The sequence below is a fragment of the Dufourea novaeangliae genome, unplaced genomic scaffold, assembly GCF_001272555.1.
Source record: "Dufourea novaeangliae isolate 0120121106 unplaced genomic scaffold, ASM127255v1 scaffold89, whole genome shotgun sequence".
Taxonomy (NCBI): Eukaryota; Metazoa; Arthropoda; class Insecta; order Hymenoptera; family Halictidae; genus Dufourea; species Dufourea novaeangliae.
In genome coordinates this window covers 3179114-3251042 of record NW_015373988.1, presented here as the reverse complement: position 1 = coordinate 3251042, position 71929 = coordinate 3179114, and the positions used below count along the sequence as shown (strand labels likewise).

Below are 71929 nucleotides of genomic sequence, written 5' to 3'. Positions count from 1 at the left end.
CGTCGTGTTCAATTTCTAACCGTGATTTCCCAAACCCTCGAAAATCGGTCCTCGAGCACCCTCGCCGAAGACGGATGACTTCTCCGCGAGTTGTGCAAAGAGGGCCCGCCCCCTCCCCCTTCCCCATCTCCCACTTGCTCGGTTCTACCGTCGTGAAAAGTGCGCCAACGGAACGCGAACAAAGATTCGAAAGAGGCGGCGGCGGCGTTCACCGGCTCGGCGCACTAATTTGTTCAGCTGGATCGCTTCGTCAACCGCGCGCGAAATATTTTCTTTTTTTTTTTTCACGGGAGAATGCCTTCCATTGTGGATCGCTTCTGCGACGATAAATGGGGAACGTCTTTGTCCGCCGCGAAAATAAATCTGTGGAATATCTCACTTTCGGGTGTTTCCTGTGCGCGGATTATGCGAACTTTTGGTTTGATTATTTTTTATTGTGGAGAATGGGAATTGTGACCGTTACAATCACGAGAACTGTTCTGTTCTTATTTTACTTTGTTCGAGGGTTTTGGTTTTGACTTTGTTCATTTTAATATTTCGTAGCTTTAACGTTGCAATCGTGAAACTGATCGTTTTTGAGACTTCCTTTGAATGACTTCCGGTACCCTGATCACAATTGACATGTGAACTGTCAGATATTTCTAAGAAACCAAGTCTCCTGTCATCGGGAGCAACGCTTGGGCTTAGCTCAAGCACGAAGGATACTCCTGAAAGTACACTATAACTTTTACGAACAATTTCCGCCGATTGCAACAACGATGTGGAAAAAGCACTTTTCTCGTAAAGAAAAGAAAATTAAAACCGAAATATTTTTCACTTTAGATTATCTTATCTCGTTCGATATTTCATAGCGCGTAGTTCTCCGTTGATTCAGTTTATCCTTAAAATTTCGAATTTCCGATGATTTCTTCCGGAACATCCACGTTGCGGAAAAATACATACATGTTTGGCGATCGATTAAAAAGTAAAACAAGAGTTGCCTGAACTTCACTATATACGGGATCCAGGGCGCTGGGCCGATTCCTTACCGGTCACGAAAACTGCGAGCACGATGAAAAGCAACGCGGACAGTGTTGGACGCGCTTCTCGATATCTTGCGACACTTCTCATGATGCCTCCTCTTTTGTTATTTTCCTCGCGATTACACACTCATACGCGTTCCACCGGTCACGGATCACAGATCCGTGTTCATTTCACGACATCCGGTTCCCTCGGTTGTCACACCTATTTGTCGATCCATTCACCAAAAGAATAAAAAAAAAAAAAACAGAAGAAAAATGCAACAGCACACTTTCACTAAATCGCAGCAAATCCGAACACCGTGCCCCACGAAAAATCCGTCGGGTCTTGGAAACTGTTTTTTCTTTTTTTTTTTTTCGATCACCTGGTTGACGCGGTTGCACCGGAAGAATTAACGGTAGCGCAGGAAGAGAAAAAAAAGAAAACGAAGAGACGCGTGCGTTACTTGGTACGGCGTACACTCGATCCTACGATCTTTCGTCGCCGATGGCGCGCGCTGCGCGTCTCAGGACGACGTGACGACAAAGAGCTCTTCCGGTCGACGTACAAGCGGCTACTGAGGCTCCCGCCGCAAGCACGGAGAGCTTCCAGTGTCCCGCCGCCATCCCCCCCTGTCGCCTCGTTCTCCTCATCCAGCCCCTTCACCCGCGCCCTCCAACCCCTTCGTTTCGCCCCCCACGGCCATTTTAGCGTCGTCGTCGCGATCAGCCGCCCCAGTGCGGGCACTGCGCGCGCGAGAGAGCTTTTGCGTCCTAAAGCTGGGATAGCTCCGGGGGGAAGGGGTGATTGATTGGCGCTGAAACTTCGCGACTGATTGAATCTTTTTTACGTTTCAATATCGGTATCCTCGAGTGGGATGTATGCCACGCTGAAACAGAGTGGCCGGGATTCCACGTGTGTACGGGGATATTAAGTTCCTTCTGGAGACGGGAACGGGCCCCTTCTAGGACGCGATTTCCCCCCTTCGGTGATCCTTCCCGCCCCAATCCCCGCGACGAAAGTTACAGCAAGGATTACACGAGATCGTTTCGATGCGTTCTTCTCTGGGTATTCGTCGAGTAGCCTGTTGACAGCCATAATCAGATAATACGTGTTTAGTGTGGGTAAGAGTAATCGACTCTTTTTTGTCAGATTCGATATATGTTCCCAAGGAAATCGAAAGCCTGTGATGTTTCAGTAATTTTAGTCCCAGTTCTTCACAATTCCTTTCGCTGCTTTTAAATGGAAAAGAGGGATGAAGATGGTCTGATGCTACTGACTGATAATTGACTGTTGCCCATATACACTCTTGCTCATAAGTATTGGGACATTTATGGAGTGTGCAGTAAATGTTAGAAGGCATTATGAAGTTGATAAAAGTCTAAAATAAATACTAGTTCAGGGATATATTAAAGCTCAATGGACAACGCTGATACTACTATGAATTAATAAAAGTGGCCTAAAATATGTAATTATTGTACTAAACTAGATACTACATCACTTTTTCTTCACACAGGCCAGGTGTTCTAATATTTATGTACTTGTACCATGTATTGGTCAAGATCTGACGAAAGTTGTGCTTTCAAAGTTAGATATCTACAGGCACATCTTGGTCAAAATGTTTGCATAATGACGATTAACGGGTATACTTGAGCGTCTGGGGACTACTTTACGCAAAGCGTAGGTTGCTCTTCAGAAGATATATAGGATCGAGAGCATACCGTCGGCTTTAACAGAATACGAATCTGAAAATGTATGGAATGTGTATCAAAATTACAGAATAATTAGAAAAAGTAGAATTCTACGTGTAAAGATAAATTAGAATTCGGATCACATATCGTCTGTCTGTCCATTATTGGTTATTTCTACTTGCTTAGACAATACTAAACCTTATCAGTGGTGTGGTTTTGTTTCTATTTGCTATAATTTAATGTAAACTAACATGTCGAAGATAATAAGGTGAATGAACAATACTGTATTATAATCGGTGATTATTATAAGTAGAAACAGACAGTAACAGGCAGACTCTCAAGTAGTCGTATACGAAAGCACGTGTGAGTAGTACCATCTCTTTTAGGGTTCTACCACGAACTTTCATCCAATCCGAATACATGAATTTTTCACAATCTTCATGATTATCAGTACCATTTACTGTATTAGATATTATAGGATAGGTCTAATTGCTTATGTATTAGCCGTTATTGGTGATTGAAATTGCTGGAAGCACTTCACCCTTTAAGGTTGGACAAGCAATATTACGTTTCGTAGGGTATATTGAAGCTAATAGTATAAAGCAATTGCAATATATGACCAAAATATATACTCACTAAGAAAAAAAAAATTCTGCATTAATCATACGAGAGCACGTAATAACCGTTTGAAACTTTGACTGCCATGTCACCCACATATGGGTGACAAGTGCATTGCAAAGAGGCTGGATTATTTAAACACCGTTAAAACAATTAAAAGGTTATGTTGATAATAAGATCATATTAAATTTTTAAATATTATAGGAAATAGCCATTTAGTAGACGATATTATAGTGTTTGATTAATTCATTACTTTCTTGCTTCTATAATATTAAACTTCGTAAACTTTGAACTCAGTTTTCTCAGTTTAGAAACTAGTGGAGGTAGAACAATTAAGAATTCGAGCGACGAATTGCTAATGAAAAATGTATTAAGATAGTTTTAAACCGGTAAGAACATTGAAACAGTGAACAAGGTTAAGTAAAATGATCAAGATAACTTAAATAAGTTACTGCATTGGAAATAAGAACCTACCATGCTTAATAACATGAAATGCAAAAGCTTAGATTAATTATTACTTCTTGGTTGTCGTATGCTTTGGTGTAAGTCATAGTTTTAGAAAGTTCATAATAAAGTGCTATTTATAGCTTTTTATATTGTAAGTAGTGTGACTGGATTCTGCTCCAACCAGTGCGAGGCGACATTTCGCTGTAGGTCAATGTTGACAACACAGGCTCCGCAACTCATGGAATCTCTCCCGCTTCAACTCCGTTTATTCATCCACTTTGTCCACGTGAGTTCCTCTACTCTGTCATTAGATGCTACGTTATCTGCACGCGCTTCATACAGCCACAATATGCCATATAACTAGAGACAAGACCTCGTAAGAAGCTCTATACGTGGACGGGACGGCTATAAGCCATTGTATGTCTGACGTCATCTCGGCTATAATATCATGAATCATAATGCCCGTTGGTATTATTACCTTACATATTACATTTAGATAAAATCATGGAATTTTATACGAAATGCACAACAAATTCGAAAGTACAGGATCGCGACAGGATAATTGTCAAGATGATTTAAGGTCAGACGGGATACCTTAAACGCCTTCTTCAATTTGTCATTCAGGTTCTGTTCGAATTGCTCGCGAGCAAGCAATTTCAAATAATCGCCAGTAAACTAGTCCGTGGGGGCCTGTGCAAAAAATTTGCAGTTATCAACGACAGTTATGTTAATTACGAACGAACGAGCGAGAAGGGATGTTCCGAAGTGACCTCGATTTGTAATGTCTCAAGGTGGCACGAGTATAATAAATAATACCCTTTTATTTATCGCGTTTGATAGATCGCTGATAATTATGTACAACGTGGTATGCAATTAAGATGCGCGTTAATCCTGGATAAATATCATGGGTGCGGAGAGGATCGGTATACAGAACACATTATGGTAGCGTAATGACTCTGAAAGTTGCAGTTCAGGGTATAATTTTCCTGTTCTGCTTGATGTTGTATTAATACGCTTAATCTTTAGCAATCAAACGTTTCATGACATTTAATTTTCACGTGAATTATCATACTCTTGTGAAAACTTTGATTATTTTTCACACACATAAAGATAACATTAAGCGACTGGTATTTCATATAATGACGAAATGGTACAGGTTACGAATTCGCAACATTGATAGAACGATTAAATTAAACTGAACATTTTTAGTCTAAATATATATTTCTTAAAGTTCTGCACATATTCTTTGCCATCAAATACAAAATATTTAAAATCTTTTATCTATCATTGAAATATCCATTATTAAAAAATCTTGCTATGTAGATTCAATATGTTGATATATTTCGACATTAATAGGAAATGTTGCATAGGTTTTAATAACCGGGTAGATCGAGGTCTCAAGATCCAAATTGGTCGCTAGCAGGCCACGCAATTGGTCCTACACGTCCTATCCATTTGCTCAGGCGAGGTGGAGTACAATAATCACACGCGACATCTAATATCTAGGGGGATTTCAGCCAGGAATTATAGCGAGAAAATTTGCACGACAATATAATTGGTCTCTACTGTTAATTTTGCAGAGAGGGCTAATTTTCTTCAATTAGTGAAACATATTTCTTTCGGTAATATAACCAATTTGAAATAAATATGTCATTGAGTACGGAAAGAACCGCAAGATACACATGACAATCATAATTATACTGAATATATTGTTACGTGTTACCCGATATGTTGCACGTATTGTGTATTGTCAAAGCGAATCGCTTGAACATGGACAATGTAGAGTCGTGGTACGACGTCGGAGGGAGAAGGATGTGCAAAGATAAGTACTCTTCTTGAAATAAACAATTCTCCCTTTTATAAACTTTGTCCTTTCATTATTGGAGATTACACCGCGTCCACGCAACAATCCGCTTCTAGAAGTATTCTTCAATCCTTTGGATGTTAATTAAAGGTTTTATAAATATTCAGTATGTCGTGTAATCGTGAAGAGAATTTTTAGTTCATAAACTAAAGCATTAAGTATCTTAGAAATGGCTCATTATATGTTATTATAGTGTATGTTTATTTAAATTTTTTATTCTTTCTTAAGCGTAGTGAGTCAATATGTACCCATATTTATTATCACAAAATTTCGTTTCGTTCAATCAGATTGATTAACCAATTAAATTTTTACCGACAATTTAATAAAAACATATTTATTTCTAAATTACATTTCTAAATATAGGTCATAGAGATTTCAATGTACGTTTATTTTTCCGTGAGAATCGATCAAAACAGACCTGTGTAGCTCGCGTTTTTCTTTTCTCTGCTTCAATTCAACTCGGTTGATATAAATGGCGTCGAATGATATCGCTGGGAATCCGCCGTTCGCGATCGACTACACGGAAACAACTGTATATCACGGACAGTTACATTAATTACGACCAGATGGATGAGTCAAGTTCGAGTGAGTGACCTGTATTCGAGATGTAATATCACCTGTATCGAAGTACCATTGACACATAAGTAGCAATATATGATTTTATATAAATATCCTCGAGTTTTTTTCCAACTGGTTATAATTCTGCCACTCACCAAAGTATGTAGTAAACATTCATATTTCTCTTTTATATTATATGACACTGTCCAAGCAATCGTATAGATACATATTCGCTGAATTTTCAAATTCGATTTTCGAGGAAAATGAATCCGTACGGGGAAAAAATTTCAGTTTCTATTCCAGTTCGGCTGAAGCAGGAATTTCGGTGCATTTTTACTTTTACCTATTATATTATCTATGACAATCAGAAAAAATATTTTTTACATGTCATGTTAATTTTGTTACACTCACGAACCTAGATCCATCAATTACTTACAAACTTATTCACCTTCGTCTGTTTGAAAATCACCAATAGAAAGACTGAAATATTAAAGTTAGAGAACATCATGAAATACTCAGAGATCGAAACACACTGAATCGATCAAAAAGTTAATTCATCGACCAGTAAGTTCTATCAACAACGTTCTTTTGTTACATAATAAACGCAAGTACAAATATCTCAGCATTGTCTGCATCTAATTAAAGTTACATTTTCTTAGGGTACTCGTAATTTCTTATTAATTATTATTTTATATCACCCCTACATGCTCACACATTACCTATTAAATATGAATTTCATTATGATTAATGCGTGTACTTATTAAAAAATCTTGCGACCATGAAAATATCATTTTTACATTAAACGAGGAATATTTCGTATACTCCTTGTTCCATATTAAATAACGGTAGATTGCATCTGTTACTGGACATGAGTGATTTGATAAAATGTTATCATTATTGTTTATTGATAACAGTCAGGTATTTGATTATTTCAAATTGCTTGCATGTTCCATATTTTCCTGAATTCATTACTGCATTCATTTCAACTGAAATTTTATAGTAAAAGTAAATATACCTCACACATAACTGAATTGTACTCCGTGAAAAGGTTTCCATAAAAGACTGCATATATTCAAACACATAGAATGGAACCAAATATCAATATTTATTCCACAATAAAACCTTTCTTTCCATTTTTAACAAAAATTATGTGTATCAAAGTTGCAAGAGGACGTGATATAGTTTACATTGTACACATATTTTTCAATGATAAATCCGAATAGCGGTAAACATATTTAAAAACAATTTTATGACGACGATTCCGTTCCAAACATTTTTACCAACATACTTATAAAACATTTGAATTTATCATGTGTCGGCCTTAAAAAATTCACAAACTACATTTATTTCTATTAAATATTGTCAACAATAATTTCATAATATCTCGACAACCGTGAATTTTTCGTACCTTACAAGAAAACGAATGCTTCGTAAAAGCAGTATACACACATAGCTGCGACGTTGACACCTTAGTTCGAGAACTTTTTTCAGCAAATCTAGAAAACCCACCCCCAGTGCATCCAAGACGGTATGTTCAGTCAAAATATCGGCCGGAGCTGTTTGTATTTCCATCCGACAGAACACGAAAGCATCCGCGATCTTACAGAAGCCGATTCTGCATCAGCAGACAAATATCACGTTTAAACTGAGGCGCACTCCTACTTCTCTGATGACTGACGCGTCTGCCAACCTTTCCGGTAACATTCGCGCGCTGCCTTTTGCTGCAGGTGGCTGAGACTACCTGAAACTCACGGAAGCGCGCCGAGGCGCGAGGTGTAATTTATTGTTCTCCCCTAATTCTTGTATACAGAATCGCGCACCCCTTTTGAATCTTCGGTACTTCATCGAGTCTAACAACGACGAAACAATTGCGAGTTGTAAACGCATCCAGAGTTTGGTTAACGATGATCACGGAAGAACTTTTAATTAACGTTCCTATCTTGATTCTTTCGATTCATAAAGTAAAAGAAATTGTTCTTGAATTCGACTCTGTACAGAGAACAGAATTAATTAAAAATCATAATCAAGTTTAATCAATCGATTAATTTTATTTTCACGTCATTAAAGGAAAATACGTTTCAGTTTAATTAATGCATTTGTAAATTAGTACATGAAAATGTGAATTTACACGATTCTGTGTTATATGCATTGAACTTTGAAAATTACGGAATAAAGTTCAGGATGAAAGGATATTTATTATAAACTACGGAAAAAGGAAAGATTGTATTTCCAATTGAATTATATCAGCTGGAAAGTCAGAGTCATTGGAAGATTATCCCACCATATTGTTTTATTATAATACTACATTTTCAATTCTTTACACAAGTTACATAAATCAAAAACAGAATTCAGCTTCGAGTAGTTCATGCAGAAGGTGATCTCTATAGTTGGGTGAATTTTTAGCTGATGACTGAACGGGTGGGCGTGTGAGCTCTTCACGAGAAAGGAAAATGGACAGTGAGTTTTCTTCTTCATCTTCAAAGTTATCCCCCTTTTCCATCCTGCACGTGTATGAGGGATTTAACCTTAGCCTGCGGAGGTGGTAGCCTTGATAGAAAACGGAGCATGTCTACATAATTTAAGAAGAACTGGGGTTTGGAACGTTGGACCAAGTCCCCTCTAAGACGGCAGGTTTTGTCTGCGTTTCCTGGAGTTCTTCATCGAAAACTTCATCGACTCCGGTGCCCACTAAATTTCATAACAATCTAAGTTCAGGGTACAACCGGTCGGGAACCATTCGCAGATGACCGCGCACGGCCAGTCAATGACCGTTATCAACGTGTCCCAGCTGTTACCCTCATAAACCTAACCCGCCCAGTAACAGCAGGACCAGAAAAGTTCCGATAGGCTAGTTTGAATCTCCTGAAATTGCCCTGAGTTCATATCAATTAACCCTGAGGTTCAAAGGTCTACTGTAATTGACTGCAACTATCTTTGAATTTCCTTAATGATATCTGTTTAGAGAAAACGTCTTTTAAAAATGTAATCAATTTTTCAGTCAAACAACGCTGATTTTCAAAAGGATCGAAATGCGAGTCACCTTCACGACACTCTTCCATTTAAGAATTTACCACATTTGTATTATCGTTATGCAAATACAGTAAATCATTGATGAATGTTCGAAGGCTCCTTGGCAGTGAGTGTTCAGATGTCATTCCCACTACTGGAGGGATGACGTCTAAAAAGTCACAATCAGTGTTGATTAGCTTTCGAACAGTCATCCATGATTTACTGTAGTAAGAAATAGAGAAATTGCCGTCGATTTTCTTCCAAAGTAGCGATATGAAAAAGTAGAAATGGTGGACTGTATACTGCGTACGTTTATTTCGTGATCAATCTAAAGGACTTAAAACATAATACCGTAAATGGAAGTATTTTTGACTCAATTCGAGATAACTTCGTCCCAAAGTCAGAAAATGCTCATTCTTATATCGTAGCTTTTTTTTCCAAATATTTCTTCGGTGAAATACCTTTTTACGTAAAAAGCAACATAATCGAAAAATGTACAAAGCTGTAAAATCGAAAATGATAATTTTTTGACCGAGTCAAAGTTACCCCACCATACAGTACCTGCCTACAACTTTCCCTAATCGTTCAATCTTTTTCTCCTAACAGCATCCCCCATATTCGGTTCATCGAACCAAACGAATGCACGTCGACGAAAGAAACACAATCTCGCAATACAGAGAGTTTCGTTTCCTATCGCGGTGTCAAGTTTACAAAAATCTTACGACTGCAACGGATCGTATTTTTCCAGGGCGGTTGCAATTGATTACAACGTTTAGCCGGTAAACCGCCAGGGATCGAGCCGGTCCGGTGGCGTCGGCGCCGGTGGCCGGTGTACGTGAGACATTGGGGGCTGGCGCACACGTGTACTGCGGCCACGGTGGATCCGCGCGAGACGTGAGGCGGGAGAAAAATTTCGGTGGCCCCAGATGCGGGGGCTGTCCGATCGAACTTTAACGTCGTTTGCAACCAAGGGAGAAGGGTGAGGGGGGTGGGGGTGGGGAGCTTCCCGGGGGCCGCCTCGCCGCATTCTCACGTTCCATTGCGAAACTGTCGAAACTGTCGAATCGCGGACAAAGGGCGTATAATGCGAAAGTTAGAAACAGAGAGACGCGAACGGCGACGGTGAGGGGCAGGGGTCGAGGGGGAGGGTTGCATGCGCGGTCGAGGGGGATGGTGCATCGCTCGCGCGATACGACATAGCGGAAGTTCTTCGACCGTATAATATTCCACGTGCGAGTTGTCACTTCGCGACCGCATTTCAGTGACTAATGAGCGCTTTTGAAAGCACATTAGGTACTGTCAGATACACGCTCCTCGCTATATGTAGTCATCGCGAGGGCGTGGGGGAGATCCTGATACATGCGCGGATACGCCGGCAAATAGGCAACTATTATCTGTGTATGCGCGGACTTATCCACGCGCGTTGGCTTATGTGTTTGGGTTTGTGATGTTAAAAATTCTGGGGATGATTGTTTAGCGATAATTTTGTCATCCTTAGGGGTATATTTTGTAAATCGAAGAGAATTAAATATTTAGGGTTAGGTGGGTTGAAAACTGTCCCACCTTTTGCTTAGCTTTTTATGCATGGTGGGATATATTTTAACCCTCCTCGAAAAGTTGAAGTTACTCATAGTGATGCAGTTTAATATTTTATTTTTATATAATTTTTTTAATATTAAAAAAAATTCTGCGCAACTGGGGTATTTATTTTCTTTAAAATCGTGTGCCTCAAAGAGTTAAATGGTATATACAGTTACCTAGTATGCAGAAATCCTGCGAAAAACGATCTTTGGGAGAATTTTTTTAATTCTTCGTAGTTAGAACACAGGAGACATACTGTGCAGACTTGATGAGAGTTGGATAAGAAGTTCCTCGTGAGAGTTTCTACTTCATCCCCACCACTGGGGAGGGGAGGCATTTATTAGAACTTTCATGGAGTTTTTACTGTATTACGATACGTTTAATACAGGAGGGTTTTTTATCTTTTCGGTACGGAGGACGAGTATACAAGTGGTCCATAGAATGCTGGCTGTGGCCGAAGAACCAGTATACAAATCGTCTTGGAAGTGTTCTTGATGTTTTTGTGTACACTATGATGTACACTACGGACTTGTATGTCCAATAATTACATAACATTGTTTCTAGGGGTTTTGCTGCCTGTTCAAAACGAATGTGAAAATCTAAATTTACAATTTTCTAAATTATCTGACTGACATAAAAGTCCGTACCTACATCGAAGCGCATGGGCTGATGCATTAATGAATTTTGACGCAGAAACCAATTATCGGTTCAATTTGAAAATTTGTTGTGATTGATGTATCATCATAAGGTATCATTCGGTACATAATTGAGTTCCAAAATCGTGGGGCCAAAAACGGGAAATTCTTTGGTATGGGAGTTGGTAACTTTGGAAAATGAAAGAATGTGGTAATAGAGTAGTGTTATAAACAACTTTTATGTGAGGATTGTCGACATTGATAATACGAATTTTAAGTTGTTTACAGGATTAACGTCGACGAGTATTTCCTATCAATACTGACAGTAGATTGATTGAACTAACAATGTTGGAATATTTTCGGGGAAAAGTAATGTGTAAAGATAATTTCTGAATGCCATTCAGATGCTAATGCTTCGTTTACTCTTCGCAGTTGCTTGAGTTTATGTACCTAATACAGTAAGTACAATAGAAAAAGTTGCGAATATGTTGTTTAAAAAATGATTTTTATAATAAAACTGTCGGTTAAAATAGTATTGAAAGTGATGCATTCTTTTTTGAAATAATGTAGAATGTATATGCTCTTTTTATTCCTTTCATGGAAAGTCTATATCGATCTGTTGTCTTGAATTCAATGACTGTGAAATTGAATTAGAGTTCAGCTGTATTGTATTATTGGCCGACTAGATAGCATCGACTGAATAGGTTTGTCGGTCTATTACAGGTTATTTCTACTCGTATAACATCATCAGACAAAATCCAGTGGTACATTTCGATCAAGGTTTTGGAAAATAAACTAATATTTATTCATCTGTTCATATGATTCTATTCATATTAATAACTGTCCCAAGTATACTGTGTCTCGTTTGAAATTTAAAATGAAAGATATTCTAAGTGCAATGTACAAACATCCTACAGTATCGTCGTTAAAAACCAAATATAAGCAGTTGATGCGACGTCAAAACTCTTAAAAATATAAATAATAATATTTAAGAGTCCAAGAATATACGGACAATATGTCATTTCTAGTATAATTCGAAATAAATTTTACTATCATTATTTATAATATTCGACACGCTTTCGAGGGGTCACATAATGTATTGTGTAGAAATGATTATTATATAACCCACGTTTCATATTTCTAATGCTTAACAAATTTACTACGACAGGCAAAGCACTGAGAATTTTCATCAGACAGAACCGATTTTACTGTCGTAAGTAAGTGCTCCTTGGCGAAAGCATCAGTTAAGTTTCATCTATGAGCATCGAGATTGTAAGTCGTACGGTTTTATCGCAACATTAATTTGATATACGACGTGAAACTAGATTACTGCAGCAACGCATCGGTTAACAAGTAGGAGTTTGAATTCGGTAAAAGGTAGAGTTTCAACATGAACGAGCTGAATGGATATTTCTGATAAATAAAACTATTTCGTCATGACATGCAATCAGGCGGTGCATATCGTGAGGGTATGTTGTTGTTGTTGCATACAAATGGTGTTGTTCCTGAATGAAATAATAGAAGTTTGCATGGCACACGATGGAATATGTTATCAAATAATACATACCCACAATTGTCATATTGTAATGGCGATTTGGTAGCTGTAAGCAATATGTATATCGACATGAACTATGCGAGGTACTAATGTGAACTGTTTGATGGATTGATATGTAGTGTGCGCATTGCACATTGTAGGCAGTTATATTGGAAATTTTGGAAATGCCGGAGATGAATACACGAATACCTATACAATTGATACATACTATTTCTGGTAAAATTAATTTCATCTTTGCCAAAACATAATTTTTGTATGTTTCTTTCATAACTGAATGCAATTAAATTGTAAAGAGACGTACATTTCGGCTCCTGTATAGTATTCTAAAATTCTTTGAAATCGACTGACGACGTAATAAAGCGAAGAAATGTTATACAGTTACCTTTTGTGCAGAAATCTTCTAAAAAGCAACCTGTCAGGTAATTTAAAAAATTCTTCATATTTTGTTATGAAAACGGATCAGTAACAAAATTTTGTTGAATATGCATAGTATATTTCTCAAGCATATATTTATTGTATACCTTTCCATAGAAATTGAGTCATAAAGAAATGTCGTACTCGTGTAAGATATACCCGCCAAACTCGCATAATTGAAAAGTATATTCGACAAACAGGAAACACGAGGGAAGAGAACGTCAATTTTAGACGACGACTTATTTAGAATGTCGGCTGTTTACTTTATACAAAAAAGCCGCGGAAAGGGGAACAAAGGATAAAGCAGACTGCGCTTTGTCTCTTTAGTATGAAACAGCCTTTCGCTTCATGGTAAATCCAGACTTTCTCGGAACGGGGATGGTGTATTCCGGATTTTTAAGAGGAACGGTTGCGGTGTTCTCAGATCTTTGCAAGTTGTCCAGAAAAATCTTAGAATAACAGCTCGTTCCGCGGGAGCGTGTCCTTCGGCCGCAACAAAGAAACTTTTTTTCCGTGGCACGACAATACCGAGTTACAAGAGGATCGTATAAAAATAGGGAAGTAACATATATAGAATTGTGACTGGTCCATGTACGATAGCATTTAAATAAAAGCTTGTGAAATAATTGAATTATGGAAATCTCATGCAGTTGTTTGAACGTACTTTGTTTTTAATTGCTTTGAAAAAATATGTTAGCTTTTTATTCTTAGTGTAGATTAAATAGTGCATAATACTTACCGGTTAATAACAAAAGTGACGATATTTATATAACAATAAAAAAATCTTATCTTAGAAATTTCTAAATAATCTACCTTCAGTCGTTACAGTGGTGGTGAAATTTATTATTGAAAATTGATAACCTCGATAGAAGTCATCGGAGCTGTCAAGTGAAAGAGTGAATTTAATAAGTGGATATTTGGAATGAAGTGAAAACATATGATATATTAAAAAATACAAGAAGGAAACGTTTAATATATATTTACATGTGCGAACAGTGTATACAACGTTTCTGTTGAAATTAACATTGATTGTGGCTAGAATTAAAAATGTAACTTCATAATCGTGTGTACAATGATTAAACTAATTATACAAATTGGACGCAATCAATTATCTTTTAAAAGTTGCCACGCAGTTGTACGATATTTGTACCAAGATGCTTAACGTATTTATCGGTATGCATAAAAAACTGTGAACCTCGATGGAATCGAATAAGCCCAACAGATGTTAATATAAACTGTACCGCGGTTAGATTATTAGTTCGAGTTCATGTGGACACTTAATTAAAGCGATGGAAAAAAAAAATGTTAAATCGTATAAAATGTTAGCATTTGATAGGCGAATTCATGAACTTACGAAAATTCGTGTTCGATATTCTAATCTTCATTTCGAGCACAGCGATGACGTTAGCCTACGAAACTTTCGGCGTTAAAAATAATATCAACGATTATGATGTGTTCGTTTTCGTATGAGAAATCAAATATTAAGTATAACGATCCCGTACACATACACCATTACCATATGCAGCTTACAACATAATTTCCTCAACATATTATGGACCATTCTTTTCGGTATTAATATAGCTTACGTTAAACGATGATCAAAGAACTGTAGAGAATAAAGCATCGACATTCGTTCCTGACGAAATAAACTAAACGCAGAATGATACCTACAGACCGACGATCACAATGTATGTATACCAGTGTCGCGTGTGCGTGCTGAGTACCCGAATTAACAAAAGTACGTATCAAAAATATGAAAAGCTATATAATATTGGCATTTCGCATTTTTCTTGGCAATCGTAGCCACGATTCTCCCCGTACTTACATTTAGAACCATTTCGATCTTTGCCTTTTACCTTAGCGAAAAAAATCGCTTGTAATTATTGTGCTGTACGTAGACGAACGTCCGCTTTTTTCAAGTCGAGTGCATAAAGTTAACCAAGCGCGAATATAGTGTGAAAGGTACGAGTCGAAAAGAAAGTATTCGATATCAATGTTCAACCAGAACCACGAAAGGCAACGCGCGCCACCTTTGAAATTCGCTGGATTTATTGGTAAACACCGGGAAAACAATTCGTACAAATTTTCAGCTGGATCAGAGCACTCAGAATTTCGAATGTTTAGTGGAATTTTCCGTTCCAATGATTTAAATTTTAATTCTCAAAAAACTAGTCAGCGATTTCCACTGATATAGGACATTTTCAAACAGAAGGCGAATTATTAAACTTATTGTTTGTTGCATAGGTCAGTCTAGGATTATATTGAAGTAATTAACCTGAGTACCTGATGTCTTTCGAGTAATAGAAGAAAATGTTTGGAACAACGATTGCAAAATTTTTTCCGTGTCTTAGTTTGTAAGAAATTTTATACATTTTTTATTATGCCAGTTTCTAGCTTATTATATAGACATTAATTAACACTGGTCCCTACTAATGGTAATCAGAAATTTACAAGAATTGAGAATCATCCATCACTTATAGAATCTATTATAATAAAATTTTCGCATATGTGATGTTCCAGCTTATACTATTACAACTATTATTAAAAACAAATATAAATTACTTTACAATTCTTTATAAAATTGTATTGAAGAAGAAATAATTCGTGCATAAGTCAACTGTGAATTCATCTAAACGTGTTCTTATTAGTGTCACTAATAACCCAAATAAGAGAGAACCCAAACAATGTGACTACAAAAAATGAAGAAACAATTTTTTTTATATAATAGTATCGTTTAATCCATCCACAATATAGAATAATTTCATCTCGGGTATGACTACAGAATATTTAAAAATGTTAAAATAAAACTTCCTACGAAACAATGTCTCAGATCAAGGTTGTTGTGATTACGTAAAATATTAGAGAAAGTTGAAAGAGTTGTTCACGGTTGTCGGAGCTCTGTGAATTTTTATAGCATTCACCCAGTTCCGCTCACCGACTATTAAGTTTATGACTTTTGCAAGAACATACACCCCGACACAGAGAGAACAGAAAGAGAAACAACGAAAGTGGAGAGGAAAGTAGAATTGACTCGGAAGAATAATCAATTTTCACGATAGTCAGAAACATCGAGTTGTAGTTTGAAAATTCTTGCTTCCTCTATTGGTCTACCGATCTGAGAAATATCTGAACTTTAACTCTATGTATTAATTCTATTTGCTCTAAATTCTAAATTAACTCTATGTTTTAAATATCTATTCGATTTACATGCATATTATCCAACTCACTCGAGCAAGAATATTACAAATGAATCAATATTCTAAATGTCCATCACTGGGAATTAAAAATCTTACCGGTTTAATGGTTCAACGAAATATTGTCTATTTAAACAAAATATAATATCACTCGATACCTGTATCATATATATAAATAAGATAACATGGAATCAACCTTGTTCGTGGAATTTTTCTAATTCAATAAAAGTGCAACGAAGCTGAAATTTTGTACGAATTCACTTTACGATGATATTAATAAACACTGGCAGTATAAAGAACACTGAAGATTGTTTGATATCAAACAGTCTGTATAGAACAGACGATTGTAGAATTTCACCGCGATAAAGCCGATGTCCGGTACAATCTAACACGTTACTCAGTATTTTATACTTAATCAAACGAACCTTGTACAATGCTGTTTGTTCGATGCCATAATTATAATTTTATTGTGGTTGTTCGTTTAACGAGCATATCCACCACCGTCCTATATCAGACATACGACGAACGTGTAGACTTGACATCGCGGTTGCTTTTAATCGCCAACGAAATTAATCTATGGCTCCACTCACGCTAAAACCGTTAAAGTTATTTCACCGAACTGTACGAAAAACATTGTGCGTGATCTGTGATTAATTATCAGCGTAGAATTAGCCATAGAGGAATAAAAACACTGTTCAACTTTTGTAAAAACAAATTTTACCTTTAACCCTCGTACACTGTTCGGGACCATTCGATCCAGAACGAAAGCTTGATTTTCATCATCACGTTTTACGTTATAGAAATATATATATATATATATATAAACTAATCTGCCACTAATCATTTACATATATTACAATTCAGTTTAAAGGTAGACACATCATTTCAATTTCATAGTTATAAGGGTTCAGACCAGTGTAACGGTGAAAGAAACAACGAAATTTTTTCTCGTATTTTTCAGTACTTTATTGTCTTAAAAACATGCTCCTAGAATGCTTTTCTTTTAAATAAAATTAAAATAAATCGGTGCAAGGAATATAATTAATACTTTTCAAACTTTAAACGCATTTTTCTCGAACCCGTGTTTTTTTATCTGACATGCAAGATAATTAAAAAAATAATCAGTATTTAGATAATAAAAAATAATAGCCGATCGACTTGATACTTTGTCTCTTTATAGCAGCCCCATGTTATTGGAGGATAAACCGGCAAAGTTCAGAAAAAACATTACAAAATTATGTTTTTCAACAAATTGTATTCAATCTTCAAAGTGATACTATTCTCGCAATTTTCATTAAAAATTTTTGAGTTATGTTCATCTTTCAACTACAAGCAAAGAATTTGTCGAAATATTTGCTCTCTTTTATTTGAGATGATCCAAACTGTCATCGTGCACGTGAGTTACATTCTCAGGAAGATTATACGTTTAAATAAAAAAAAAATACGCAAAGTTAAAAAAAATTCGGTTCATTTGATTTGGCAAAAATAATTCGCGAAAATACGCTGAGCGTTACACTGGTCCGTTTCCTCCATTAAGAGAGTAGTAATGTAACAGGTGTTTGAACAGTACACGATGGTTAAAAAAGATTACCCAAACAACAATGTCTCGAACAAGACGATAAAACAAGAAATTAAAAGCGTATCGTATTTTCCAGCAACATGGACGACCGAGCCTGCCGGTACAGACGATTGAAACGTGAAAACAGTCTTTCAGAAATAGAAGGAGCGTCTCTGGTGAATCTCAAAAGAGTAACTGCGATAATTTGTTGAATTTCGCGAAGGAGGGGGTAGGAGAGGGCGGACTTGGGAACGCGAGTATCGACCTATGAAAAAAGAAATCTTTGCAGCCTGGGGGCAACTATCAGTGTAGTTTTATGTACAATAGTCTCGACCGTGTTTGAATCTGTACGTCGCGGCAGTCACGCTTCCAGCGGCCACCAAAAAAAAGGAGGGTACTTTTCGAACCTGCGCGTCCCGACTGACCGTCCGTTGATTTTCATTTTCCTGCGCCCGGAGTGTCCTTTGTGACACAACAGCAGACGCGTGAACTCTCAGGCCGTCTTTCTCTGCATTTTTTTTTATCCATTTTCGTTCCAGTTTCTATAAACGTCCAACACGGCACAAAAGAACGCGTTGACCTTGGTGCTCGAAACAATCGTCTGTTTCGGGATCGTTCGTCCTATCAAACATGGTCACCCCAGACCGTCACCGTTTTTGCCCTGTCCACCGATGCGAGATAGGTGCCGTGAGGATGCCAAGACACCGCTGTCACCACGGCCCTGCAAGAAACGGTCCAACAAATCAATTAGATCTCATCTCGTTTGCGTTTATTCGGATCGATTTATAGTTGCCGGTAATGGAGCATGCAAGGTGTAGAATGAAGATGCTATAGTTACAGAAGGCAAGGAATTTATAAATGATTTGTAATTGTTACTAAAGTAATGTTTAAGTTTGGTTTATCATGACGGTGGTGTTTGAATATTTATAATTAATTAATTCATGGAATTATATAAGGTATTAATAAAAATGTGTGGACACTTTCAGAGCGTGGATTCTGGGTGATAAAGTAAAACTAAGACAAAAATTAAGATTGATGAAATTGCGTAGAAGCATTTTACGCGTAGTTCGTCCGTATTTTTAACAATTAATAACTCGAAAACGAAGTCTCGAACGCAAGTTTCAACATTTTTGATTTTTGCCTAAATTTGGCTTGTAGAATCTATCCTATGAAAGTGTCCCATATTTACCAATACCCTGTATATTACCGACAAGAAGTAAGTCTTTCTTGTCTTGTAAGTTGGAATAAATTAATTAGTTTCTTCTTCAATGATTGAGTATTCGTTAATGAATAAATTTGCACATCCACGTCCCTGTAAAATATTAAGAAGATACATATCATACGAGCTGATTTCAATATCGATTTAATTTTCAATGTGTTATTTCTCGTTACAGAATTTTAATAACCCGTCATCGATTGTTCAGTTATTCCAATATGAGTAGTCCACATAATAAACGAATAATTTCAATAATATTTTAATAACTGTCTGTCATAAAACATTCAATTTCGGCGTGTAAACAGACCGTTTAAAACGATTTATAACAGACCGTTTAAAAGGTTATCCCTTCCAATCTCATCGATGGATGCAAATAATTATCAACAATTACAATAAATAAAACATTCACTTTATATATGAATATATTTATAGAACGCTGACATTGTGAGGACAGACATAAACGAGCAACTAGAAAGTTATAATTTTCCTATATTCGCTAATATATTCTCTAATATAGCATGAAAAATATAAATTCCAACAAACATGCTTCAATTATATACGACTATGTTCTGAAATCATAACGACTTAAATCGAATATTTTGGAAAACAATAAAAATATCTATGTTAAGGAAATGAGTAAAATAACATTTTTAGCATGTGCTTAATGAAGTATTAATTATTTACAACCAGCACATATTTTCAAATAATTTTAAAAATTACCAATTTCACACCCTGCATGTCACGGACTGTTCTGAGCCCTTCACTCTAACCATTAATTACTAAAAGAACATATTCGGTTGTTACATAATAAATGTCATTTTTAAATTGCAGAGTTTGAACGATTATAAGTTATAATTGATAAACTCTTGCCAACAAGTGAGAAGCTTAACGATTTTAAGATAGCTGAATTGGTGCATTGAAAAATGAGATTTATTATGCGACAACCCAATAAATATTTCCGTAAGAAGTATTAATCAGACATGATTCATGAAAATCAGTGATTATCATTTTTCGTTCATCTCCCACTAAATTCCCAAGTTCGTGGGAACGAGAAACAATAGAAGGACGAGACCGAAGCAGTAAGACATTAGCCTGGAGGCGGCTGTAAGTCGCTATGATTTATGGGCTGAGAATCTATTTTCAGCTCGTAATGGGTCGGTCAAATCGTCGTAACCAATGGTTAATTGTTACAAAAGACCACGGGCTCCCGGTGACAATGTACCGTGTATCGTTATGCAAACTGAGCGTGGGCGTAGGCGGCGGCGGCGAAGATGTAGCCAGCTCCTCGAGACACGCTCGACTGGCACTGAAATTTGAAACTCTTGTCTCGGCAACTGAACACTGCGGTTGATGCCACTTAGGGCGAGAAAAAGAAACAAGAAAGTAAAGCTACGTCTGTTTGTTTGACCGTTCTTCCCTTTTTTTTGCCTGTTCTCCGTCCACTTACGAGCGTCCTCCCTCGCGTCTCGCTGAACGTACGGGCCTCAATGTACCACTTGCACCGATTATACACGTTCGCTTGCTACCAATTTACTTCTGACGATGACACACGAGTGCATTTTATGTGTACGATCTGATAATGAGCTCGTGGCGGCATACTTTGCAGTCAGATATACAGGGTGTCCCAAAATAGCTTGGACTCCCGGAAATGAGGGGTTCCTGGGATGATTTGGAACAACTTTTTCCTTAGCGAAAATGTTGTCCCAGGCTTCCTTCACTAGATATTACGCAAAGTTTAGAAATAATTGTAACGTTGTCGGTATGCACTGTAAATTTGAATGAAACATTCTGCCGCATAGTATATAATGAATGAAGAGGCATTAAAGTATTGGTTAACAGACCACCCGTTATACGGACATCTGCAGGCGTTCAAATCGTTTTCGCTAAAGATTCCATTTGAATGTGGAAATACACAGTGGCACGTAATTTTCTGGTCCAAGCGGCTTCGCCTGTGCAGCGAAAGGTCTATAAAACCTGAATTCCCAGGGGTGATTCACAGGGTTACGTGGAATCGTAAAAGGGTGTTTCTATGCGAGGACAAACGTGCTGAAATGACGTACCTTTTGAGTCTCGAGTAAAACTTGGCAGAGATCGCGCGCGCACCTCGGGAAAACGGACATAAAGCAGCTGTATATTTTGGAATACTATAAAGGTCAAGTACAACCGTCGAGAACGATGTGCTAAAGAAAAATTAGATTCATAAAAATATGATTAAAAAGTTTACGGGGCACTTGTCCTCTATTCGTCGTAAAGGATCAGGCGCTATGGGACGTTTTGCCGGGAGGGTGGGAGAAGGGGGGATGCATCAAAAATTGCTTTTAACACGACGGGATCCTTAGTATTTACACGCATACCGTCTCCACGATTTCTATTCAAACGAGAACTTACAACTTCAAGGTGATATCGTCAAACGTTTGGGAACTGAAAGCTTGTGGATGATACTTTCATGCAGGTTTTCGATGTATTGTGGATTGCTCACTGTAAGTTACTTTCTTTCAAATTATGGTATTTATTGAAGCATTTGAACACGTTGACTACCACAGTATAAAAGGCCGTACGTAGCCAGACACGTTTTATTTCCTTTTTTAAGTCATAAATAATTTGACTTTGACTACTTTCATAGTTTATTATATCCAGATACAACGTCGAATCTTCATTATTAATATATCAAGTTGCATTCTTTATAGATACCTTTTACAATTGATTCAATGCATATACTAACTGTCAAACAGCAACGATAATAAATTTTTCTTACAAAATCAATAAATTACATTGCAAAATGAAATTATAGTATCTCTGAATTTCTTATACCATACTAGTAAGCCTTTCCAATTGCAAATAATCAGAGCTCTAGTATTACCTCGCAATAAATCATTTTTTCTTACAAAAACTATAAATTACACTACAAATTAAAATTAAACTATCTCTGAATTTCTTGTCTCATACTCGCAACCTTTCCCAATTACAAATAATCAGAGCGCTACTATCAGATTGCAATGAATATAAATTTATTCTTACAAAAAGTATAAATCAGACTGCGTAAAAAATTATACTATCCCTCAGTTTCTTGTCCTATACTCGTAACCCTTCCTAATTACAAATAATCAGAGCTCCAAAAATGATTGGACTGCGGGAGTAAAGAGTCCCCCCCCCCGCCCCTCGTTCCACTGGGAACAATAATACATCTAATGTACACACAATATCCTATCAAGCTGTGTGCACACGTTTCACACACATTTACTCTAGCCCAGAAAGACAAACAACCCCGGTGAAAGATTGAAGAAGCAGCCGCTGTTACGGGGCAGGGGCCAATAAATACTCCGTTACAAAAATGTCCACGGTGAAAAACGTGTTTGCCAGCGAGGCGGACGAGTAATTAGATGAGCGGAGTAGTTACCAGAAATCTGGATGAATGTTTACGTCAACTCGGAATCCGTTGGCACAAAGGGAACGAATTCAACCGATAAACGAGGGGTGAGAAAAGGGTGGAAAGGGGCTGACGAAGGGTTGCAGGGGCGCATAGACGATTGACCGACATGCCTACGAGTACGGGTAAACTTTGTCTCCTGACAAAAAGGTGGCGGGGTGGCTTGTATTGGATGAAACAACAGCAGCACAGGGGGATTGAGGAGGGACGGAGTGGGAGGGGAAAAAGTGTTCGCCAGAAAATGTGCGTCGCGACGACCGCCCGTCGAGAATGGCGACCGCTGTCGCCGCCACAGGCATCGCTACCAACCCCCATGACAACGACCATATTTTTCAAAGTGTCCCGCTTCGTATCCGGGATACCTTTGCGAGAGCAACTACCTACGGTGGTGTATATTGCGAGCGTGATAAAGGAGACCTATCCGTTTTTGCCGAAGGAGCGTGGAAATAAGCTTTTTCGAACGGTATTTCCAACCGTTACTTTTCCTGTTTTCCCTTTCATTGCATTGTATTTCGCTCAGCGGGGACCGTTTTTCTCGGCGGCGTGAATGTGTTAGGATTTAAGGAGAAAAACGTAGCGAGTGGAAAGAAAAACGTTTTTGAACCCTCCACCCCCCTGCGGGGAGAATATACGGAAATGAGGGGAGATAACCGAATGATTTTTCGACCGTTTAATTGTGATTTCTTCTATATAAATCCTTTGGGATCGTCTTATACAGTGCTGTTTACAAATTTTCAGTCGTAGGAAAAAGAATCTTAATTCATTGCTGTTGTAAGTGGAGGTGGGGTCAAGACGTGGACGGCAATCTAATTATGACGCTGTGTCCAGATCAGTGGCAAATGGCTAAAACGAAAAAGGAGGAATCAGGTAAAATCCGCGAGGAGAGCCGCAACGGATTTAGAGTTTCACCTCCGGGCGATGGATTATGCGAAGCATAAAGATTTTAACCAGAGAAAAGACATCGAATAACTTAAGAAGAGAAAAGCGTTGGTAGATTAGCGTCGCCTATTCTGTTTCATAAGTATATCTTGTTTATCCATTTGTGCCCGGGATAATTTAAACAACTATTCTTAATCGCCACGGATCCGTACCGGATAAAACGGATAATCCTGAATGGAGCTCGTGAATTTAATTAAAGGATATCTGCATGAACTTATTTATTATGTACACATGGACGAGGATTGCTAAAGCGGTACCTGATGCATTTTCGACTAACTTGTTATCGGTCTACAACACAGCGTATTCTAAAAATATAAAAAAAACGTGTGCGCCCAGGAGTTAAAGACCAGTCAGCAGTTTTATCGAATCTGTTATTCATAGAGATTCATAGAGGAAATATTTTAGTATTCCAAAATGGGATATACGCTATCAGTTGTTATACTGTACCAATGAGTAATCCACTAACTTCCAACCAAACTAAATGTTTAAACCATTTTCATTCAAAGAAGTCAAAAAGCTATTTCCAATTTACAATACATTGCTATTTAAGCTAGAAAAGTATTATGAATTTATTAACTGGTTCACCTCATGGAACACATTAAAACAGTTTCAAAGAGACTTGGAGAATTTGAAATTCGTATTAGAAATTTATTTTTTCTTATCTCCATAACTCTACATAGTACCCTTATAGTAAATACAGGTTGGACCAGAACGGATGTCACAACCGGGCATTGGTACAGAAGAAAAGTTATTCTATAAACAAAAATAAATTGAAAATTAAAGATTGTTTCGTACAATGCTTCGTTTTCGAGATAATCCAATTTGAAAATCTTCTGGATACGCATGCAATTGTATGGGACCTGGTTATCGCGTCTGTTCATTACATTCCGTTTCTACTTACTGTCTAGTCTATCTATTCTGCTTCTACTAACACGTCCATATCTCGAAAAAGAAGCATCATAGGAATTAAATTTTATTCTACATTCTCGCTTTATTATTGCACGTACATACAGTGATTCATACATTCATTCAGATACGTCCGAAATAACAATTAAGTGGATCAATTAGGATCTTTATGCAATTCTCATTTATATTTCCTCCTTACTTTCATCATCCTGTTGTGACCGATAGTTATGACTATTAAAATAAAATTTACAGTTGAGTATGTAATCTCGTCACATAAACGTGACAGCCTTCCGTGAACAAATTTCTGAGTCACTGTATAGTAACCTCCTGTTGCACGACCCTATACATACTGTTTGCCAACCAAGCCACTAGCATATCATGAGAAATGTCTTGTAGAAAAGGCTTCATCCATACAGACAGGATACATTCATGCATCAGGGAGTACGCAAAGACAGACGATACATTTGAACGTAACACGGCATAAATTCGCGCGCTTGTAACGTTCCCCGATCTTGAAACTTGGTCAATGCCCAATCTATACTTAAACCACTCCCATGGTGGGAAAGACGTGTATATCACGAGATAAGATGTTTAAGCTGTGCGCCTCGTTTGCATATACCCAACCAACGCGCAACGAAATAACCAAGGTGAAGAATAACGGAAATCCAGGAAGGCTGTGGCGTCGTTTATTGAACCAAATAAACGAACAATCATCGTTGAACACCGTACGGTGGTAGACTCGATACGAGCGCTTCGGGACGGCCGATTATTAGTTTCTGTGGCCGGTTTACATTTAGGGACGAGCCACGGGAAGTGAACGATCGCGGTGCAAGCAACTGATAGTCGCGTAGGAGTCGCGACAATTCCGCAAGGAATTGCGCCCGGTTATCGAGACAATCGTGGGGTCTCTGTCATCAATCTATGTGGCCGCGAGCAACACGCATCTGAATGCTTGGTCGACCACGAACAGTGGCGCCTAATGGCGCGCTCATTGACGTACACAGTCCGCTCGACGGTGACTCCTACGGTTTCGTTGGGGGGTTAGGGGGAGGATGACAATACCTACAATGATTAGATTGGCGTCGTTCTCACGGCAAATGACGCGAAACGTCGCCGCAGCCACTGTCACCGTAAAGAACCGACGCCCGTGATACGCTGTTCCTCTTGTAGGGCGGTTGTTTGAAAGCCCCTACTCGAACTGGTCTCGCGAATCCAGCGTGAAGTAACGTGGGTCGTTATTAACCCCTTGCCCTATGATTTTCTTATTGTCTGCAGTCTCCAGAATTACTTTATCATCAATAATTCCCCAGAAACAAAAGGAATTCGTGTACTTATCGCAATTGTACATTTACTGTAAAAGGTAAATATTAATATCAAATAGCTAGTATTTCACTTTGACTCAAAGAAAACAAATGATGTTTGTTGAATCAATTTTGATATCGTCATTACGAGTCTGACTCGATGTTATAAGGCAAGGGGTTAAACAGAGCGCAGAAGCTCCACGAGACGGATATTTTCAGAGAAGATAATTTTATTCGTTTTGAAATATGGGAAACATTGAAGTCTGAGAAGTACTGGGTGTTCCACGTAAGTGTCGCCAGGAAATTTCAAGACTTTACTTAAATTTTACAAAAACATCGTGTTAAGGTATTAATGAACAATCTCTGATTTACGAAAGTTGTACACGTATATAATAGCCATCTGGAAATCACTGGTGTATGCAGTCGTTGGAAATATTTTAAATCTTTCGTGGATATACGAATATTATATGTAAAGTATATTTTCGAAGATATACATAGGTATTAAAGTTTGATTCTACGAGTATTAATAAATTCTCATAGAAAAATATACGAATATAAAGTATCCCACCTACATTATTTACATGAAACCCGCAAAGTAATAAAACGTTGCATGCCATTGAACTTTGTTTACAAAAAATGTATTATTTTTGTCATAAAGCAAAGTACCTTCAGCCATAAAATACATTCCAAGTTAACGGCAAACACAAATAAATCTGTTGGGTAATAAAATTTTCTAGCTAATTATTATGCGCAGCGACGCGCATCAAAGGGAGAGATTTATGCTAATCTGATAGGAACGTAATACGAGGATATTGTATTGAATATCATAGAAATTAGCCGCGGCTACGTAACCCAGGATGAGGATGCAACACGGCGTGTTATCCTTTTCTTACCAAAGGGACCGAAATTAAGGCAAATTACAAAGTAAAAAGGAACCCGTGGGCGTCACTTCAGGTACAGAAGGTGCATAAGTTTTATCGATTTATAGCGGCCTAGAGTCTCTTCGATGCCGAGGATAAGAGGATATACGCGTTCGCGATCTACATGCTGATGAATTCACCGTGTCTATTAAGTATTAATATAGATAAAGTTTCCCCTGGAGGTGTATGGAACGTGCCAAACAGAACAGCAAGTTATCTACGCTTGAAAGATCGCGTGAGGCAACGTTTACGCTCGCGAAAGATTGCTGGGGATTTTGTGGGGATTATAATAACTGTTTACTGTCCGAGTGGAAAGCACCATTGTCGTAATGTCGTAATGTTAGGTGCTTCCAGAGAACGCTTTCTAGACAAATATTCGCAATTGCTCGCAGTATTTAGTATATTTTTAAGCTGAATTATCAGGTAGATGATTTAAAAACATTGTTAATATTCATTAGCTTTCATTCAAAATAATTATCATACATTGGTACTGATAAGGTGAATTGGTCATTTATTGAAATAGTTCTAATTTATAACAAAAGAAGTATTTTGTGTACTCGTGAAATAGTTCTCATTTATAACAAAAGAAGTATTTTGTATTACGTTACTACCAGTTATTAATATTATAAAAAATGTGTTCTACCTCTGAACTCGTGTTATGATTCATAAGCTGATGAGCATGTTTTACAAATCATTCAAGAACGTGATACGAGGATATTGTAACATAGAAAGTACAAAGTGAAATACGAAAGGATATTATGTACCTACAAATCCTTATAAAGAGACCTTTATTTCACATCTGAAGCAACAAGTAAATTCTATTGGTTTATCAGTTTATTACTCGCGTGCAGTCAGAAGTCCAAGTGATCGTTTCCAAAGACCGTGGGTTTCCAAGGGAAATTGACCTGAACACAGAAACCGAACTATACGCCGTACAAAATACAATTCAACTTCGCCAATCGTGTGTAACAATGGTCATCTATAAAGTCAATAAGCAGGAAAAGCAACCGATACTGTTCGCTACTATACTTTTTCCTAAACCCACGCCAAGATTTCATTAGTTTCAGCGCCAAGCAGCGTGACAGTTACAGTTTTTATCGAAAATAAAATGACAACGCGTCCAGTCTGAAACACTTATACCGAAATGTTTATCGACTGATCAATTTAAAACGTGAGTTGAAAGGGAAATCTAAATGTCAGTATTTATGACTTAATTCCACGATAGAAAGGTGACCACTCTTTCGATGATGGACATTTCCTATGAACAAAATTTACGAAAATATAACGAAGTGGTCTGAATCCTGTAAGAGAAATACTTAGAAAATTTAAAAGAAACTATAATCAGTCATTCGATGCACCAATAAGTAGTCGACTACTTATTTTCAATAAATTGGTGACTGTATACATTCAAAAGATTTCTCTGCACTCTTCATCTTCAAAAATGGTAAAGCTTCGGAGAAGGAAAACAAATATTACTGAAGTGGCCATAGGTTTATAAGCATCTCGACAAAAGAAAGTATTGAATTTGACCAGATACAGTGGATTAGTTCTTGGTGCACCTAATCATAAGCTATTGACTTCTAAACTAATATGCTGAATATCTCATAAAAGTTACCATTCAGTACATTCATCGAAACAGTTTTCCATCTCCAGTCTCATTGCACTTTCAACCTCGTATTCAGAAATAACCACTACAAAGATCAAAGCACTATGATTTAATGATTCAAGAGAACCTCATTTACTACGTATATACGTACCAGTAGGTAAAAGTTCCCATGTCGAATTCACTGGAAAGGTTTCATCGAGAAGCGTTCCGTCAATAGCAATGCGCAGTTGGGAATAGGTAAAAGCAGGGTTTCTGTCGAGGCTCCGAGTATAGGGTAGCAGAAACCGACGAGGGTGATGAAGAAAAAGGCACGAGGCGGAGCTGACATGTATATCCGTGCCAACCGCCGGTTCCTGGTACGAGGGGAACAGGAATGGGAAAAACAGATAAAGAGCTCCGCGTCGCTCGACTACCGAAGACACGACGAAGATAAATGACATAATATCGTGCCGGACCGGCCGATCATTGCCGTAGAAACGAAATCGAGTTAGGCGAAAGGAGTGCCGTGGGGCAATTGATCTCTGGCGATGCTTCGTTACGCTCGGCGACAATGAAATCGGTCTGATACTCATCAGGGGATGCCAAGAAGATTGGTTTCTTGGCTCCTTCAAGGGACATCCAGGTATCGGTATACGTGTACGTACATCCGACACAAACACATCCAATCGGTATAATCTAATCTTTTCCACTTGACGTGTTTACGTTCGTCTTTTCGACCGACTTATTCGTCCCGAGGGAACACGTTGAATTTTCATTACCTTCACGCCGGCTGAACCCGAGGGGGTTGGGGCATTAACATCCACACTTAAAGCCTTTAAGGCGGCGCTATTGATTTCCTATGGACGCCCAGGGATTAACGGTGTACAAGGGCAACCGTGGTGTGTGCGTTTACTCGCGAATGGGAATGCAGTCTGACACATAAAAGTGTACTGCTTTGTGCACATATATACTAGTGCACGCGAAATACAATGCATGGAGCAAGAGGGATTGTGATAATCGGTATGAATACTTTCTGTATTGTTTGAAATTTCTTATGATCGTAGATGTCATTCAGAAATGTGATGCTTTTTGAACTGTGTATTCCGTACGGTAATCAATGCAAAAGATTTTCAGAAAGTGAAGGGGATTGGTCTCATTATCAAGCAAGAGTTGAAACATGTCGATGTCCATTTTTTACAGGTAACCTGATACCCCTATCTGTGTCTCTGGGGCATACGCCCTAAGAACGTACTTAGGGAAACATATCTGTGATTGGTTACTGCATATCGCGACGTCTAAGGCATTCGTCCAAACAAGTTATCTTCTGAACGAATCGTCTAGGACTCACATGACCTTTGCACACATAGAAAAACCAACGGCCTAAGTCCCCGCCTGTGACGCAGACCTACGAAGACAGGTACCAAAGCGTTAATAGCTTCTCAAACGTTTCTTTGATTTCGAGTTTAATTTTCATGAAGGCGTCGCCAGTAATCTCGCCTGTGACGGATTGCGTGTCCGTCGACTACGAGGCGCACAAGGTTGATCGGGTCATGGTATTCCTCGGACTCTCGCACGTTGCCACGATTAGGTTACGGTTATATTTCATCGGGCGGCGTAATAACAATTTAAGAAATTTATGAATCCATCATCTAATTGCTGTTGTTGCGTTTACGATCACTGTAAATATTTACTCTGCACGGTCATAAAACATCGCCGTAAATCGTGGCTCCGTCTCGCTACCGCCCATTTTAGGAACATCGGCAGCTCACTTATTAGAGGCTGCGGAGGTTGAATAAGAGAGCAATGAATGCCAAGACGATTCCCATATTCAGGGTTCCGGTGGTGCATTATATTCGGTACAATTAGGGAGGCCCAGTAATTCCTGGTATGGTCCCGGGATACACGATTAATACGTACCCCAATATTAACTGTTGATCGCGAGTCCCGCTGGGCAATCATGCGGCTCACTCACGAAGGTGGACGAGTTCTAGAGGTGACTTACGACCGAAACCCATGCCTTGTTTGTGAAACTTCTCAATCTTTCCGTTTTATGTTGATTTGATCGCGCTAATGAAGTATGTGGTTTATATCGTTCCAGTTATATTTCGAACAGGATTAATTGGGGTGAAATTTTATGATCCTTGGGTTATTCATACGTCTATTATTCAGGATCTCCATTATACGATACTTCAGAAATGTGTGGGGTATTTAAAGAATCAACAATGTTTAATGTTAATTCTGTGGTTGTTAGGATAAACACCGCATGTTATTACCGTCATATGTTATTACTTTCGAGATATTGTTATTTAATGTTCTGAAGACCAATTTTTCTCATTAGCAACATATCCTTAGTTTGAGGAAATTAACATGCCGCTTAGTTTGAGCTTTCGTGTGATACACTGATTGGGAGTGTAATTTCGATAAGAACGATTAGTAGAATTTTTACTATACCTAATATAATTGAATTTTTTTAACATTTTCTATGTAATTTATTATTTAAACGACACTCTCGTCATACGAGAATTAATCTAAACAACAGTTTTTAAAATGCAACGAGAAAACAGTAGAAAATAAATATAAATACTACATTATGTATTGAATTTTACAGTAAACTGTTTAGTAAGGAATTATACGAGTAAATTAAAATATTATGTACATATACAATTTTGATATTTCCACTAATAATTTTATGAACGTCGTTCTTATATCGCTTATATAATCGCTAATATTGTTTAGAAGTGTATTTGTAGGAGCTCAGGCTGAACTTATAAATTTGAAACAGTGATCAATGTCGTGGCGATCGTCTGCGAAGTATAACGGAACAGACATTTTCAACGTGACGAAGTATCGGCTCTCGTTCTTGAACTTCCGTAACGGTAACTTCAATCTTCTGAACGCGACGAAGAAGCAAGTGGTTGTATGTAAACGAAGATGGGTCATCCAGGCATTTGGCAAAAAGAAATTGCAGAAAGATTGGTCTTATTTGCTGTAATAGTCGATCGTCGTTTGCAAGAAGTTGGGAAAATATCCAAACCTGGCGAACGTGTCTCGCTGTGAATCACCGGTGGCAAACTGCTCCGATCAATAAATAATTATACGGTGACAAAAAATTGCGATCACCCGCGTGTGGCGAATGACATCGACATTTTTGGTGAAAACTCAGAGATATGGAATTAGCTGCGAAATATGAACAATGAAACTTGGAAATGACGTGAACAAAATTATATCAGATATCTGTTTAATTTCATAAACCTTAAAGTTGTCTTTATTTTGTTGTTATAAATTTTAATCCAGAACATTAAATTGTAACGTGATTATTGTATGTACGCTGTTGTGCCTAAAAATTGCAACACCAAGAGCACATAGAAAAGTAAGAGTATAACTTATTTTCCTTTTCAGGGGAAACACATTTAATATTTATTAAACAACTGATTCCAAAAAGAAATCATTTTATATTACTGTGAAAATGTTCTATCTGCTTCATACATGACAAGAAAATATTCAAGTAAGGCTGACTTTTTGATGTTGGAATACTTATGTACAAAAGTGTATGTGTAGATATCACTTTTATCTAGAATATTAAATAGTCTATGGATTTCATGTTTATAGGTATAGGCAGAATTCTATTCGACCTAGATTTAATCGAAAATTTATATGCTATCAGCTTAAAGTAATCCGTTGAAAATGATGATAGAAGATTAGAATAATTCATTCGATATATGAACTTATATCTCGTGTTTGTATATTTCCTACCAAAAAAAGGTATGACGAATACGTTTTACTGCTCATAGTTAGTATTGAGTCTAGCAAATACCCAAAGTTATTAATTTTATCACTCGTAGTAAGCTCTAATTTATTGCCTTTCTATTACTTTATTCATAATAAAATACATTTCACAACTATCGTGTCCTATTACTAGTCATTATCTGTATTGTTATTAGCCGTATCATTATTCTGGAACAATTTTATAACCGGTTTTTAGACACAGTATCGACTTGTGTCAGCCATCTTTTGATGTTCTTCGGCACTATGATATTCACAAAGTGGTCAATTATTGAGTATCTGCCGATCATGGAGGATCTTTGAACACAGTTTCTGGAAGATTTAGCGACTCTAACACACCGATGACGGGTATTTTTGGTCGACCTGTTTCCGACAGGACAACTGTTTGATCTACACTTATTTTGATGCGCCATCTCTATTTCATTCCATCCGCCATTATGGTTATAAACTGCATGAAAATTAGAACTCGAGGTACACGAATGTTAAAACTGTTTCCAGTACTGTTTCTCCTGTACAAGAATTGTACAAATCCTAGACACGAGTGTCTTAAGGGGGGAGCCTGGTATAAACAGTTAAAAATGAACGAATTTTTTGGAATTTAACATAAATACTTATAGCTACAATATTTATGGATTTGTCGTGAAAAGAAAAATTTGTGTATTCAGTTTAATTGTACAATAAAGTATTCTCAAAATTCCAAAGAGATCGGTTGAATAATTTCTTCGCAAGAAATTCCGAAAAATTCATTCATTTTTAGCCCGTTTACACCAGGCTTCCTCCTTAAGCCTTTATATTTGCAATATCAGCTTTTATAGTTCGAGGGTTCGGGATATAGTAGCACCTAGTTCCTCACGATGCTCCCATTAAAAGAAGCCATTAACTCACTGCGCTTCGTCGCTAAACATTCCGATAATTTTCTAATTTCAAGAGATCTCTAGAAGACGTAAATGGCAAGTGCCAGCGTGCGACCGACTTCATAAACGTGAATTTCGTTCGCACCTCGAGAATGACTAAACTATATTTCTCGAATCCCGATGCGGATCGCGAGACTTGCGCGGCGTGAGATCACATCGTGGTGAACACGAAATGCTGACAAAAGGTCGTGAAATACACTAATCGAACTACTTCCTTGGGGCCTCGGTTATACAACCGTAGGATCGCGGCGAGCCATCCCCTCGTAAAGTACAAGACAAAATCGCCATAAATGCGTGCGTGACTGAAATATGGGCCAGTTATATTTATGAGACGCTGTTACTTGTCAGTTACCAGTGAAAAGAATAATAATCTCTGCTCTGTTATCACGCCCCCCCTCCCTCTGCGCATTTATTTATTAATAGCAAGTTACACAAATCAAAGTATCGCGCGAGCGCACACGGTCTACGCCACGCGGAATGATAGATTTTATTTCGCTCGGCTACGGTGCACGTGGGAAAAACCTTTTGTGGCAGACGCGCGCACACAGCACACTTCCTTCGTTTTTCCGCATTCTGCCTTAATCTCGACTTAACGAAGCCTGAAACACCCATCTTTCCCTTCTTATCTGTACAGACGCAACCAACGTCCTTGGGTCGCTACGATTCACGATCGAATCAAGTTTTTTTTTTTTTAATCAAATTAACCGAGGCGCATGCAGGAAGTGAATTAACGCCGCTAGCTTGAGACCGGGGCGCTAGGGATTTGAAATGTAAATAACCGACGGTTATCAACGTTATACCATTAATTACTGGGTAGGTAAGAGTATATACAAACGAAGGATGGTCTTATTAGGCGACTAAAATAGATTTTTCCCGCTCGTTATTCAGGACAATGTAAACAATATCTTTGAAAGCACAAGTGGATCCGCTGTGGCAGAAGAGATTCCTTCTTGTCTGCTTATTAACCCTTTCCGATCTGAAGTATTTCTTTCAAACAAAAAACTGTAAAACCCCGAAATTTGGTGAATAATAAAAAATTTATTATACTGTAAAATTTAGGGGTTCAATTGTACATACAATGAAAGTATAAATGTTTATAGACGAGGAATATCGATGTAAACATTTCTATTTATATTTCTATCAGGTTTCATTTAACAGAAATTCGGAACGAAGTAAAACGTTGTTTCGAAGCGAAATACGCTGAAAATTAATTGAAAACAAACTCGACGTTTCGATTGCCATCTAGTTTTGCGAATGGAATTATTTAACGTTAGAATTGCGGCAAAACTGGTTAGGTACAATCAACGTGTTTAAAACGCAAGTAACTGCTAACTAATTTCATATAATCTTGTGCGAACAGTTAAACTAAATGTGAACAAAGTGAATTAAGTTTTAGTAAGTTATACACGAACTGTGTAAAGGTGAATGAAATGATTTTAATTGAATTAACTTATAATACGTGTTGCTGCAGTTACTTCGGACAAATGAACGTTGTGTAGAAAATGGAACCTAGAAGTGTACAAATGTGACTAGACTCAGATAACAGTACGCGGAAGTGACGCTAATGGTAGTGCAGTATACAATTACAACCAACTACGGACGCGTAAATTTAAAAGTACGCATAGAGAAAGCGAACAATTATAATACTAACGTTATTATAGGGCAATAAACGTAAACGTGTTCGGTTACATAGAAACAGATTTTATTTAAATTGTGGACATACACTAGCTGATTTTAGAGTTTAAAAGTGCTTTGATCTATGTGACACACCTAGAATTAAACTTTTTATTTTTAGATAGACTAATGATGCAAACCTTACAATTAAGAACAATTAGCAAGATTGGAAATGTATAACAGGTATTCCGTTCAAAAGGGTTAGTCCAGTAATTGAGATGCAAAGCATTTAAAACTTTTCTTAACATTATCAGCTCAATATGTTTTAAAAATAATATTTCAATGAGAGTGTTTAGTTTCTTCGTCTATATTAAAATTTATCAAATTAGTGTACATTGAAAATTTCTTTGCAATGCATTTCTTCAAATAGTATTATTCCAGAATTTCTACAACCCAGAATTTTTGGATTAAGTTCTTCAAAAAATTGGCTTTATGTTCGGAATTTTACTACTCTCTATAAGACATCATTGGTATCATAAATATGTTATTTATTATAACACATTCTCTTATAAGATATTCTTTAAATGGCAAAAAACATTTGCATGATAATGATGTATACGGAAGGTTTTGAAACTAGAAAATAAAATATATTATTTATATTTTTTCTGTAATAAACGTTTTCATAACACATATAATTTCACGATCATAACGAGGCAAAGGGGAAACGAATAAATTTCACTTCAATTCCAATTTGAATATCATTTACGTATTATTGGCCGCTCTAAATGGTGATTGAGTTATATTGATCAGTGGGTAGTATATCCTTAAAATAAATTTTCCGTTAAAAAATTCAGTGGCTAAAAGTTAATCTCACGACGCCTTTGAAAGTTCTTTCTTAGTGGCCTCTAATTATCTGTTCAGATTTCTTAATGTTGCGTCGTTTATTCATCGTGAGCGATATCCACCGCGATATATTCTCGCCTCCTGTTCCATCACTTTAAGACCGATGACAAATTGGAACAGGTTTTATTCGCAGTGTACGATTATCGTTTCGGGAATAATAATTTAATGCGGTACAAGTGAGGACAACTATAATATCGGTTTATAGTCCGACTTCATATACATATAGTCTCGCGAATATACGTTTCGCACATTTGTGACAACACTGATCAGACATGTTTCAGGAATGAGACCTTTATGCGAACCAGTTATGTGATGAGCAGAATTTTATGATAACCGAGGTGAACGGTTTTATACTCGTGCAAGCTACAGTGATATGACACCTTCGTTAATATCGTGACGTAGATACTAAAATTAAATTAAATTACTATTTTACGCGTAAAATGAAGAATAGACGATACAGGCAAAACATTCGTACTAAGTTTCCAAAACTGTGGATTATGAATGATTTGATTAATACCTTTTTAGAAAATTTCTTTTGAACACTTTCTGTTATCATCTGTAATATCTATGATTTGAATATACATATATCTAAGATACTCAGAACAACATAAAAAATAAAAGATACAAATTACAACATCGTGTAAATTTTAAATAGTAGGAATGACTAAAAATAATGCTTTGTTGCATTATGAATAAAATCAGAATTCGAGCCATTGTTATTACTCTTAATATCGTAAAGTGGTATTTCGAAGTAGTCCTAGAATTAATGGTCACTAGAAATAAAATGTATTCAAATAATTTGAAAACTATATAACTCAGTTATAAACATTTTTACCAGAAGAGATAGCGGCGTTGTAAACAAAATTCATCATCAAGAACAGCAAACCAACTTTACTTTCCCATTTCATAGTGAAATAGTATTCTACAATAAAAATGTTTCTTTTGTACAGAATGTATCGGAAATAGCAAAACAAGCAACAAAGGGACGATTCCTGTTACAAACGTAACTGGAAAATGCACCACGAAATTTTTTCATACAATCCATCATTTTTACGGAAACTCGATATTGGAAATTTATGAAGCATGCAAGTCGCGTGCTGCAATATGAACATCTGTTCATTCGCACGTATCTCTGTTTACTTTAATGTTCATAAATACTAATCGCGTTACGGTAATTTCCACTGTCCTCGATAATTTCAAATAAACTGATATTTAACATTGTACCATCGTGATATTGAATCGACGCGATTACCACAGTTTTGTCAGAATAATGAACAATTACGTTAATATATTATGTGCCGATGTCAATATAACAGTAAATTTTTGTTCGGAACAAAAACTGACGCAATTAAGCATTTTATTGTTTAAAATAATGAAAGATTGAAATATCTAAAATTTTTTTTCGAAAATACATATGTTCTAAGATAATCATAAAATTATTTCATTGAATTATTATTAAAGTTATTATTACTCTACTCTTTTAGACCAAAAAACCCAGTCAAAGCTTTTGCACTGATCCACCACACACAAGTAGAACCGCTAAGCACTGGTCAGACACAGTCGCAGTGGTATTCAAATGTTCCCGTCTGCCTCTCTAACAAAACGATTTTCTCAAGAACAAACCCCCGAATAAAAACACTTTCCATTCCACGATTTCCATTTTATATCTTCCACCGAAGAATCAGTGATCTGGTTGCGCCTTTCCGATACACCCCCTACTTTCATTGAATCCCACCGAATATCCCGCTCATAGACGGGTTCGTATAATGGAGGATCAACGGCGTAGTACACGGCAAACAAATAAGAAGAAGATCACGCACTGTAATCTGTTAACGCCTCGACTAACCCGCCGTTACACATCCATTCCATCAGTTTGCATTATAGGATTTCACGAAACGACCGAATCTCACGCTTTATCCGTGATAGATGTGTCTACGTGTATCAGGCTTTCGAGGGCGCGCATTAAATACGAAATCGCGGGACGGCCTTCTCTGTCTCACTCTCTCTTTCTTCTTCTCTGTCTATGTTCGTATACACCGTTGTACCACCGTTGAAGGAGGCCGCGATGCGGACGGAAAAAGAGGGCGAAAGGGCGAGGCGCTTGTTAAGTTAGTCTCGGGGATTCCTGAGTGCGCGCGTGTACACGCCGGCAACGTACGAATTACACGATCCGGAGCTCGTGCTCCGCAAGAAGTCGACGGGATGGACGGAGAACGAAGGTGATGAGGACGGACTAGAGAAGAGATGACGACGAAAGATGACGCTCTCTCTGACCATCGGGAGGGTTCACCATCCCAAGAAGACACACCGTCGCGTCTCTACTACGAACCACGGTGAAAGTAATAACAGTGAGAGAGCATACACGGACGAAATCGCGAGCGCACGCACACATCGAGGCCGTTGGTTCGCGGACCAGCTTTTACGTGACCGGTGCTTAAGCTATTTTTCGATACGACCGGTACTTAGGTGCACGGCCGGTCGGGACTACAACCGCCCGCTGGGCTCTCCCATAGAAACCACCACCGAAGATCCTACGTCCTTGGGAAACTCGAGGAGGCCGAGGACGAAATGGCCCGAACGTCTAGGAAATCGGGGTAGAGGGAGGAGGATGGAGGAAGGGGGATGGATAATTGTACAACGGATCCCCGGCGTGTATTACACACCGTGAGATTCGAGTGAAAACGATCAACCGCGTGACGACTGGGCAAGAACCGGATGGTTCGCTTTTGTTTTTTTGTACTCCGGCGAGTGTCTGGTCTTCTTGATTAAACGGTGAATTTATTTTCGGGACATTTAAGGAAATATCGCTGTGTTTGAGAGTGCTTGAGATTGTTGGGAGATTATGTGCGGTCTGGTTCGATAGGGTATTTTCTTTTTTTTATATTACTTATGTCACGTTTTAAGTAGTTTGTAATGGCCCGTTTACTGGCAATGTTTAAATGAAAAAGAATTGTGGCATGTCTGGCCCTGTCTCCCTAGTAAAGTAATAAAATTCTCATTTCACCAGTTCGGGGTTAAAATTGCATGAAGTGAAATTTAGTTTCTAAGATAATCAACGTGGCATCTTCTTGCTGGGAAATTCAAACTAAGTTTCTTAATGAGAACACACAATCCTTGAAATAATATTTTTGAAAAAGTATAAAAAGCAGGGGTATAATCGATAAGACTTGATATTATACTTCATTTCACTTCTATCAGCTAGAGAACTCTCGTATGTTCGTACCATGTTCAAATATATTATTCTTGAAAACAGTAAAGTAGGTAAACCTGATGAGAAAATAATGAAGATAACCATGTATTGTGAAGTAAATGGCTACACGGAATAAGTGGCTGTAGTCAACAGGAAGTTCAGAATGAAAATGATTCTTCATAATTTTATTTCCATGAAAAACGATTGAATAAACAATTACCATTACTCATAAAGAAAGAAATATCTAATTCACTTCAGACGATCAGTTTTTAGGGAAAGTTACTTTGATTTCGCTTTTGACTAAACTTGATTTGTTTCCATACTGAAAAATGTTCTTAATGTTATTAAAATGCTGCTATCTATTGAACAGCGGACTGTAACATTCTGTACGAAAATATTGAACTAATTTAAATAATTTTTTGTATAACTAATTTATTATCTAACTGTTTAAATTAAATAAATAATATACTAAACGAGCATAAATCGTGACGTGATTAGAAATAGGGACATTGACCTTTAGTACTGTCTCTTTCAACCGATATTTGTTCGCCCGAAGTGTCAGTTTGAGTTGTAGGGACCGAGACTCTAGGGTTGATCGAAGGAGGCATCCAGGTTACCGTACAAGCTCGCGATATCGCGATGTGTATCCTATATACATAATGTGCATACATGAAAATATTATGTGTACATGGTCTGCGCGGAATGGTCGCGTGTGCCCGCAGATATACAAGCCGCGACTTGGAAGAGGGAAAATCGGGGTCACACCGAAATATTTTTCCCGGACACTTCCGGCGAAGGACGGCGGCCGCGCACGCGCGCAGCACCACCCCCTCGTACGATAGACCAAAAGGACGACACTCGGGTGTAAAGATCAGGTGGCGTTACGTCGAAAAAAAAAAAACAGAAAATGAACGAAAGAGCAAAATTAGAGACGGCTGAAAGGAAGCTGCCGCGCTTTAATAGCGTCGCGATAGAGTGGTCGCCTCAAAATGACTTTTAATTCCATGTTAACGTGCTTTTAATGCCCTATTATTTAGTTACAACGTTGCGGTACCAGGGCCGACACACGATAGGGCGGACGACTTACGTGCAACCGAGTAAAAACGTGCACAATAAGGACTGGTCCAGTGAGTTCGATCGATGGTAATTTTGTAGCAAATTGTGTAGCGGAATTTAGTACCGATTACGATCTGGCGGGTACTCGTGTAATAGACGCTGGCATTTTTGTAATACCTTTATGTAATGTACGATGTCGATTTACACGACATAGTTACTGCTGGGTTTAATGGATGAACTCGTGGTAGCTTGATTTTATAGGGCGTTTGCATGTGCGTCGAGAAAATATGAAATGGCAAAAATGAATGATCGAGACTGATTATATTGCATTCCTATGAGTATCAACTATTAGATAAATCTTGAAATTTCTTTTCATGGAAGTTTATATACGGATCAATTTAGGAGACCTGTGCAAGGGGGAGGACCTATGCCACGAAATGTTGAAAAATGAGAATTTATTAATTCTGCCAGCTCTTGATACCTAGTTATTATTCCTTAATTTATAACTACGTGGCAAAATTCCTGAATGAACTATGATTGTATACAGGGTGGGCCACGAAACGTGATCAGCTTAGATTATTCGACTGCTAGTTGTTAGATGGAGAATTTTTTTGCATGCTTAAGCGTCAGTGCAGGCGTCACCAATAGAACTAAGCAGTTATTTCTTAACCGTTTACACGAGTGTATTGCAGCTGATGGACACCATTTTAAACATTGTTTTAATTAAGGTAAATAATATTTTCTTAATTTTTTGTTGGTTTAGGAGGAAAAAAATTATTTGTTACGATACTTGTAGAATTCGCCTTAGTATCCGCTAAAAGATGCGCGTAAAAAAATGATAGGTTTATTTATAGAAAATTAAAGGTGACTTTGAAAACCTTGGAAAAAAAACGGGTTGATAAAAAATTTGGTTCAATCACCTTCAGCTCTCCTTGGATCATGTTATACTTGCGAAAACAATTTTCGATCGAACAGCTAACAGTAGAATAATCAAAACTGATAATATACAATCATGGTATACTATGGTATACACTGAATACTTTTCATAAAAGCGTTAATAATTTAGAACGTTACTGTTGTGGCATAACTCCCTCTTGCACTGAACCCTTCATTTGTATAAATTTCACTATTTCAATTGAGCTAATACAATAATTATAGCCCGCATAGAAGATTTGACACAGAGATAGCTGTCACGATACCCACGATCAGAAATTCATATTTTAATAAGTTTTTCAGTTACTGGTAGTTCAGACCGTAAAATGTGGAATAAACTTTAACAGGTTTTTTCCATGCATGGATTTTGTAACAGCCAACGGTTTAATATCGTTATTGCACATCCCAATCTATATCTATTTGATATCGAAACAACGAGTACGATTTTCGTTGCTGGCGGCGCAAAAAGTGATACTTAATCGCGGAACCGTATGAATATACACATAGTATGAAACTTTTACAGTGGGATTAAATTCATTCTACAAGTAGATTGTGTTTGGTATGTTACGTGTTTAGAATTAATGCAAATTGAACACACTGTCGCTTATTGTGTAGAATATATAATCATATTTAATTATAATATTTCAATAATGACGTCAACAAATGTTTTTTACTCTACTTTAGCTTGCAAATTCATGCAGTTTTACTCGAATATTATGTGAAAATAATTTTTTCATATAATTCTCGAGTGTGAAAATATAATATTATTTGTGCACACCAAAAAATGTTTTAAAAAAATTCTGATAAATGAAGGGGGAAAACACAAATCATGTTTCAATACTAAAAAAAGTATCATTACAGTTACACTTTACAGTAACGTCATTATTTTTTGTCATTTACATGTTTTGACATGAATATTACAAAATAGAATATAAATTTGTGGTTTTTATCATGGACCAAGTGAAAAGATACTTCAGATACTACTACTGATAGGTTATTAAAGCTATCGTTATATAAATGCCTTACTAGTACTCTTTTTCTCTTTAAGTTGAGATAAATGTAAAACAAATGAAAAAAATCACCATGCACTGGTTAATTGTTATGATTGATTAATGATGCAGAAAAGTAACTTACGAATGATTTTTCAGCACTGTTTCAATCATATTTGTGACGACAGACCAAATGAAAACGGATCCGTCCGAAGAACCGACTGCAATGTATTGGCCATCAGGACTAAAGGTAGCTCGTGTCCAATCAAAACCGACTTTAAATCCGTCAGCACTGGGAATCAAAGAGAAATACGTTGTGATTAATTTACAAAATATATTTGAGTATTCGTTTCGTATGAAAAGTTACGAAACATATTCAAATTCTATTGGTGTTATCGATACTATTTGATGTATCAAAGTAATCAACTATTTATGATATTTTCGTATAAATAGGTACTAAATTTGGAACAAAATATTGAATCATTTGGTATACATCATAAAGTAAGTGAAATACTCCACTGTGTCTAGGTACTTATTATTAGTTATAATGTGAGAATATAGGTACATTATAAAACTTTAATAATCATAAAGGTTGCTGTTGGTGCAAGTAATAGGTAAATATTGATTAATATTTCACTAATATTTAAAACAAAACTGTATTTATTAAAATTTTATCCTTTTTTCTTAACATCAAACTCTATGAAAATAAATTAGCTAATGTTGAATGACTTGCTCTAGGACTTCGTGTACCTATTACTATCTTAATCTTGTAGTATGTATATTAAATTTTCTAATATACCGTGACAATGAAAATTTAGGGATAATATATAGTATTATAACAATGCAACAGTGATTAGACATGCTGACACATCTTTATTGGACAATTCCAGTAACATAATGGAGTATAATTAATACCACAATTATGAACCTAGTTCACATAGAATTTTCTTCCACTCATTAACCTTCTAAGACCTGAATTATGTTATAGGTATTTCTTTACCGCAAGTTTTATTCCAGATTACTTGAAAACTGTTCAAATATGCTTTCTTTTATTTTTTTTATTCACACAGCTAAATATGGTATCTCTGAAGAAGACTTATAAAGACTTATAAATACTTATAAATCCCAGCCAGCTAGTAAGCATATTGGTTCACGATATGATTTTATTGTAACATAAGTGGTACTACAAAGTACCGTCAGGACATAAAGGGTTAAATTTACATTATTATAATTTAATCGAAAATCACCTTCTTACACTGCTTTCGTTCAAGGTAAACATTGAAACCAAAATAGCCTAACAAGGACAGCTTTATCTCTCCATAAACAAACCTTAAGGCCGATGTTTATTCGACACACAACCAGAACGGAACCCGTTCGCAACGAATACAGAGGCTTTCCGCCAAGAGAATACACACTCACCTAAACGATCCAATGATCTTCTTCATCCGTAGGTCGATAAGTTTCAGGGTGTCGTCTCTGACACAGCTCAAAAGGTAATTTGCATCTGAAAACAAGCAGGTGTCGCTACTTTGAATCTCCGTGTCGCCGATATTGAAGTTAAATTGGCTGTGCTAATAACGTTTTCGTCGTGCAACGAATCGCGCACGTGCCCGCATAAAGATAATAAGCAATCGCTGATTACGTTACGATAGTTATTCCGATCACGTCCCGAGGAAGTTTCCGCGAATTTCCGTTATTTGAACAGCGGACAGCTAGAGTGAGGACGAAGAGGAGCACGAGGAAGAAGGGAAAAAAACGGTTTGCCGCGGCTTGAAATGCACCGGGACGAATCCGTTAAGTAAGTAATTCCTTTTCGGGGCGTATAAATCTTATGGGGAGGCGTTTCTGGAAAGGTATTCTGAATCCAGCGAACACGTTTCCCAAGGAATGGTATATTATACTTTAATGGAAGTATACATAATGTATTACCGCGAATGATAAAGGAAAAGCATTAGTGAGGCATGACATAATCGAGCAGAACTCTTCAGCGGCCGCGATATTGGTTCCGATTGAATACTATCCAACGTATTATCTGGATTAATGAGTCCGTATTAAAAGAATTCATATATTTTACGAGATCGGTTCAATCAGCGCGGCGACACCGTAATTAAATATACGCTTTGACGTATCAACGGGATAGTGGTTGTCCTCGCGATATCCTAATCGAAACTGAATATTGCTCGAAATTTTGCTCCTCTTGCGACAATCACGTTACGATAACGATTAAATACGCGTATTTGAAATAATGTGATATACCTGTCGAGTATCGAGTTAGGATTCATTTCTAAATAAAGCTCTATAACATATCGTGTTAAATATATAATATGAATGAAAATATAATATCCGACGAATCGGTTCATAATTAGACAGCAAATTTTGCACCAAACTGAAACACGATATAATAAGAAGATTCTATTATAAGATTTTAATTATAAATTCATAAACGTTCGAAGTTGTATAAACTTGAGGAGTTTATTTGTGGTATATGATATGGACGGAAATAAAATTCGTAATGTATATGAAATTTACCACGAGATAAATCCAGCGACGTGACCTTTCCCTCGAGCAAAATATCGTTTGAACTGGATTCTGCTCTAGTGTCCCAGAATCGGATTCTCTGATCGAAGTGGCCGCTAATTATCGTTGAGCCGGCTCCATCGGAAGTAACAAGATCGTTGCAACTGGAACCCGCGAATTTTGTTTCTATGCCTGGAACAAAGTATGCGTCCAAAATTAATTTATAACATTCTATCTGCTTATATTTATCGGATAAATATAAATAATTACGGATTAAACGTTAATGATCTGAGCAGAGAAGTCAATTATCTTGAAGAATAGTGGTCCATAAGAACAAATGCTGACTTTATCTTGTTATTTGTACTTTATTTTGCATAGTTGTCTGCTGTGAATTTTGAAAACCCTCGGAATAAGAAATCTGTGTTAATTGGAACTCCAGAAGTTTGAAGTATCTTAGTGGAATTACGCAATAATAAATCTTCTGGAAAAGAAAATTAACATACATTTTCCCTAGAATATTCAAAGAATGAGGAAGAAGATAATATTGAAATGCAATTATGCATTCTCAGGGTATGAGACAGGAATAGTGTAAATGCAACAAAAGTTGCGACAAAGATTAATAAAAATCCGTAAAATAATGTTCAGATACGAAAAGTAGATTATGGACTTTATTGTTAGAAGTAAATTCTTTAAATAGTCAAATTTACATTTCACTAAAATAACGTGCAAAAAAACGTACACAACATTATCAGGAACACAGAGTGCATGGAATTCGTCTTACTGATAGCCAACTATTTTTATTAAATATTGTCGTTTCGTTTGCATCAGGGGATCGACTAGTACCACAGACCGTGATCCGCAAAAAGACGTGGGACGCGCAACAATCTAGTTTCTCGGTCTGCAAAATTCAATCGAAATGCGAATCTCGACATTCACATAAAATCTGCTTACGTCGGTACACCTAAGTCGACGGGTATGATGCATCGCCACGAAGTAATAGGACCCAGTAATTCCATCCTCATAGGAAGCAGAGAGCCTCGAGCGATATCAATAACCAACGTATCGTTGCGGTAAATTCGACAGGCTAATTGATTGGCCAGTAAATCACGTTTGATTTAACGTAGACCAGCAGCGACAAAGTGAAACGGCACACACGGACCGCCGGAAAATTTCGTAAACGTACAGAGTGTCGAACGAAACTAAACGAGCCGGCTAATGTTATTTATAGTTGTCTCGCTCGGAGAACCAACAGTTGCCCGTTCAATCTCCAAACGAGCGGGATCGAAACGTTTTCATCAAGAGTGAAGCAAGATGGAGTGAATTTCCTGATCCTGTTGGCGGCAACAAATTGTTGACGGCTACATCAATTCGTTGCAGCACTTGGTTAACAGTCCAATCGATCATTGTGCGAATCGTTGAAATTCGATATGTTCTTAAATTGCTTTCGTTGGAAAATATTTTTCCGAATTTCAGATTAACACTATGATGGCCGATGATACCACAGTGGCGTCACGTAAGTGTGAATTGATATTTTTCTGTTATTTAATACTGAATTTGTTTGCATACATAGCGAAATTATATTTTGTTCATTTCTGACGAAAACAGTTGGCTACTGATGAAAGTTACACACGAAATTACCCTGTCATCATAGTATTAATTATATATGTATATCAAAGAGTTTAGAACCACCATTATTTGTATTATAAATTTAATTCGCAATGTTTACCTGAGAATCATGAACTGTATAAAATTTTATTTGAATGTGATATATTTTGACTATTTCTCTTGCGATTCATCGCAAGGTAGGCGATGGTTGAAGCGATCGTTACGTCGTGGGCCGTCAGTACGGTCAACAAATCGTGATAAAAGGAATTCCTGGACAGCTGCACATCACATGCAAAACATTGACTGTCCTAGGAACAGTTTGTTATTGTACTTCGACGCTGACTTACAGGTATTCCAGAAAACAATACATACGCCAAGCACCATTTCTTCCACTTCATACACCAACCAAAACTCTTTATTTCCCATCCTTATTCAAATACATTTAACCAATCACAACCCGATTCATAGCAATAAGCGTCTACACAGACAATCACTAGACAGAACACATTCAACCATCAACCAGAGCACATCTATCAATCAGTGGAAACGAAACTATTACACACATACACATACATCACATTGTTGCGTTTACTAAAGTTTAAATGTGTTACCAAGTGATGTTAAATTATTCAAGTCACACCGTATCACCCTATACAATCACACCATCTTCCAACGAGCCCTGCGGTACTAATTTATCAATCAGCGAGTGGTAACATTGCGAGCTACGAAAGGTATATCTTTTACTATAAAAATTGCAATTTCATTAAAAATTGAAAAATATATTTTTTTTTTAGAATAAAGGAACTGAATTTTGAAAGGGTTAAACCACACCATTAATATTATTCAGAAGTTTCCGGAAATTTGACGTGTGAAAATTATTTTTTCAAATCCTCAGAAATAAATAAACGAATATAAAAGCATATAAATTCATGACAAAAATTTCAACTTATTTGATTTCATTTTCGCAAGTCCATAAGACCGATAGAACAAATTTCATGTATGAAGTCTTTCAACTCACTAACACACAGGATAGTCTCTAATTTATTGTTACGTAAGACGAAGACGAAGGTGGTTCGCGGAAGATTCATAAGGTATCCGGATTGCGTTTCCGATATCAAAGTGTTCCCATGTAGTATCAGCATTTTCCGACAAGCTCGCGGAAACAAGGGCGACAGGAACGTTATTTCACAGTGTAAATTAAGTTTGAAATCCTGCTTATTGCGCGGTTGAAATCTATGGAAACTACCGGTCTGGGAGCCACAATGTGAAACCGGAAACCACCCTCGACTGGTAACGTACTTTTAATAACAGTGTTAACTGGCGCGGCGCAACATTGCCTACGTACGCTTTACTCGTATTTCAAAGCACGATGAAATTGCACGATCCGGTTTCTTTGTTACTTTCTTTCGGCGGAGTTGTTTTATCGATGTTTTTGAGGGCTGTATTATGGTTGTAGAAGGTGGGGCGTTATTCTACAATGAATAAATACGTAATTGGATAGCTTATTTTTCTTCGATACTATCCGACAGATCGCGATGTAACGTTTCCAATATATGTTCTTCTAATATTTTTTTTACACAACAGCCTGTAATTTTACAGTTTATTGATTGTATGGAATATTTCACACTATCAGATGTTGTAAAATTGGATCTGGTTTCAAATTAAAAGTGCTCTGTTAATACATCGTTTTCTTTATCCAAGACTGGAAAGAAAGGTAAAGAACGATTTATTGATATTTGTTTTACGATCAAATTTAATATACAGATTCTATGTTTCAAAAATGGAAAAAAATGTAGGATTGTATTTTATTGTACTCTGAACCTCAAACAAATCAAAGCGTAACGTGCAGCTTGGAGATGTGAAAGTGAGTGTTACAGATTGCTCATATTTCAGAAAAAGTTGCACTGAAGTATAACGTGAATTCTTCAAACGTGAAATATACTCTCACGGGTAATTTATTTGGGCGAGACACCACATCGAACAATATCTGTGTATAAATTTCTCGAAAAATGTACTACAGACACGTCCATCATAGCCTATGAGTATGCAACAAAGTTTCATCCAAAGTTTAGTAACAGGAAAGAGGAAACCCAACCATTTTCTATCTTCATGTTGTTACGTACCTAGCCGAGAGGAGCCTGATTTATAATCGCATTTTACATGATTTGTTCGCGTCGGTTAAAAGCAGGAATTACGATTAAGTGTCATTTGCAGTGAATCCTTTTAAGGACAAACTGTATACGAAATTCCGCGCGGAATGAGGCAATGAATAAATATTCCAAACTCGCCAAGCTTATTTGCAAACGTTAACGATGATTACGCGGTTGAATCCTAATGATAATGCCGGTGGAATACGAGCATTACCGCGACAAGCGACCGCCACGGAAGAGCTAACGTTCCGGAGAAAGGCCAAATGAATTCAGCTACCAACACTTACTGTTAGTAGCAGTTCCTGGTACTTAACCCTCTGACACGACACAGAAATTACTTAACAATAGTCGCTAACCTTCGACGTCATTAATATCACACCACTTTTCTATATTCATAAGAAACTCAACAATTATTCTTCATAGCATTAGAACTGTGTCAGCAACTAGATCTCGGAAACAATGTGATTCTCTGATTATAATGTGATCTCTGAACACATTAGGTCCGTGACCCCTGGGACATTAATTGAAACTGAACTGGATTAACAAAGAGTAACTGTATTAGTTAAGCGATTTTTCAATTAAAATTGCATTCAGAAGAACAGTTACGTTTTCTTGGAAATAGTCGTTTGAATTAAATTAATCCCGTTTTAAAATAAAGGATCAAGCTAGAGAAGTGTGTATTCTACAAGTTCGAGTTTCATTTCATCATTACGGGTTATTTAACACGTTGAGTGCCGTGTCGGTCATTGGTAACGAACAGTTTCTATAACACTACATTGCAGAAAAATAGCTTGAAATCTAACTTTAGTTCTCTGTTTTTTAGACGCAGCGTACATAATTTCAGACATAAATAATCTAAATTAATAAGTCGTGCAATTATATCCCTGCCTGACATTGAATAGAATTATATTTCTATTTCCATCATGTAAAATGGTATATTTATGATTTCATCAGTTCTTCGTCAGAGGGCAATCATGTCGTTATCAACTTAGCCTCAGCTATACAAATATAAAATTTTCAAAGGCCACCCCTTTCAAATTTACATTTTTTGACCTGTACCACCATCACTGCCAAGAAGCTATATGTTCTTCAAAATTTAAGTTACAGAAAGAAATATTTTAATCTGCTGTTCCAACTACAGGTAGCAAAATTTCAGTACTTCCTTTTGACAGTCCATTTTGATCCCCGTGTATCATATACAAGAAAGTCAATGAATCCGCTCTATAAAGTGATAAATACTTTCTAGAGCAACGTCTGTTAACCATCTGACGCTCATAACCTGAGAATAAGGTTAAAATAAATTAAAAGATATTAGGGGACCAGCCGTCGACACAACGTTTTGATATACCCAACCAGCTGACGCGCTAATAGAGAGGGAGGGATCCGCGAGAGAGGGATAATACTCCGGATAGAAAACAGGGTGATCCACTTTAAGCATCCTTTTTGTCTTAGAGCGCTCTAAATAAACAATAATTCACGGTTAAACGCGCTTTCAGCGGTGGCCGTAGTCCATTGTCCTCTCCTTGCGTAGCGAGATTTATTTCCGCGAAACTTTTGTACACCGACGTCCGCCTTTCCCTGATAGCGCAACCCGTGCGCTCGGTTCTCACTATTTTGCCGTGGGGATCGTGCGCCCGCGTGCGCGCGTTCACAACAAAAGCGTAAAAGCGTTCTCTACCCACCTAACCAAAGTGGACGTCCACGTTGGGTCTTCGTGTATCAAGCTCGGCTTCGGCCACCGCGTGGCTTCGATGCGTGTGAAATTAACTCGGATTTAACCTCGTAAAACGGGTACAAATTTTTGGAAGAATGCCTCAAGTAGACGGCTCGCCGGGGTTCGGTAAGCCAGGTTTATGCGAGCGTGGGCGTAAAACAGAGAAAGAACGGAAAACGGAGAGAAAGAAAACGCTACGTGTTACCGGGACAAATAAAGTTTCACCTCTCTCTCTCTCTCTCTGTCAAGGTATAGTTTGCCGAGTGTTTGCGTTCGCTTGGGACGACTTAGTAAAATGAATCACGTTAAGAACGTTTGTATGCGCGGCGCCCGCGGAAGTGGAATCATGAACGGACATACTTCTACTTTGCACACGGAAATTTCGTTTATAATCGCTTATCATGAAGATACGTGGTTAAGTGAAATTTATCCGAGTACCACAAATTGGGTTAACTTTGATTTAGTTAGGGGTAATTTTCTTCCGAAGTCGGAAAGCGATCGTTTTTTATGTTGCTCCTCTTTTGCAGGTATTTTTATGCGAAACACATGTTCAGATAATAATCAATTTAATTTGAAAATTTGCAGAGCTTCATAAGCGAAAATGATTGTTTACTGACTATAAACTATGAATAGTTCCAAATAATAAGGAAGAAGAGACATTTAAGCGAATTAACATTAGTATAAGCGAAGCTTCAGAAGGGACTCTCAAAACTTCTCCCCTTGATTAAGAGTTTCATTATACTCAAAATAACCCGAAAACTTCCTACAGCTTCATTCTAGTACTTATTTCATTGTGTTTTGCACATTCACCATGGTACAACTGCATAAAGTTATATGAAAATGCAACTATTATTCAAAACATACTATTTATTGGCCGAACATTCTTTATTCGGATGGTGGTATATTTAATTCGCCATTCGTTAGAATTTTTTCAGGTCATTTAACAGAGTGATCAATATTAGGGTTTGCAAAATTAACATGTATCGCAGTACACAGTATTGTAGACTATCTATGCCAAATTATAAGGTTACAGAACTGAATAATGATCGACCATATATTTCCTGCCAAACACTTTTCCAATCATTTTGTATCTAAAGATAACCAAGTTAGGTGTTCCATATCATCTGTACCTCAATTTTTAAACATTTATAAATGACATGGATGATAAAAAAGAGACAATTCGAAAGATACAAAAAGACAAGATCGTATCGAGTTTTAACAGATCTGACTTCACAGGGTTTCGAGAAGCTCAAGATGTTCACGATCCTGATGTTCCGCGTTGTTAACCGTTTTTCCTAGTAACAAACACTTCCTACGGTGTGTACTTAACAGCGTGGATAAATTCCACCAACATATCATCACCGATCTCCGGAGCACGACCGTATACTCGACGGAAGAAATTTAGTGGGATCGTAAAAACAGTAGGTGGTACAGGTTGATGGTACACCTGAATGACGGGAATCAAGATTTCAGAAACGAATCTTGTGTACTAACTGACACCATAGTGAACGCAAATTCAATTAACCCGTTCAAGGCCACTTTCCCGGCCGTGAATGAAGCCGGCAGAACCGCCTCCTCTCCCACGGTATCAACGGAGTCGTTCTATATTTAGAAAATAAGCAGTGTGCACGCATCCGAGAGAGAATGAAAAAACGAAAGACAGGACAATCGAATCGATGGCAATGGAAAGAAAGTTAAACACACTACACGGCATACGAAGGAGGTGACATTAAAAGCTCGGACATAGCAGACGACAGGGGGGGGGGCAGGTAATGTGTAACTAGTATAGGAAAACACGTGTAATTTGCACCGTCTAGGATTTTGCTTAATCCCAAGACCGGTCTACAACTCTGGAATTAATAACAATGTGCATGGACTCTCTTCTCTTTGCTGACTCTGTAAATTATCATATATGTTGCGGGGATTAGCAAAAGTTATATGTTGTGTAGTATTTAATGACACCTCTGCGGAATATGAATATGTTTCTCTTTCCTCAGGGTCGTTTTAGCGTTAAGCATGCTACTCCAGTGTGATTCGAATATTTAACTAGATTATAAGTTTATTGAAAGTGCTTCGATCTTTTAATATGAGTCGAGAGGAATAACTCGGATGCTAGTAGTTAAATTCTTGGCCAAAAATTCATAACGAAGCTCCTATAGAGTGATAAAAGGTGAGACGTATACTTATTTTTCCCATTTCTACTTAAGCAATGCACGCTAGAAATTTGGAGTCTACTCGGTGTGGTGGTATACGTTTATTTTTATTTTATTATTTACATTTCTATAACATTTTACAATGGGAATTGTGTATATGACAGAAGAAATGAAACAATTTTTAATTGGACAATTTTTCGAAAAATTTTATCGACATCGGTTAACGTCGCCATGAGATACAGACGGTTAAAAATGTTGAAAATCGCAGTTTATCACGACTTTTGATATACAATTATACTAAATCTACAAATTCTTACATCTTTCGATATCTACTGTCATTTGTGTATATAACAACCAATTTCAATGAAAGCATCAGAATTCGAAATGTATTTATTAAATTTTCATTACAGTCTTGGATAAAAAAATTATGAAAAACGACGTTTACTATTTTCTTCGCGATTCTAATCAATTGCAACATTTTTCAAAGTCTTTTTCCATATCATTTAGTAAACTAATCTATTTAGTAAACTTCTAACTTCACAAATAAACTCAAGTCACTTGGTTCAATTTTAAAAAAAGTTGAACCGTTTTTAAGACATTTTTGATGGACTGTATAAGATCGCTAGCTCATTTTATCGTCGAGTCGCGAAGTGGAGAGATTAATTGAGACATCCTTTCAGCGCTGTGATCGCAAATTAATACAACCGCTACACTGCCGTCTGACGCGGGCTGCAGTTGTGAATCCTGTGTCAATAGAATTTCGTCCCTAGCTCGCTGGCGGACCGTACTTCAGCATTCTATAGCGGTGTTGACCAGAGTGTAAATCGATATCTGGAGCGGTCCTTCGAATGATATGGTTTCACGGGATTAGTCAGCGGTCCGTAGGAATCGAATGTAAATCCCGCATACATTTCCAACCTATACTTGGGATCTGTTCATCTGTGTGTGCGGCTCATATCAGCTGGTCACTTCTCCGCCGCGTTCAATTTACTTTTCGGGATCCCTTAATGCTACCCCTATTTGCCGAAAGAGCCGTACGTTGTCTTTAGTTCGCCCCCTGGAATAGCCACTTTCCGACGTGGCGGGCAAGTTATCACCTTTTTAGGATACTGCTTATTACACCCGGGCTGCCGAGGGCACAAAAATGAGCGGGAAGCCTATTCGCTGAAGCTTTACCCCTAAAGAGTCTTATATTACTTTGAAAATATTTCGAAAAAATTACTTCCGCCATTTTTTCTATTAGTTACACTCCTCTTTCTTATGTTATTCGATGTGGTATAAGTTCGAAAACGGATCGAATTAATCAAAAGGTGGAATAAAATCAGTACTAATGAGACTTCCGTTTTGATACTAGTTGTAATCTTGTTTCGACATCCCCGTTCATCACTACCCGTTTCTGTACTGTCTGTTGGTTCTGCACTATGATAGGAATAGCAATGTAATTGTAAAGAGGTCCATAGAACCTCTTTATAAAAGAGGAAGTACTCTGAACCTGGTTTATCTCTGTCTGAAGCACATTATTTCCATTAATGTTAATGTCTGTCAAAATTACCAGTGGTGTAGTATTATGCATTTTTTTTACATTAACAGAACACAGAGTGACGGAATAGACAGATAATAGATAATACCAAGATATGAACGTATTTACAACAAGTAGAAATAACGAGCAATGGGCAGACATTAACCGGACCTCAATCACAGCCTTTGAAGAGAGGTAATATTTTGTCCGTACTTCAGTTTATATTTTTCTCTGCCTTCAATACACACTTTACTGCCCTATATTGAAGCTGACTTGTATCAAAGACTTTTCAATTGACTCAATTGGGTATTTTTATCCGTCTTTCATTCCATTCATAGTTAAAATCGTGCATTTCATAAAGTTAATATTTTTCTCAATATTAAAATCATATTTATATCAACAAGATTACATCGTGAAGTACTATCAGTGAATAGCAGTGATAATTGAAGGTTTCGAAACGAATAGGTAAAATGATCCTTTTCAAGTCGTTCAGGTAGCCCCGTTTTCAATGGTTCACCCTGTATATCGGAATCACTTGAAAGGTTTGAGCGTTGCTTTATATACGATTTCTTCCTGGAGGAGTTCTATGTAGATGTGAGTGATGACTGGTGAAATAGACGAACCCGTACTAAAGCCTGATCCTTGCTCTCGTAACAGTCGCCTTGGAATAGATAGCAGGTTCGTATAAAGTATCGGTGTACAAACTCCGCATAGGGCTGCCCGTTATTTTGCTACTGATTACTTCTATTTTATCTCTGATTGATACGTACGCGAACAGGAACCGGACGTCGAAGTTTACCAGCGTACACAGAGAGACGTTGCGCAGATGTCTTCCTTTTCTTTTTTTTTTCGTTTGCTGTACTCCGCTCATGAAGTGCTTGTCTATCGATCTCTTTAAATGGGCGACTACTGCGAGTCGCGTTACAGTATAAGCTCTTCCGGGGAGCTCTGATAAAGTTAATTGCAATGCTTGGCGAAAACCCTTTCGTAAGGACACGGGGCTTTCATCGAAACTTTTCTGACGATAAAAACTGTAAGAACCGGCCGCCTGCGTTAAAATCTTGGAAATTTTATTCCCGTGATATTGGTGTCGAAGTGAGAACGAAACTTTCTCTAGTACAAACGGGTTATTCCTGTGAATATTGTTGGACTACTGCGATACGATTCTTGGAGTGAATTCTTATTAGGAGCTAAGTTTACCTTCGCGAATGAATTTAGGAAAGTTGTAGGAAAATGATTTTATTAAGACAGACGCATATTTGAACGATATCGAATACGGAAATGAACAAGAAATTATTTCGTCAGAAAAATAATTATCTTCGACCATTTCTTAAATGATATTTGTATAAATCATAACAAAATTATTTATTCGGAAATTTTCATAATGTTCCGCAGAAAAATACCAAAATAAAATTAAGATTATTAACCAGTAAGTTAACCGAAACCTTTGCATAAACACACTGATCCTCTGTGAATTTACCAATTATTCTTATCGAACCGTCGTTTGTCGTGAAGTATCATCTATTAGCAGTGTCAATGACTCCGGACAAAAACTGTGCTCTCAAGGAAAAAGTGCAGATTGAAGCAAGTTCGGAAAGATTCCGCTAACTCGAGATAGGAACCTTATCGGCTTAATTAATCCCACAAAGTGTCGACGCGACGTAAGATCATTTTTATTCGATCCTCCTCGTTAGAGTATCTTAACTTTTCTGAAAAGATGAAATTCGCGTTGAATTGACTTCATATTTTGAATAGCAACTTACTATAAATAATAATGTCAGGAACAATACTATATCTGAACGAGTCACCATGCAAATGTAATGATTTAATAATCAGATAACAGTAATTCAAATATAGAGACATAATGAAACACAAAAACTTAATTTTCAGTCATTCTTTTAGAAATTTGTACTCTCCTCTGTATCGAATGGGATATATTTATACAGATGTTTATGTACTTTAAATTGTGAAAACACTATTTTTAATCCTACTATTTCGATAGCCGATACAAATTCGTTTTCACAATGCTATTCGACCCGCCGTAAAACTGTTTCAATCATAAATTGAAAAGGAGTAATTCAAAAGCTTCAACTTTTTAGGAACTACGACGAAAACGTGGACGTTTAATATTTATTTATGTCCTACAAGTTTATGCTTGTTCAAGACAAAAAAGATTTTACTCTAGGGATGGTACCGCGTCAGATTATCTGGCCATAATGCCTGCATATTTGATCTAATAAATTAAATAGACTCATATATCTTCATCTCTTGAGGTATAAAGTACCTAAACTTTTAAAGGATGTACAACAAAATGTAGTTAATGGTTTTTGCATGATGAAACACCTGCAAGTTCTCTGCCTGTGTTTAGCAACACTTAAATTGAACATTCGTTGTTAAACCACGTGTGAATTATATAGCAGAAAAATATTAACTATTCTTTATACTTTTATATTTATTTCAATTATACATAGTATAATGACGTCAAGTCTCAATGGAATAGTAACCAAAAAAGAGGTATAAAAAATCTTAATAAATCAAAGTATTAGTAATTCCACGTCTCAGAAATTAATAAACAATACGAAATAAAAAAAAATCAGGACAAATTTTATTTGAACGAGTTGCGAGCTATTTGGGACATGTGTCTTATGTATATTCTGGAAAACAACAGATTTAAAGGAAAAACGTCAGATATGGGTGTGACGGTATGACCATGTAACTAACGCGTCTGACTCTTACACATTCTTTCTACTTGGGTTTATATTTGATATGATTGACAGCAGTAAGATTTACGACCTTTCACGTTCACCGTCTTCTTCGATAATTTATTGAATGATTCCAATACACGTGAATCATGTAAATTAGTACACTTAGAAGGAATTTTTTTTAATATGTAGGTATTCACCACACATTTCAATAAAAAAAGCATACGATCTAATTACCTCGTCGACCACATTACTGAGCCCCACAAAATTTTACATTTCCATCCGGAACATCTAACAAGATGTGAGAGTACACAGTTATTTCGAGTAGTAATATTAACCGGTCTACCCAGTGTCTCACCATACATCCGAAGAAAATGATTAATTCTAATTAACCGCATGGAACGGTCTAACTAATGAATTCACAGAAACGCGCAGAACCAACAAATGTCCCGAACTAATAAAAAATCCCGCTAGAAATCTACCCGTATCATAAATTCCGTTCGATATAACACGCTTAATATGTTATAGACGAGCTATTAAATTTCCATAAAACAAGCCTCCTTCTTATTACCAACGGGGGTGGCCCGAGACTTATGGCGCGCGGCTCATGTACCTAGGAATGACCGTGCTCATTCGACCGTTCGTTTTGTTGTCTCGAGGCGTCCTTAAGTATATTAGCATTACGCATGACTAATGGGAATAATGAAGGACGTGATTACCGTTAATGCTGTACATTACTTTCTGTCTATATACAACAACAACGTCGCGTCCCCACGTCGCCGTGGACGTTACGAACGCCGTCGCCGCCGTGCTGATAGGTTAAACGTTTCTATTTTGCTCGAGTTGCTTGCTTACTTACACGCTTTGCTACGCAGGTCCCAAATTTTTAGGGTACGGTCGTAACTGCCTGTAACTACTTTTGAAGGCTCGCCAAGAAACTTCGCCGCCATCACCTTCCCGCAGTGGCCCGTTAGAGTGTGCTGAAGCAGAAACGGGGAATACCGTTTTAGAACATTTACCAACACGTTTTGAAGTGATAATGGGATAATTCGGTGACATACATAGGTACGTGACGTGTTAAAGAAAGGGATTAGAATGAATGGTGACAATTCGACGGTTGGATTTTATTGTTGGGTATGTTCCTATGGATATTCAAGAGAGATGCCAAATGATGTAAATGGTGGGACGAACATCCTTATAATTCATTATTGTACAGGGTGGTCGGTAACTGATTCTACAATCGCAAAGGAGATAAATCTATATTAAAAAATAAGTCGAAAATATATTTATTCATTTGAGACTCCTTTGAAAATAGTGTCTGTTGCCTACGCATGCAATTATCGTGTAGGACGTGGCTAGCGCGTCTGTTCATTGCATTCCGTTTCTACTTACTACCATGGCGGATACGCGCGTTTCAGATTCCTTTTCAAAGTTGATTCTCTTCAAAATAAAGCCCTTTACAAACACATTTTATTTGTACATTTTCGACTTACTCTTTTATGTAGGATCACCCCCTATGCGGTTGTACCGCCAGTTACTGACCAATTTGTATACTATTCTGCTTTCGTTTTGAATCTCGAGACAGAATTACCTTATTCATAATTGTTACCTTAAATAGAAAGATATATGTGTTAATTATTATTTTCTTTTATGGTATGTAGAATGACTCCAAAGTCGCCTATGAAAGTCAGCAATAAAAACATGGTTTAAACAATTGAACTGATTAAAATTTTATAGTTGGTAACTACAGTAATTTCTTTATGAGTGCACCACTCGGGTCTGTTTCGGAGCATTCGTGGCAAAGGGGGAAGGTTTTCAGCCCCTTATAAATTTGTTTTTTAAAAAATAACGAATTACTGTTCCATCAATCATGAACTCTGATCTCATACTATTGGTCGATGATGCATGTATCGTAATTGTTCATGTAGAAATGTGCTCGAAAACGTGTGATTAGAATTTAATAGTGCCTGTCAATGTTGACCTTAATCTCCACTGACATTTTGCAAGATAATCCGAGCGCAACCAACAGTGGTCATTTTATGCGTCAGTATGTAAGTGACACGAAGTGCCCGCATTACCGAATTGTGCACTTCACGCAATATTGATTTTCAAATTGCATCCATCAAATTGTTATTTCGCAGTACATAATATTATATCATTATGCCGTACCTTGTTGGCAATTAATTTTGTTTCCAGTCAAGGTACTCAACGTATATCACGAATAATGACTTTATTTCGTATAGCATTAAATTGCAATTACTGAAAATTACATTATAATTACATCCATTGCAGCTATAAACGAAAAATATCATTTCAATAGCTTATCATTGTCATGTTATATACGTACATTTTGTGAATAATTTAAAGGAATCGACTTCCCTTGTATAAAAAATAAATAAATAGAAGTAATGTTCTGTAGTGTCATCAGAATATGAGAATTCAAGTTCCATTTAATATTATTTTCCGTTCGTCTCGATGAATTTAAATGGACAATAACAATTGCGTGTTTGTTATGTTCACATTAAATGAACTATTTTTGCGCAATCGTACAAGTAACTATCGGTTATATATATTCTAATGTTAATTAAATACAGAGCATTCCAAATATCCACTCTCACTCTCGAACTTTGACACTTTGAAAGACGTAAGAACCGACAAAGTTAGTCTGCACATGGCCTATCCCCTCCTCCTGACATTTAATGGTAAATAATTCAGGCGTGACGTCGACAAGAGAGGCACGAACAACTCAAGGGCTCTTTCCTGTAAAGGGATGGGGAGGGGGATGGAGGAAGGGGCGCCATGAAAAAGAAGACTTCGCCAATTTTAAGGTACACGGTCGTCGGGAGCTCTTGAAAAATGTCCTAATGTAAATTAATGGCCCGGAAGTTTAGCCAGAAGGGCTCTAACGTGAAAGGAACACAGGTAGGTGAACACAGTACCCCACCTACGTTATACGAGCCAGCGAAGAACTTTTTCCACTTTCGTGAAAGAGAGTAAAAGAGAGGAGAGTGAACCGAACTATACGATAATCTAACGTCTCGAGAAGTTGGTCGAAAGCGCAGGGGCGAGTCCGCGTTTCTTACGGGAAACATTAAACGATCCACTGGATTCTCTTCCTCAATCGTCCTTCACCGGAGCACAATCCGAGTTTCGCTTGTGTCGTTTCTAATGTAGTCGTGTGTGAGTTAATATTTTCTTACCTTGCAGTACGACGTTATAAATCATTCACTTCAGAATCATGAAACATTAATTGTGAGTCCTCGGACTTAATATTTATAAGTTGACTGCTGATTTAAATGCATTTATAGCTTGTAGAGATCTATGAAGTGTAATGTACGATAAATCTTTCATCACATGCTACAAGCTTTCTAGTCTATTCTTAACCACAATTAGATATTTAAGAGAAGAAAAAAATATGGTCTACGTTTGCTCTTATTTTATTGAATTACTCGAGAAAATGTCATTTTTCGTAAAAATCCGCATTCTATTTGTACGGTTACTTAAAGAATTTGGCGTGCCAGTAACACACTGATAACCTAGGATTGCAATAATTAATACTTAGAGAGTCAACGATCTAATTTCATTATTAGGTGTACCAATAAGTAGTCCACTCTGTCGTCTAATTATGAGGCAATACATCTGGAATTAAAAGTATCTTCTCCATTGTCTACTGAAGAAAAATCGTGTAGTATGTTGGAAAATCATTATGAATATAAGTGAAACAATATACATCCGATTCCATATAACCAAATACCGATTTCATCAAGAATTCGTCAACGACTTATTGGCACATATAATATTCTTTTTAAATATACATTCTAATATTTTCACAGAAACACAGCTTCTGTTTAGGTTGGACACCTGCATCAGACGTTTCCAGCGTCTTTTAGCGAAGTACTGTAACGTACTGTTAATATAGGTAAGGTCGCTGGAGCGTCCTTCTCGGAAGGTACAGGCCAAGATTCACAAAATATAACTGATATCATCCTTTCTTTTTTTTTCCTTACGAGAAGCGGCCGCAGCGGCGGCGTAAGATGCGTACCAGATGCGTACGCGGAATAAAGCAATAAACTCTTTCGTAGAGATCAATCGAGAGGGTGAACCGACAGCGGAATACGAAGCAGAAAAGGGGAATACGCAGAAAGAGGAATAGGTTGATCCCTCCGAGCTGTACGAAGGTTCAATTAAAGTCGATAAAAGCACCGAAGAAGAAGCTGGTAACCTTCCTGGAAGCAACTAGCGACCCCAGTTTTACAACCAGTGCGTTTGTTTCGTTCTTAAAGCGTATAAGAGCGAACAGCGGTCTCGAGTCTCTCCGCCGATGGATGTACCACTGTAGCTGTTGGTTGGGTACGGAAACAAACATAATGTTTTATAATAACTACACCGTGGACGTTTATACACATTCAGATATTTATATATTAATTCGTAAGGGGCTGGAGTTAAATGGAAATCAATTTGGTTCATTAATACAATCATTGGATCGGAAATAAAATTAGGACTTCATTAATTATTATTTGAGACAGTTTATTGCATTTTGTACGTTTGAATATTTTATAATACAGAAATCGGTATAATTTTTATAACAGTAATTGGATGGCGTTATAATAAATTATTGTGTTAGTAGAGCCCAGTTAATTTCAGATTTAAGTTTCATTGATAATTTTGCATGCTTATGATAATATTTCGCATTCGGTCTAGTTGTTCTATTTGTTCAGTGAAATATGACATGAGTATATGAAATATGACTGACTTTTAGCGATGATTTAAGCAGAGCGAGATAATTGAATTATTCTTTAGCAAGTATAACCATTCGTATTGTAGGTAAATATGAAGTTTATACACCAGTTTCTAGTATGAAGAAACAACAGGTTGGACCAACAAAGCATTGTTTGTCTATGCTCACTTGGCCGTTCGCTATTGTACTACGAAGATTACCCAATTTGCCGGTCTAAAAGCTTACTCCATTGTCGCGATTATCGAAGTCGGAATAAATCCGTGTAACGAACAACGCGAATGCAGCACTTTATAAAACACATTAAAAATGGTTGAAAATTGTTGTTAATCGACGAATTGAAACCAGAACTTAATTTGCTATAGTTTATTCGTGATTTAAGTTAAACACGATTAATATTGATTTAGAATTATTAGATTATGGATATTTATGCAAATTTAGGTATTTATGGATTAACGTGCAGACATTGGAATCGAAACTATCGAGCTGATTAAACTTCGTTAATCTTTTTTTTTCACTGTACTCATTTTCCGAGAATCATATGTGCTGTAAACGCATAAACATCCACATTCTAGTAATTATTAATACATTGAGCGGATGAATTATTGACCGATCGAGATAATTATTCAAACATTTTGACGCAAAACAACATTTTCCAAACAGCCAACGAAACCGTTGTGACGTAGCTCGATCGTTCTGGTGATTTCGAAGGGAGAGCAACACAAAAATTCAGTTCCGCAGTTCGCAAAGGCAGGATCGAATGAATCAATTAGCGCGACTCCGAGACACGGTTCAAGCCAATTTATTCCAGCATCGTTCCCACGAGTGCGTGACTTTGATTACATGAGAAACACGAGCATTACGTATGAATGGAGTCGGTTTCATTCACTTTTCATGAACTCCTGGAAACATCTTTATTAATCTTGGTCGATTTCATTCAATAGATTATTATGTAAGATTAATTGAGCTTACACTGAGAACGAGATGATTCATTGTGATCCAGAGGGCCTAAGTAACCGTTTAATATCAACATCCTACCTGAACTCAGAGGCGCCTGATGATGTTAGATATCGACAGGAATGCACAGTTCAACGCGCGAATAATTATACGTTTCTTCTTTAGAAACCAAAACTGGTCTGTACTACTTTACGAAATCAAAGAGAAAAGTGAATTTAGCTGATGGAGAAAGTAACACTTAAAATATTCGTCTGTAAAATTCAACGCTGTTATTTGTTGTTGGCGATAGAATGAGCAAGATATAAAGAAGACGTCACAAATATTGAAATTTTGACAAATAATGTTGTGTATAAATTACGTCCAACCGCACAACAAACAGGTTTCTAAATAAGCGTTAGTCATTCTACGATCGTTCGTCACTTAGAAGGGATTAGCAAAGTAAAGAAGATGGACAAGTTACTTCCGCATGAGTTAAGTCGGATTGGCAGAAGCGTCAGCGAGTAAAGCTAGACTGGTTCGTTACTGCAGTGAAATGTATAATACTCAATTTCAATTGACACTTTATGGAGAATTAAAATAAATACAGTGCGATATTTGAAAAACAACGGTAATACATACAAGGTGTTTCCGAATTGGTAGTACAACCTAAAAGGATGAGATTCTATATGCAAACAGAAGTCAAAAATGTAGAATAACATTTTTCGTGCGAAAATCGTTTTCGAGAAAATCGAATTTTAAAATCTTCTGGATACGCGGGCAATTAAATGGGACTTGGCTAGTATGTCTGTCCATTGCATTCCTTTTCTACTTATTGTCATGAATACCTACGCGTTAGATGAATTTTAAAACTTGATATTTCTGTTTAATGCTACCGGAAGAAAAACCACAATTAAAATAATAAACGCATGAAAACGAATTTTATTTGTTTACATTAATTAACTTCCATTGCTAAAACGACGATATTTCGGTCTTCAGTATTGTATATGCAGATTTTAGTATATTTCATTTTACTGCTATTACAAAATGAATTATTTCGAACATAATGTAGTATAAAAACAATGTTTCAAGTGCCTCCGTCATGTATGACGTGCCATTTCTATTAAACTGGAATAGTGGAGCTAGCTGATCATCAGAAAAAGTGTAGAAAATTCAGTCGCTCTCTGTATGCACAGTGTGTCCCGTACTACTTGATACTCTTTAGAAACAAATGTAGGACTTACGAACTATAAAATAAATTCGTATCAGCATTATTGCTGAATTTACGTCAGAGTTACATTGAGATTTGTGTTACAATAACTTTTCGTATGAAATTAATTCATACAATTAATTACTGATACACGATAACTGGTGTAATCAATTTAATTTCTTCGTTAACGAACAACGATACGTATACGACTCCATAATTATGGTTTACAATTACACATACACGATCACAATAAACAATAGAAATATTGACATTGAATAACGTTCATACTTCATATGAAATATACATTGATTTTCACTGAGGTGCAAGACATTCAGTTGACGATCATTTGACACCGTGTCAAACGCTCCACTCCATTATTCTTTAAGCAATATCCCCGGGAAAATGATATAACGTTAAAATTATATGGTTATAAAATCGCGTCCGTATGCTTCGTCCCACCTCATTATAACATGGAAATTTCAAAACAAGATGCGTATAATTTCGCTTTTAAATATCTAACTGTCTCCTCCGTGTACGCTGACACTTTTATGGACGCATTTATAAGGATATACATAATCCTAAATCGAACAGTAAGTGCCCATACCACCGACGTATATCACGTCCATTATAAATAACATCGAAATATTATAATCCCCATTTTAGAGGATACACTACGTCCAAGCCGCGCGCGCGCTAAATCAAACCGTAATTTTCCCTCAAATTCCATATCGAGAATCGTTCGAACTTTACGACGCTTACGCCGCCCCCATCGCGAATCTCGCAGTCGTTCCGAATAAATGACCATGAAAATACATACGCGTCTAACGGGATCGTTTCGAGTTATCCTTAATCGGTGTAACTGATTTCGCGTGACATGGACGGAACCTGGAAACGAACTTGAGCCAGTAACCCAAAGAAGCTACCACAAGGACATCAGGAACAAGGAATCCAGAGCTCTCGTGACGAGACGTGAAAAGAAAAGAAACGAAAAAAAAAAAAACGACCAAAATGACGTCGACTCAACGCTCGAATACGCGTAACTGGTGAGGGGGGATCGTTACCAGAAACGCAAACATCAGCTACTTTCGCGGAAAACATCTCTCATCGCGGGACACGGGACCAGGTATAGATATACATATAGTGTGCCCTCGCTTTAAAGCAAACTTTACACATAGTAGAATACTTGCACGCGAACCCCAGCGACGGTTTCTATATACCGTTCTCATCGTTTTTCACTGCCACTTCGTTAGCACAACGCGGCGCGCGGCGCTTCCGCGAAGCCAGAAATTCCGCCGCCTAACGTCCTGCCATAATTACATCCACCCCGGCCAGCCGGTGTGTTTTCGTTTTGATTGGCGAAGGTTGTCGTACCATCGCTGCTCGATACTTGACGAAGAAGAGAGGGAAGGGGGGTGGGTGGGTAGGAGGGAGGACACATCGGTGAATCGTACCGGTCCGCCGCAAAAAAGGATGCGGTACACGTGACTCAGCGACATAGTGGAACGCCGCAAACGTCAGCCACGGGCTTCTCGAGCGGTATACGAGGTATTGCCGTTTTATTGGTTTTCCGCGAAGATTATAGCGTGTTAATCAATTATGGGCACTCTCCGGTCACGAAGAATACGGTTAGGAACGGTGGGAGGAGGGGACACTGGCGAATCGAATGGCGAACATAGGGTAAATATCCCAATTACTGACGGTGTTCCTATTATTGTCACCTTATTTATTGTACACTGACTCAGACCTAACCCAGACACTGGCGAATCGAATGGCGAACATAGGGTAAATATCCCAATTACTGACAGTGTTCCTATTATTGGGAAATAGTGGCGTAGGGAAAAGATCATTTACCAGTTGGTATCGGGAATTTCTGAAATTTATGGGATATTAAAACTCGATTTAATATTTATTTCAGTACTTGAAATAAATTTACCAAGGTAGTAGTAGCTAATGGTAGGAGGCCCTTACGCTACTTTTTCTCCTAGAAAAAATTTATTATTAAATTCGGACTATGATTTACATAAAAATAAAGAAATACCTGTGTTTGTATGTACAGACAGCCAAAAAAGTCGCACACTCTTTAATACGGAACAAGCTTTTGAACATTGAACCGAGTGACTTGAGCTTTTTTGTCGAAGTCAGGACGTTTAGTTTACTAATGATGTGTCGAAAAAATGTTGAAAAAGTTGCAACTGGCTGGAATCGCGTAGGAAATAGTAAAGGTCACTCGACACCACAGCCATTCGGTGTATTGGAAATCAGAAAAAAAATTAAGAATACCAATAACATGGTTAATAAATGCATCATCGTATGATAATTCTTACTGTGACACTATAAATAGAGAAGAAAATTAATTTCAATCATTCCAACGTCTGTGGAATTCTGTAATTGTATTATCATTTCTGTCTGCAAGAATTCCCAGGGGCGACAAAGGGAACATTCAGCCTTTAGAATTCCCGTGTTATGAAAACCGACCCGTGGCGTCGATGCACACGAAATGGCTGCGCGACACAAAAAATTGGTGTGGCTCGTACAGGGCGTGAATCATAGTACATAGGTACTTCGGAGCTTTTATCGAAGAATACTTGGGCGTGACCCAAGTATTCAACTACTCGGCTCCTTCAACCCCTTCAGCCGGTGCCTAGTCAACCTATATTTTCAAGGCTACAATGCTAGAAAGGCGGAAAAAGCTATTTCCCTTTCTTCTTTCTTCCCTGGCTTCCGTTTCCCCTCCCCGTTCTTCTTTACCGATTCAACACTAGTTGCTAGCCAGTACTCCTCTGTATCCCCTCGATCGCGGTTATAGACCACGTATATATTCGAAAAATGAGAGGGAACGATCAAAAGGCGATAAATTACAGCTGACGGGTAAACATTCCCGTTTAATTAATCCCATTAGTCGACCGCCATTTGCCGAAATTGAGACATACCGGACGTCCCAATTGGATTATCATAACGGAACTTTAATAATGGCATTACTGTTATAATTACTTTGTTGAAAGGCTGACTGTTGCGCTGTGTATATCGATCATAGATGGTCCGGCAAAGAACAAACACGTAAAGTGACGATTTTAAATCGATTATTAATTAGGAGAAAAATACTGTCGCTTTTAATGGTAAAGCTAGCGGATAATTGAGCGGTTCCGTGGTTTATTGGTTGCTGTTCACAGTACAATGTAGTGTACAACACTTCGACAAAGCAAACTTTTAACAGTGTATACTTTAATATTAGTATGTTGGTATATTTACATCTACAATTTATTTCTTTAACTACAGATCGTGATGGTAACTTTAAGTACCAATCTTATAAGATTGGTTGAGTTAAACCAAGTGAATTAAAAACAAATAACAGAATTAATTCCTGATCTTTCGATATTTATATGTGCAGTACTGTAACTTTTAATGTTAAAATACTGAATATGATGAAACTTTTATAGGCACAGTTTCATACTTTCTTCAGTCAGAAAATATATATTCTTGTGTAATTAGGATAGAGAGTATGTTTCGAAGACGTTATAGAGCTTTACTCATTAGCTATTGCACCATAATCCCATTATATATTTATTTCTGTTTTTACAGCGTGAAAGGGAATTGAGAAAATCGACGGAACTTTCCTACGTAGCTAATACTAACTCGTCCATCGTATCAGTACTCAAAGATAACAGTTGAATATTCATACTCGCCTGGAAGCTACAGCTTGAGGTCTGAGATCACGTTTAAACCTAAATCAACATGGTATTATTTCATACCGGACAAGAGTGATCTATCCAAAGGGATGCACGGAAGGTAGATTCTGAACTTACGTACGATTAGATTCAAAGTACGCAACGACTGCAATTATATGCTGGTAATATTGTACGGTCGTATCCAATGCGTTCAAATTAAATGGCTCTCTGATCTTCGTAATGACACAAATTGTTATAAGCTGCTCCCTGGGGCATTACGCACTAACAAGATAATAAATCGACATTATCGGTGGTATTTTCTAACTTTATTAATTGAACCATGGATCAAATTAAATTGCCGAACAATTTAAGATAGTGTCAAATGAAAAATTTTATATCCTAAAAATTACAGTAGAAAGAATGTAAACTATTTTATTCTCTCCTCTCTTCGTGGTAATTTTTGATCGCGTCTTTGGATTCAAAATAAAAATTCTTGTAAATCTCGCATCACGAAAATCAACAGCCACTTCACCGGGTGTATTTCAAGAGATAAGGATCGTTTCACGAGTTCATCCCCGGCGAACAGTGTTCCGTAACAAGTAGTATTTGTTATCGATAACAATTCACAAGCCCAAATCAAATTCACCGTATCATCATGACGTTGCGAGCGCATCGATCGAGACGATTTTCTACGCCCATTCCCCCCGTGTGTGTGTGTGTATATCTCAGCCTGTACAGTATACACCAGGCGTTCACATTTTGCCGTAGGTGTTGTGTTCGAGGTGGTCGCTTACTGCAGAATCACGGTAGTTCTGCTGTCGATAGACCACCTAATTACTGGGGTCCAGGTGCCCATGGAAGACGCCGTGGCGAGGTATCCGTATCGAGCCGTCTGAGATCGGGAAACGCCAACCACGGGAGGATGGCGACCGTGAACATGACAAAGAAAATGAGAAGGTGGAGGTTGCTAGGTAAATCTAGGCACTTGTTATTTAGCGGGTGCCTCCTGCTCCGTGCCCGCAGTGATACTCCAGAAGCACGCCGCGGAGAAAGAAGAGTCCAACTCGACGAGGAAGGTGGCAAAGGTGGCGGATAAGAGCTGGAAGAGGAAGAAAGGGACCGGGGGGAAGGGGGGCGAGAAGGAAGAACCGGAGGAGGAAGCACTGCGAGGCACTTTACTAGGCGCATATACGGGGTGTTTCGCAATATGTGGGTGGAACTAGACGGTGAATTCGGGGCACGAGGTACGCAAACGTGTTTACTGGAATACTATTTAGTTTATGTACAAATGAGAAATCTCAGTATTATCTCGACCCTAGATCATTGAACTTTACTGATGATTTACGTTATTACTAGACTGCGGATGTTTATGCAAATTCGAGATTTTAGAGATTAAATTGTTAACTGGAATTTTAGCTGGAAATTTATACCCTGTACTAAATGTCTTATTGCAGTCTAGTTATTATTATATATCATTCGTGATTTTTGGAAGTTTTATTGTACGTTAAGACGACGTTTCGATCATTTCTGACTTTAAAAAAAATAAGTAATGATAGATTATTTAAAGTTAAATAATGAATGTAACAATTTCATGTTTGCCTCGTATTGCTAAGTATAGAACTCTAGTAAAGAGCTCCACTAAACCGTAAAGTTGGACCGGAAAGTCCGTAAAAAGTAACGTAACATTAACATGTTCAATTTAATACATCTTTTCGCTCTGTTGCATGATTAAAACGGCGTAGGATATTGGAAACCAATAACGACTATTGTTGATCCTCAATGCAAATGCATATTCTTTTGTTATTTATTGAATATCTATGGATTTAGCAAATCCCAATTTTCTTCCAACAAAAATTCGTAGCTTAACAGTAAGGTACCAGACACATTTTCCCCATTTAGTAATATTTCTGAACATGCTTAACTGAAATATAACAAGAAAGTAACATAAAAAATAATATTCTATCTAGTATTTGTACTTTCACGGTTTGCATAAAAAATTTTATAGAAAACATTTTATGGAATCACAAAGATTTCAAAGTTTACAAAACACGTCTTTCTAATTTTCTTAGAAACAAATATTGGATTTAGTAAAAAATAGTGGATTGCCCGTTATACGCCCTACATTTTCAAGTCATAATGTTGTATCTATTTAGATCAGACAGTAAATTACAACTCTATCCAAGAATGAAAACTTTACCACAATCATACGTTATGCCCAATATATTACTAATTTGCAGCCATAACTGCACTGCAATTACTCCTAAGAGCTATTAGATAAAGCGGACACTTTCAATGGTAGAGTAGCTAGACGCCGCCGAGTCTGCTACTATTCGTAAATGGGTATAGCCGCAGAAGTCTCTTGGGAGTCCTTGAGGATGTTCACTTGTGTGTACCTAAATCCACTCGATTATTGATCTAAACTCGATTCCTCTTGTACCACATCGTAATGGCGTCTGAATTTACCATTTTCGCGTGAAAAAGGGTTGCTAATGGATACGTGTTGCTGAGTTCTTCAGTCCATCACATACACATATAGGAACTAAAAAGTGCTACTCAGAAAATTTGATCTCAAAAAAAAAATAACTAGTCGATGGATCTGAGAAGCATAGATGGTAAAGTGAATATAAGATCATAGGGAATGTAACCTTTCCTTATTTAGATTGTTGATTACTTGAATCTCATTCTCGGTGGAGCCTATGCACACTTAAGATTCTGTGCTCTGACATTTCAGTCTGCCCACCTTCATCTTCAGCTGATTTAGGCAATACAATGATTTACAGATATTCCCAGACACTAAATTCTAGTATGATATGTACAGTCCCACGATGCTAGATTAAAATTCTAATAGACCATCGTTACTTCCAATTTGAACGACCTAAACAAACCAGTTCCTCGACAAACGGATCCTCCATATGACATTCACTCCCCGGTATAAATTATCCGTGTGCCTGTCATCGTGTCCACGGCTTAGCTTCCAATAGAAGTCCAAGTACGTTAATAATAGCAGCTTCTTCGGAGCATCGCCCGCGCCTATTGCGTAACCTGGTGCGTAACGTAGGACTCGAAACGACGCCCCGGTGTTTCCTGTGCGCTTCCCACATGCTGAAAAACACCCAGTACATTACGGGCGCCTAGACAGCGAGAGCAACGTCGTCGACTGAATGGTAGTTCGCCTGCCTCCTATATGTACTTACGTACGTACGTACGTAGATCCGTCGCTACGTTGGTAACATAGCCGGAGCGTAGGTACATACATACGTGCGCGCGGCCTGTGCTCAGTACCGAAGAAGGTTCGTTGACCGCGGTGAGACTTCTTCTCTCTTCCTCCGTTCCCCTTCCGTTTCCCACACGCTTACTCTCTCTCTCTCTTTCTCCACCTTTATCGCTCTATCTGTCACTCCGTCTCTCTCTGTCGCTGTCTGCCCACCTTCCTTCCGTCTTCCTTTCTCTGTCAGGGGGCTCCACTACGACCTTGGCGATTCAATGCCCGCACCAGATAAATCCCCTTTCCAGATAATAGATTATTTCATACGTGTAACTAGTCGTTGGTAGCGGCCTCCCCTCCCCATCTTCCTCTACCCACTCTGCTCCTGGCCTCTCTTATCCAACGGACTACCCTCTTTCGCTTTCTCCTTCCAACACCCCCCTCCTCGCCCCACCCCGAGCGTTCTTCCTGATAACTCGCTCGGCGATGTGCGCGCGAACGAGCGAGTGATGCGCAAGCATGCGCGTACCCTGCCCTTGACAGTTATACAGAGTGGGTCGGAAATTGTGTTACAGGCCCCGCACCGAGACGATCCAACGAGGGAAAAATCGATCGATCGAAACTCTGGTGGTGTTGATGGGTCCTCGCCTGGGTGAAATATTGCTTTGTTCGAGGGAAACCGTGGATTTGAAGGAGGAAGGCGGATCTAATTAACGCGTTGTGCGAGACTCAACGCGGTAGATGGTACGGTTTGTCAATGGACCCTGCAGCATTTTGCACCTGAGAGTAGGCAGCGGTTTCTATGAATTTAAAAACGAATACGGTGGTATCAGTTTTGATTTTCGAATCTGGTGAAAGCAGATTGGAAAATAGGGGTGAGAACTTTGAAGGTACCCATAAGGGGTCATGGGGATGATATCTTACAATTAGTGTCAATACCAGGAATCGATAGTTTGGAAACGATGTAGTGGAATTTTTAGACGTCAAAACAATGAGATCTGGGGTACAGAGTGGGGGATATACATATGTTACACCACCCTGTCATCTTTCAATAAATTGGAGAAAGTGTCTGTGATGGCGTGCACTTTCAAAGTTATCGCTTATCCAATTTAGATTTAAGTACATTACAGTCTTCTTTGCTCAGAAGAATATTCGATTTAACATAATGGGATCTTTCCGTAGATACATATCCACAGTATATCGTAAATAATGATACTGCCAAAAAGGCATAACTGAACATGTAGAATGACATTTTCTTATATAAGGTTCTACTTAGGAGAAAATTGAATTTGAACGTTCATTGAGTACGGGGGTTATTGAACAGGAGTCGGCTAATGTGTCTGATCATGACTTACAGTTTCTACTTACTGTAGGCATGAATGCATACGTATCAGACGATGACCCGACTCTTACTTCAAATTAATAAGAAATCTAAGCAATTTCTATTGAAAGTAAAACTAATTATCTGTGGACATTGTAGTACCTACTATATTTTTATTAATTTGTTGTTACTGATGATGGATTATTACCACTCTACGCCACATTATAAATTATTGCGTAAGAAATGAAATTCTATTTTATTAAAAATACTTTTATTTCTAATGATCCTAGTTTTATGAGAAACAACTATTGGATATATATTTTTAAAATAACATATAAAGATAAACGCTGTGTTTATAATGGGTTATATACAAATATAGAGGTACTTCGTTCGAGCTGTAGATCACGTTACAGATAACTGTAGCAAGAACTATGAAGTCATAATTAAGTGTTGGAAGCCCTGTCGAAGTGATCTCCACTCAACTGGAGCGAAAACTGTTGAACCAAGTTTAAGATCAGACGCGATAAGGACTGTTAAATCAAGTAGGCTGAGTTCTAGAACTAATTATTAACATATAGTCCGATACTCAGTGTCGTTTTCCTTGAGATCCAAACTGCTCATCTACATTAAGAAATGATGACTATTCAAATTATCGTTATCGTTTTATTTTGAGTTTAATTTAGCTTCCTGATAATGTCTTT

The 71929-nt window shown here is 37.5% G+C and overlaps 2 protein-coding genes across 2 annotated transcripts in view; both read right to left on the bottom strand.

Moving 5' to 3' along the window:
• LOC107187568 (fasciclin-3-like) overlaps positions 1-1110 on the bottom strand; it is a 55005-nt gene extending 53895 nt beyond the window's left edge. Inside the window, exon 1 of the mRNA XM_015575693.1 lies at positions 1029-1110. Within this exon, the coding sequence (XP_015431179.1) occupies positions 1029-1110 (82 nt within the window). The remainder of the gene's footprint in view (positions 1-1028) is intronic.
• A 17225-nt stretch (positions 1111-18335) lies between these two features.
• LOC107187587 (autophagy-related protein 16-1-like) lies at positions 18336-57139 on the bottom strand. Its single transcript, XM_015575714.1, has 5 exons — positions 57019-57139; positions 44329-44508; positions 43219-43303; positions 41945-42091; positions 18336-18844 (listed from the first exon to the last, which is right to left on the bottom strand). Exons 1-5 carry the CDS (start codon positions 57107-57109, stop codon positions 18748-18750), a joined length of 600 nt encoding a protein of 199 aa, XP_015431200.1. The 5' UTR covers positions 57110-57139; the 3' UTR covers positions 18336-18747.
• Positions 57140-71929: the final 14790 nt, after the last annotated feature.

Bases quoted from the DNA above. Each gene is read 5' to 3' on its own strand.
- LOC107187587 (XM_015575714.1), bottom strand. From the start codon at position 57,109: ATGGCGGCGAAGTTTCTTGGCGAGCCTTCAAAAGTAGTTACAGGCAGT. The intron at 44,509-57,018 runs GTAAGTAAGCAA...ACTTTGTTCCAG, and splicing joins GGACCTGCGTAGCAAAGCGT to GCATAGAAACAAAATTCGCG. The intron at 18,845-41,944 runs GTAAGTTACTTT...CGTTTCTTGCAG, and splicing joins ACAGTGCTGAAAAATCATTC to GGCCGTGGTGACAGCGGTGT.